The 71,368-nt window shown below is 47.1% G+C and overlaps 2 protein-coding genes across 2 annotated transcripts; both read left to right on the forward strand.

The window, feature by feature from the left end:
- The first annotated feature begins 1,462 nt into the window (after positions 1 to 1,462).
- LOC105487330 (PX domain containing 1) lies at positions 1,463 to 31,084 on the forward strand. The gene is made up of 5 exons (XM_011750783.3): positions 1,463 to 1,788; positions 14,795 to 14,886; positions 15,727 to 15,844; positions 26,020 to 26,131; positions 29,952 to 31,084. The coding sequence occupies exons 1-5, from the start codon at positions 1,533 to 1,535 to the stop codon at positions 30,067 to 30,069; spliced, it is 696 nt and encodes a 231-aa protein (XP_011749085.1). The 5' UTR covers positions 1,463 to 1,532; the 3' UTR covers positions 30,070 to 31,084.
- A 23,279-nt stretch (positions 31,085 to 54,363) lies between these two features.
- On the forward strand, positions 54,364 to 55,308 carry LOC112427646 (mitochondrial import receptor subunit TOM5 homolog). Its single transcript, XM_071097703.1, has one exon. It carries the CDS (start codon positions 54,770 to 54,772, stop codon positions 54,923 to 54,925), a length of 156 nt encoding a protein of 51 aa, XP_070953804.1. The 5' UTR covers positions 54,364 to 54,769; the 3' UTR covers positions 54,926 to 55,308.
- Positions 55,309 to 71,368: the final 16,060 nt, after the last annotated feature.

Genomic DNA, 71,368 nt, shown 5'->3' on the forward strand with positions numbered 1-71,368 from the left:
GCGTTCATTTAATTAACAAATGTATATAAGAACATCATAGACAAAGCAAAAGTCTCTTGACACTCTCCATCTTGACCTGTTCACCGTCCCAGACCAGGTGAAGAACTTTGAAGCTACGCTATCTGCAAGTCACCGGCACAGTCGGAATAAAAGCTGGTCGTGGTGGTGAGGGTCATCCGGGTCGGGACTGAGTCAAGGCAGGTGGGACCGAATGGTAGGGACCTGGGTGGACATCTGGGTCGGGACTGAGTCCAGGCAGGCCACCTGCCTTGGGCCTCCAACGTTTCTGCACAGGGCTGGGCTTTAAGAGGCTTTCCAGAGCGCTGCCGGGGCGGGGGTGGGGTGAGGTGAGGGGCTCGCCCTGGCTCTCCCACCCCTGCCTACACGCTGTAAGGTCACTGGATTCATTTCTGGAACTAACTTGTAATTCTCAAGTGCTATTAATTCTCTTCCAACAGGAACCGCCTCAGTAACGCGCCGCTGAGTCAGTTTTCAGGGCGGGTGGTTTCCCCAAGTCCACTCCTGAGGCCCCTCAAGCGCACCCACGGCGTCCGGCTTCCCAGGGCGCTCTTTCCCAGGAGACCTTCTCATCCCTGTTTTCTCCCCTCTTCCGACTTCTCCGAGGGCTGCCCCGCGGTCTGTCCGGCCGCGTCCCGGGCCTTGGGGCGGCTGAGGCATGACCGGAATGCGCGGGAGGACGCGGGGCGGGGACGCGAGGGCAAGGACGCAGGGCACGGAGGGGACGCGGGGCACGGAGGGGACCCGGGGCGGGCCGGCCTGGCCTGGGCCCTGGTCGGGGCGGCGCTCGGCCCAGCCCGCGCCGCCCGCCCCGACACTCGCAGCCCCGCCTCCGGACCCCCGGTAGTTGCCATCCCCTTGCGGGCCGGGTGGGGCGCGCAGCTCCCAGCCCTGGGAGGTCCCGAGGATCGCGAAACGGAAAGAGAAAAAAGTCGGCGCCGAGCGCCTGGCAGGCAGGGCCCGCCCCGCCTCCCTTCCCGGCTGGTCCAGTCACCGACCTGCGGCTCCGGGGCCGCGAGGGAGGAGGCGCGGGGGGCGCGAGGCGGGGGCGGGCGCTCGGGGCTCGGCCCCGCTCTCGGCTCCGGGGGTTCCCGTGGCCGCAGCAGCGCGGTCTCTGCGGAGGCGGCGGGGGCGCGGCCAGCCAGACCTCTTCCTTTCCAGGGCGGCCCGCGGCGCCCGTTCCGCGGGAGGCGGGCGGGAGGCGGACGCGGCCTGGCCTCGACGTCGACTACCGCGCCGCCCGCGATGGGAAGCGCCTTATAAAGCCGCGCCCGGCCGGCCCGAGCCACTCGCCGCCGCGCCGCCCCGAACGCGGGCCGCACGCAGCCTCCTGGAGTGCCGGGCCGACCCCGGACGACCCCGGGCCCGGACGCACCGCGGACGACTCCTGCCCCCGACGCGCCCCGGACTACCCCGGCCACGGACGTACCCGGGACGACCCCGGCCAGGGCGCGCCTCCTGCGGCCGGGCGGGCGGCGGGGCCGGGGCGCCCTTGGAGGGGGCATGCGTGCGACATGGCCTCGGCGGTGTTTGAGGGCACGTCGCTCGTGAACATGTTCGTGCGTGGCTGCTGGGTGAACGGCATCCGCAGGCTCATCGTCAGCCGGCGCGGCGACGAGGAGGAGTTCTTCGAGATCCGCACGGAGTGGTCGGACCGCAGCGTGCTCTACCTGCATCGCAGCCTCGCGGACCTGGGTCGCCTGTGGCAGCGCCTGCGCGACGCCTTCCCCGAGGACCGGTCGGAGCTGGCGCGGGGGCCGCTGCGGCAAGGTGCGGGGCCGGGGACGCGGGAGGGGCGCGGGGCCGAGGCTACCTTGAAGTGCACGAAGGAGGCGGGGAGAGACTTCAACCGAGATTGCGACTTCTCCCTCCTGCCCACGCTGGACAGGGCACACTTGGACCCCGCGCCCGCAGACGAGGGGTGCCCGGGCGGCGGGGTTAGGGGGACGGGGAGCCGGCCTGCCCGGCCTGGGGGCGCCCCCGGCGGAGGAGCCAAATGGGGCGGGAAAGGGGCCGAGGCCGGCAGGGCGGGCGCCGGACTCTCCCCGAGGACGAGTCACTTCCGAGGAGGGCGGGGGCGCCAGGGGCTGAGCGGCTCCCAGGGTCAGCCCGGCCCTAGCCCCTGCCCAGTACCTCCCGAGGGCCGGCGGGCCGGCGGGCGGGCGGGCGCACTGGGAAGGCGTCTGGGAGCAGTTAACTGCAGGGTCCTAGCCGGGGGTCGCGTCGGGTCTGGCAGCCGCCCCTGAGTTCTCCCCGCGGAGGGCGCACCCCTGGTCTTCGAGCACGAGGTGCCACGCAGCCCTTCCGTCCCTCCTCGGAGGGGCCGCCCCGCCCGCGGCTGCCGCGGACAGCCAGGGCCCCCCCGCACCGCGACCAGGGCTGGTCCCCATTCGAGTTTGATCAGCTGCGCCGCCTCCTCCCCGGCCTTGTGACCGTCCTGGCTCGCGGGAATTCTTGTTTTCAGAACCCGCGGTGGCTTCCCTTTTCCTACGGCTCTGCCCGAGCTTTCTTTTGGAGGCCAAGCTGAGGGGGTGGAAGCGGGGAGGACGCAAGAGAGAGGGGCTGGCGTTGAGACGGGAAGAATGCGGGGTGGAGGGAGCAGGCCGGGGAGGGGGGCCGCCTGGGAGGGCCAGGAGAGTAGAAGGGGCGGGAAGACTGGAGGACGTCCGAGCAGCACCCCTGTACCCCCCGCCGGACACGTGTGACCACCTGTAGCTCCGAGCATGGGGACAGTGGCCCAGCAGCCTTCCTTCAATCCTTCTCTAAGCGGAGACCTCCTGAAAGCCTGGGGCCAAGTTACTGAAGCAGAGGGTGGCCCGTCGGAGTCTCCCCAGCCTGCTGTCTGGCTGCGGTCTTGAGATAACCTCTGCTTTTCCCTGGTGATGGCCCCAACCCCAGTGTGTGAATTACGTGGATAATTAGCTCGGTTCTCATGACACATCCTTTGGAAGGGCTCCCACAGCCAGCCAGTCGGGGCCCTGAGCGAGAAGGCCCGCCCTTCAGGCTTCCCTCTGCTCCCCAGAGCCTCACATTCATAGCTGTTCTCCAGACAGTTGGGTGTTATTTCAAGCATCGAAGCAGTTTTCTTTGGATTTGCTGTTTGTTATGATATTTTAAATTTAAGAAATGAATGCCCAAATCAGGAAAGCATCGTGAAGGAACAGCGGTTTATTCAATAACCTTTCCTGGAACGAGGCTTAAACACACTGGAGTCCTTGAGCCTCACTGTGGTCAGGCGTCTGAGCTCCGTGACCCCAGGCAGGCTGGTTGCAGCGGGCTCCCCGTGGGACTCCCCACCTATAGCTTTCTACCTGTGGTCTCTGACGTTTGTGAGGACTGAAAGGCATGGTAGAGGGTCTAACAAGAGCAGCTTCTCCATAAATGCCAGTTGTCATCCTTACCATCGCATCAGCCGCTTCTGGCAGGGGTTGGGCCAGACGGTGGAAAGAGGGTGTGGTTTCGCATCCACGCGGGTGGAAACAGCTCACCTGGAGCAGGAGGGAGGGGCGTGTGAGGAACTCCACTTGCGCCGCACACACGCTGACTCCGCCTCTTTTGCTCTCACCTGAGTTGTGCTGGGTCCGTTATGCGGTCACAAGGTGTGTGGACACGCAACAGTGTGTCCAAAGAGTGAAGAAAGGTTAAAGACGCGAGAGATTACCGCGGAGAAAAGACTCAGAAGGGATATGATAGCTACCTCCAAGTACCTCAAGGGGAACACAGATCAGAAATAGGGGTCAGAGTGATGGTGGCAGGGCTGGTGGGTGGTGAGTGTGAGGCCCAGCGGCTGGGTGTAAAGGGCATTCTAACAGCACACCATGGAACTGTTGGAGCTGCTGCCTCTGCTGGGGACAGTCTGGCTCCCCCTGGAGAGGGTGAAGAGGGGAGCCTGGGACCAGAGCCAGGACCGTAAGCCCTGCCTCCATTCTAGTCCTTGGTTTTCTGAGGGACAGTTAGCCGGTCCCTGCCCAGCACACCTAGGTTTTGTTGTGCAGCGCCAGGAAAGTCCTTTCCCTTTCTTTGATCCTTTTAAGTCCAGGGAAATTGTTCACCAAGTAAAATATATCCCAGTAATGTAAGAGCAGATTGCACCTTATTTCCATGCAGATTTATTATTTGCATAAAAAGATTGTCTGGATATACAAACTATCAACACAAAAGGCAGCCAGGTGTGTGTGCTCTGCTGTGCTGCAATGCCAGCTCTTCTCTGCATAATTCCCTATCAGATTCCCCAGTTTACATGTATTGAACTGTTTCTGGGATGAGTTAGATTTGCATTCTCTAGTTCCATTTAAGAGATTTGTGAGGAAATCTGGATTTCTGAGCTTCTGTTGGCAGTGGGCTGGTGACTCTTGGAAGTGTCTGACTGCACGCCCTTGGAGGGTGCGGGAGCCTTGGCCCCGCTTGCAGCTTTGAATCTGCTAGCAATTAAAGGGATGCTGAACCCTTTTCTTTGTCCCTTGACTATTGCGGTGGGGGTGAATGTGCTTTTTCTCTCTCTGCACACACACTGTGGAGTGGTGCTTGGAGGCCATCCCTGGGCCTTGTATGTGTCACAGTGCCACATCTGCAGGGATGTGTCAACCCTGCCTGGGGTGGAGGCAAAGTGCTCACTAGTGCACTCTCCTGGCCTTCTGTTTGGGTGAGGTCGGACCAGGCTGACCTCAGGACTTGCCCAGCTTCTGTCCTCTAGCCCCTTTCCTCGCACTCCCGCTCTCCCACCCGACCTTCTTCTCCATCTGGATTGGAGATGCCCCCTCTCCCTTTCTTGTACCCCAGCCCTAGGGGAGGGAGCTGGCTGTTTCCTGGGGGTATTGTCGCCAGGTTACCAAGGTGTTCCGTTCTTCTGTTTTCCGGTGCGCCCGTCTTTCATTTAAATCCTCTCTGTGTGATCCCTAACATGGTTCAGGGTTACCCTTTATTTACATCTCACACCTAGGAAAGTTTATGCTTTAAAACATAAGCATGTTGAATTTCCTTATTGGCAGTTTGAGGCTCCTGGACTTTTTTGATCATTGTTTCTATAGTTTCAGGCTTTGTGATGTCTGAGTCAACCAGGTCGCCACTGCAGCAGCAGATTGTGTTCCTGAGTAGTCAGGTGATCTTTGATGCTTGGTGGCTGTACTATCAACATTTTGGTTTTACATTTATTCCGTCAAATATCTGCATAGTGCCTACCACATGTGTAGCTGATGGTGGCACAACAGTGAACAAGAGACCGAGAACATCCCTGTCCTCATGATTCTTATATTCTGGTTGGGAGAAATCCAATAGTAAACAAGATAAACAAGTAGCAAAATATATTAGAGAGTGATACATGTTCAAAAGAAAAAATAAGTAAGCAAAGAAAGGGGCTCCGACTTGCAGGAGCAGTGGAGGGGTTTTGCATTTAGACAGGGTGATCAAGGACAAGTGACCTTTGAATAGAGAACTGAAGGAAAGTGGGGATCAAGCCATTGGGTGCCTGGGGAAGTCGATTCTAGGCAGTGGAAGAGCAGGTGCAAAGGCACTGAGGCCGGCGTGTGCCTGGTGGATTTGGGGTGTGAGGAGGTGTAGTGGCTGGTGTGGAGAGTGTTGGTCAAGAAGGGAGAGAGGCAGGTCGTGGTCACATTTGGGCTGTTATTCAGAGAGGGCTCTGAGCAGAGACGTGATTTGGCCTGACTCCAACTCGGGCTGCTGTCCTGAGAAAGAGTAGGGGAGGCGGGGAGGCAGGTGCTGGGGCGTGGTGCAGCAGAACAGGTGGGAGAAGTGAGCAAACGCTGATTTGTATTGAGGGGGAGTCACAGGGGCACTGCAAGGCCAGACGTGGGGTGCGGAGGAGTGTGCGGATGACCCCAGAGTTTTCAGCCTGAGGTGCTGGACTGGCAGGATTGCCATTTGCTGCCATGGGGGAGTCGGCAGGAGGAACTGGCATGGGGGAGGAGGTGGCTTGGGAGGTGGCATTTTAGCATTTTCTTTTAGTAAGGCCATGATCACGAGCCCACGAGCCCATGGGGTACTAATGTACCTCCCTGTGCTCACCTTTGTCACCAAAGACGTTCATCTTACCTGCATGCTAGGAGACTGTCTTCTTAGACTTGAGATCTGAGTACCAGGGGACTGGCATCTGGGACATTACCAGAAAAGGGCTGGACACAGATGCGACCACCAGACTCCCACATCCCTGAGAGCTCTAGGAAGATGCGTGCTTTGATCCCATGGCCTGAACCTGCTCTTGCTGTTCTCAGGTAGACAGTGAGGGGAGAAGCCCTGTGTTACCCTGAAAGATAAGGGAGGATCCCGTGTTACCCGATGGCCAACTGCAAAGCCACAGGGTTTACTTTCTTAGTGACAGTGGCTAAAAAATGATCATGGGCCACACCAGTCCCGGGCAGCAGAGCAGGGTCACAGAGGCACCATCTCTGCCCCACCCAGTGGACCCTTGCAAGTGGGGTGCTGGGTGGGCCTGCGCTTTGCCTTCAACCACAGCTCCACCCCATGCAGAATTCACCTGCGCTGTTCTGCCCACCCAGAGGGGCAGTTCCACTTCTCAGGGACTTGGATCTTCTTTTCTGACTCACAGACCTATTTTTGACTCTCTTGACCTGACCAAGTCACCCTGCACTGGGGGTGCCCTGCCAGGACTCCCGTGGGGCCACCCACCTTCACGCAGCCTCCTCTTCCTCTTTCTTCCTTCTGCTTTGCTTTTCTTTCCCAAGCCCAAACCCCGCCGCCCCTTCTGCTTCCCCCGTCCTGCTGTACCTGGGATCCTCTTTTCCGTAAATGGCCACTGGGCTGCGTTTGGTTTGCTGCCCCCGACAGATCTCAGACTGAGCCCCTGGGCCGCAGGCGACACCTGAGATCACTTCCCAGCTGGAGACTGGACAGTTCCACAGACAGACCTGCTTCCAGGGCTACTGCCTTTCACGGTGGCATTTGGCACTGAAAAGCGCAGCTTCCTCACAGAACAGGCCAGGGACTCAGCTCAGGAGCACCTTGATCTGAGCTCCCTGCTTGGTGGCGAGAGGAGCTGAGCGTACACCACGTGTGGTGACATTCTTCTGCAGACAGACACCTTTAGCCGTGCCCCCTCTTGGCCCGTCCCACAGGGAGTGGGGACATGAGACAGACCACATAGCTCTTTTACCAACTTACACCTGCAAGGGTTTCTTCCCATTTTTAGGAAACTTTGCTGATGTGCAATGTAGACTCAGCAGAAAACACATGGTGGATAGGGGATGCAGGGGGAGGGAAGAGCTTGCAGTTCAGACTTTGACAGGTGGCAGCTCTCAGTCTCATCATAGAAGATCAAGGCCCTGCCAGATTGCTGGATCACCCACCTGAGACACAGCTGGGTCATGGTAGGAGGGGTTAGCCACCTGGGACACTGCTCAATTACAGTGAGAAGGGTGAGGCTCAGGGATCCCTCCACCTGGGAACATGGCCAGGCCTTAATAGGAGAGGTCAGGCTCAGGCTGAAAGCACTGGCTTTAGACCCAGACAGGTGGGGTTAGGGGATTGGATGCTGGCTTTGCCACCTGCATGTCACTCCAGGCAAGTGGCTCGGTTCCTCAAGCCTTGGGTGCACTGTTGATGCTATAGCAGTAATAATATCTGCATGCAGGGTGGTTTTGAGTACCGAAAGCAGTAGTATCTGTAGAGTGCCCGGCACCAAGCCGGACACATATGGGCTGCTGGCTCTGGGACCCTCTGCTCTTTGCCCCAGCACTTGCTGTGTCCCCTTGATGACAGTGGTCTGCGGGTGAGTGCTGGAGGCTGGCTCCTGAGAGTAGCGGCCCACTCATGTGCCCACCCTCTTCTGGGTGTGGCCCCCCATTCCCTCTGGGAGAATACCCCTGCCCTGGCTAAAGAGAGAGCCCACAAAGCGGGGGTCGCCACCGAACTTCAGTGGGATCCCTACGGACTGGGCCTGTGGCCTTGCTGGTCCAGAAACTAGAATTGGTGCTGGGTGTGGACCAAGCTTGGATTGCCTAAGAAAGATCCTAAGATCCAGGCTTGATCCTAAGAAAGAATTGCTGGCTGTGGTGGCTCATGCCTGTAATCCCAGCATTTTGGGAGGCCGAGGCAGGTAGATCACTTGAGGTCAGGAATTTGAGACCAGCCTGGCCAACATGGTGATACCCCGTTTCTACTAAAGATAGAAAAATTAGCCAGGCATGGTAGCGCGCATGCCTGTAGTCCCAGCTACTCAGGAGGCTAAGGCAGGAGAATCGCTTGAACCCTGGAAGCGGAGGTTGCAGTGAGCTGAGATCGCACCACTGCACTCCAGCCTGGGCAACAAGAGTGAGACTTTGTCTCAAAAAAGTAAAATAAAATAAAATTAATTAAATAAATAAATATAAATAAATAAATAAGAATTGCCAAGTGCACAGAGTTCTTGTGGCCAGAACCTCTATGGGAAGCCATTGCCTCCTTGCCCCTCATGGGCAAACCCTTTCACAGGATTTGTGAGACCCTGCTTGTCCTTTTCTGGTCTCAGCTCTCCCCACCCCTGCCCTTCACCTTCCCCATCTCACTCCCGCTTTCCACAACCCCTTTCACCCTTATATCTCTTCACCCTTCAGGTCGCCTCCTGCCCCTGCTGTGCATCCTCCTAGCACCCGGATTTGCCAGGTAGGGGACACTTTGTGGTCTGCGTTTGCCTCCTGTTGGCTCTCCTGGCTAGCATGACGTGCTGGGAGGCCGGGATCCCATCTTGTTAGCCATGGTATCCCCAGCCTGGTGGAAGAGGAGCCGTGGGTGCTTTGGGAAGAGCGAACAAAGTGCGTCTTTCCTGCCTGAGTGGACTGCCCCCGCTGGGTACCTGTGATGCTGCAGGATGGACTGGCTAAGTGGATGGCTGTTGGAGAATGTTGAGTCTAAAATTTAGGAAGGGGATTTGGCTTTTGGTGGGAAGAATCATGAAAAGGCCTAGAGAAGGCAGGATTATGGGAAGAGCAGAGCAGAGCTCAGTAAGGTTAAGTCAAACACTTCCTTCCCGTTCACTCTAGGAGTCACCCCGAAGGTACAGGAGGCAGCTGCTGCTGCAGAGGGAGGGAGAGAGGCTTCCCTCAGCCCCCAGCTTGGGTCCTCCGGGTGTTCTGTTTTTCCTCAGCCACTTCCATCTCTTCCTCCTGCGTTCTCAGCTCAGCTTTTCACTCCTGGAAAGATGTAGAGGAGAGGTGACTGGACCAGCCGCTGGGCGCCCCTGGTGCATCGCAGGGTGGAGATGCGCAGGGAGGCCTTCTGTCCTCGTGTCCGCACAGCTGCAAGCTGGCTCTCCTTGTACAGTTACACCGCATGACACTGCGCAGGTGGAAGCGTGAGTCTCGGAGAGTGAAGAGCAGCCTCAGGTTCCCAGACAGTTAGAACTTCCTTGGGATGCTTAGTTATGCATCGAATAACCCGCTAGTCAGTTCTTAGCTCGCTGCTTCTTCAGTATTGACTGCCTATTTAGAAAACAGGTACTTAGGAAGTTTTAAAGGTTTTCCTAAAACATTTGAGATATTTAGTTTCCAAAATGTATGTTATACTCAACCTTTAAAGAATGTGTCTCCTGTGCAGCACACAAGATGAGGCTGCGCCCCCCCTCACCCCTGCATCTGTGTAGTGTGCTGATGGGCACATTTGTTAAATGGAAAAGAAACAATATACATGTAATTTATGGTTTGACTCCGTTTGAAAGTTCACTTTGCAGAGCATTTCCCCGGGGCTGTCTGTTGTGTGCGTATGGGAACGTGTCCTCTGAGTACTCAGAGAGGCTTGTTCTTTGGGTAGTGGACACTCTTTAATGCTCGACCTCCCCGCGCACCCGAGCAGCGTCCTGCCTTTAGTTTCAGAATTGCAGCAGCAGGAAGCTCTCCCGCCAGGGTCAGATGGCCAAGGTCCTCCCTGGAGGAAGCTGGGTCAGTTACCACAAGTGCTGAGCCCGAAGCCTCCACTTCCCAAAAAAGTAGGACTCTGGACCCAGGTTTGTGCGATTCAGAAGCCGCGTTTGTTAATGTTGGCTCTCACTGTCAGATCTTTGTGCTGACTCCAGTGCGTTCCGTTCTGATTCCAAGAACAAATCAGGTGTTTGTGTTTGCACAAAGCAGCTAATCCCCAAATTGACAGATACAACGCTGTGTTTCCAACTTTCGAGGCCAAACTCCTTTAGGAAGAAAAGTGACGCTGGCAGACACCTGCTGATACTTGGCCCCCAAATGTGTGTCCAGTTGGCCCACTTACCGTGCTACCAATTTTTTGGTTTCAAATTCTTAATTGTTTGGCTACATCTAGATGAAATTCCGATGTCACAAATTGGGTAGGATGAAATTTTAAAAGTTAAAGTTGTGTTAGTGATTCTTTATCAGAAATTAGAATAGTTTCCGGGGCTGTGAGCTCTGAGGCTGACTTCCTTAAGCGTGCGTTGCAGTGAAGGCCATCGTGGTTTTTCCGCAGAGTGCGCGTGCCCCCTGCTGGCCAGTCCTGAAAGAGCCGAATCAAGAGGCTCTGCTTCCGTTTTAAGGCTCACTTGGGAGAATAGGCAACCCTCTCAACCTGCCTGCGATTCATTCGTGCGGTCTCAGACAGTAAAGCTAAGTCGGACAGGAACCCCACAGAATTGTCATGCCATCAACAATATTTGGAATATAAAAACCAAAAGTTTTAGATAATCTTGTTATTGTATTAAGTGTAGTTTTGAAAACCAGTTTTCAAATCGTTGCTTATGGTAAACAGGTGACAACATTTGGAGAAGTTCCGCTAGCCATTGGAAGCCAAAGCACTTGAGTAACAAAGGAAGAGTACAACAGGCAGGATAGAAAGAAGCGCAGATGCACACAATAGTTTGCTTCGGGGGAAGCAGTACTTCTTAAACGCATAGTTCTTCTCATCTGTCCCTGGAGAATAAGGCAGTGTCTTTCAACATGGATTCTGCTCAGAGCTTTTTCTTTATACATTTGAGTGTTCGTAATTTGGCATGCTGGCAGCAGGAGTCTGAGGTTTCCAGCTGTGAAACTGAGAGACCTTAGTGAGTATGAAACAATCAGGAATTGCAAGATGAAGATTTCTTTCATTTTTGCGCTGGACAGTTGTACAGTTTTTTTAAAAAAAGTGTATTCCTTCCACATTAAATACACCCATCCGTTTAGTGTATTTAAAACATTTTAAAAACAATCGAAGGGGAGTTGGGAAATGGGAGCTGTGGCATTTTAAGAAGGCCAGGCTGTCTGTGGTCTCTTGCTGGTGCCACGTCTTCACTGGGGGCGGGAAGGCCCTTGCGGTTCAAGGCGCCCCGCTCTGCATTCTTGCTGCTGTGCTCTGGAGCTCTGGTGGCAGCAGCTGGAGCAGCCGCAGCCCAGCTGTGCTGCTGTCAGTGAGGTGGGTTTCAGTCAGTGCAGCAGAATTCATCACTTCTTGAATCAGCTGCGGCCCCTCCTGGGGAAAGGACCAGTGCTTGTTGTCATTCAGGTGAACTGTCTCCGTGGAGAAAGGACCACAGTGTCCTGAGAAAGGTGATCCACATTGCCAGCTTGGTTGCCACCGGGAGCTGGAATGGGGAATTAAATAATGGATGTGCCCCTAACTAAAAGCCTAGAGCTTAAAAAATAAGCAGCCATCATTTCTGTGCTTGCAGGGAGGGATTCCAGCTCTTCACTTTCTCCATCTAAATTTTATCAGACTCCTTTTGTTTGGCTGTTAAGCATGTTTACATAGCCAAGGAAGACAACTTGGCTTCCATTCAGAAACATAAAAACAGGTGAAGGGAAGCAATGTGGTTCTGCACATTTCCACAAATAAAATCAAACCAGCGTGGCTCAGCAGTTTTAGTGCCACTTGGCCCTCGAGACTCTCCTTCAAGGCTGGTGACCGAAGAGCCTGCTGGTCGGTTCTGCCTGGGGTCAGGCTGAAGACTGAGACTGGGGGCTGCCCCAGGGCAGCTGGAGCACACACAGAAGACTGACTAACACCTGTCCACTTCTGCCTCATCTGACGCAAGTGTATTCTGCCAGCACAGCCAACGAACATCGCATCCCTTGCGTGGGCCAGACACTGTGCTGGTTGCTGGTCACAGGGAGATGAGCCTGAGGTACCTCCTGCCCTATGGCTCCCACTAGTCTCTGGGGAGACCCCCAGGTGAAGGCACAGTCATTGCAGAGGAGCAAGAGGCTGTAGAAGGTGGGGTGGACCTTCTGAGCCCACAGGCAGGACCCAGTCCCATCGTCACAGAGCAGGTGGCTTTTGCCTAAGTGGGCTTTGCCCCATCGTGAGCCTGGAGGTGGAGGAGGCTGGCGGACAGCTCGCCCAGAGGCTGTTGGGCAGCGAGGCCCTGTTTCTCGGGGTTGGCTTAAGGGTGTGTTTCACAGGGCACAGAGCTGCTGAGATAGGTGGGCTAGGATCAGGTCATGAAGGGTCTGCATGCCCAGCTGAAATCCTAACATAGTTTCCAGAGGCCTGACCAGGTACACTTGCCTTTCTGTAGTTCAGTCTGGAAGATGGGTCATAAAGAAGATAGCGTAGACAGATAAAATACCAGACTCAAAGTTAAGTTTGAATGTCAAATAAACAGCAAGTATGTTTTTAGTGTAAGTCTGTCCCTGCTATTGCATTATCCATTGTTTATCTGAAATTCATATTTAATTAGGCATCATGTTCTTATTTGCTAAGTTTGGCCATACTAAAAGGAGATCAGTGTACCGCAAAATATATTTATCTCCCTAATGTTACCCTTGGAGGTTATCAACCCAACCAAGAGCTGCACATTAATTAAATCAAAGATGTAGCCAAAGATATGTCAGCAAAGCAAAGATACAAGCATTATAAACCTGTGTAATACCTGTAAATGGTTAGATCGTGCTTTCTGTCCTATGAAATGGGTATACATATGCTGGATACATTGACTATGCAAGAAGCCAATCTTGTAAAGTGAATACAACTACTGTGTCATTCATTTGATCAACCGAAAACTAGTATTGTAGCTGTAATAAAAGTTGAAATATAACAGCAGTTTTACTTGTCTTAGAATAAAGAAGCACTTTGTGGGAATGAGTTATATAATTGTCTTCTCTTTAAAAACAACTTTTTAAGAATTTTGAACTGGCTGTCTTTTCCTTGGTACACTTCCCTTAGCAAGCAGGGGATCAGAGCATTTTGGTTGAAAGAGTGGTGCATATATACTTCTTGTAGTATATAAATATTTGAAATTCTAGGTAAATTGCGGTATATAAATATTTGAAATTCTATGCAGGGAATGCAGGGCTTGGGGTGGAGGCATCCAGAGAGTCTGGTACTTTTGTTGTTTTCTCTTTTTCTTCTTTCTCCACTCTGCTTGCCCGGGCACGTGGGGAGGTGGGGTGAGGCTGGGGAAGACGGCAGAGGGTTATCTAGTCCCTTCCTTTGGGCATAGGCACAGGCCACATGGACAGAGGCCCCAGGGTTCTCCAGTGGCTGAGTCATAGACCACGGACCCTGCCCCTCTTGGACCCTTGTGCCCTGCACAGCTGGCCGCCTGGGCCAGTGTGGCTGAGGTCAGTGGAGGGAGCAGGATCAGACAGCCCCACTGCCGAGCAGGGATTCCAGGTGAGCCAGGCGAAGAGGCACCTGGCACGTGCTTGAGGAAGTGGGGAGAAGGTTCCTGGTCTCCACTGACCCCGGTTACGGGGGTGCCCCTGCGGTAGCCCACTCTTTCAGAAGTGCCTTTGACCTATGTCTGGGGAGCCCTGGTGGGAGTTTCCATGGACTCTATGCTCTGGGACCTCTTAATTTCAGTCAGAAAGTTAAAGAAATTATTTTTATCTCTTTTATAGACCTATCCAATGAATTGCTTGAAAACTGAACAGGCTTTTCCCCGTAAAACAAAATCAGACCAGAACTTCTGAAAAACCTAGTCTCCATGACCAGTAATACTAGGTTGGTGCAAAAGTAATTGCAGTAATCACGGTTTTTGCCATTAATAGTTCTGGGACTTAAGCCTTTGTGGTTTAATCGCCGCTCACAGGCACATTTGCATCAGCCTCAGTCACACAAGTGTGGGGGAGACGCCAGTGTCCTTGGGCACCTACTTCCCCATCCCTGCAAAGCTGAGGGATAGAACCTGTGATGGGAAGGCTTCTGCTCTGCGCTTCTCATGGGCAGATAGAAAAGCACCTGCGTCTTCATGCCTCCAGCTATGGTATTTTAAACATAAAATATTGTACTGCTTCACGGTCACTCGGGCATGTGGTGACTGTGAGAATCGCAGAGGCTTAGATTCCTGGAAAGTGGCATGAGTCATGTCCACTTTGGTTTTCTCCAGGCAGAGATCTGACTTTTTTCCTTGTGAACGTGGCATGTAAATAACTGGTCTAAACAGGGGCTCCATTTCCAGGGGTCTGCGATCTGAGCAGCCGGGGCCGGCAGAGTGAGTCTTCCCTGTGTCATTGGGGGTGGGGCGGTCCTGGGCCAGCACCCCTGGCTGTAGCCACCATGCAGTGGGGCCTGATTCGCCCTGGGCTGAGCTCTGGCTGTGACCGGGGTGATTATGGAGTTTACCAGGCTGCCCCACTTGGAGGGGTCTTACACCTCCTATCCCCTTTTCAGATTGACAGTACCGACTCCAGCACAGACTTAACGGATCACTGGGTAGGTGAAACATTGCATGAGGCTTAGAGCAGGACTTCCAGGATGGGGCTATAGGTGCATAAGGCTGAATGAACATTCCCGACGTCTCATCACAGAGGACGACCCCGGCGGTTCGTGGGCACCTGTTGTGTATTGAATTGGGAAGCTATTTCCTGGTGTGCTTTTCTGACTTTGAGCATTTCTGTCTCAATTCTAGGACTGGTTGCCATAAAGGAAGCCCACGACATAGAGACCAGGCTTAACGAGGTGGAGAAGTTGCTGAAGACGATCATAAGCATGCCCTGTAAAGTGAGTGCGGCCAGGACCCGGGCTGGGCAGGGAGGTGGGAGGCGCTGGCCGTCCCTCCAGAGAGTTGACTTGCTTGCTCCATCTCACTTAGCCGTGTTGTTCCCACCCGGGAAGTACCAGGCGGTGGGGACGGGGATGGAGGTGTGCAGGTGTAATCAGGAGAAGGAAGGCTTTTGTGGGCTCCAGTGGCCCCGGTATTTCCTCCCTGGGGAAAGAGTGAAAATGAGGGATGCGAGGAGGCATGAGTAGGCGGGCGTGGGGCCTCTCTGGCTGCAGGGGACTTTGCTTTCTGCCTCTGCTCAGAATCCCCCGTCTCGCTCAGGGGATTTTAGAACAGACATGTGGAAACCAAGCGGAATGTTGGTGTCAGCACAGTGAGGCACGTTGCACACGGATTTGACCATCAGCTCCCTTTCCACGTAAGCCTGTGGGCTTTGTCGTGAGTGGTGGTTAAAAACCTGGACTCGAGCGCCAGGCAGACCTCCTTAGCTCCTGGCAGCTTCCGTTTCTTTCTGGCAAATGGGGAGAATGGACACAGCCTACAGTGGACTATAGATGGAGGGAGGCATGAGTGAAACTGGCACATCGGAGCCATGATTCCCTCCACCACCTCGGTCGCTGAGGCCTTGCCTTCCCGCTGCCTGGGTCATGAGCACATGAGGGCTGTGCAGTGATGGCAGCCCCGCCCCTGCGGCCAGCCATGGGAGCATCTGGACATTCCCGGGGCGTTTGCATCACACGGGCCACCTCTGCGGACAAGCAGGGCCCCTCTCTTGGTAGACAGACAGGGCCAACATACGGAGGTTGTTCATGTTTAGTAATCCCTGTATTTCTCCCCAGTATTCTAGATCAGAAGTTGTGCTCACTTTCTTCGAAAGATCTCCTCTGGATCAGGTGTTAAAAAATGATAATGTACATAAAATTCAACCCAGCTTTCAAAGTCCAGTCAAAATATCAGGTAAGAGCCGCAAGGGAGGTGTGGGGGGAGGGGCTGCTGTTGAGGCTGAGGCTTCACAGAAACCCTCACGGTTGGCTGTCTCTGCGGCTGGGCCACGCTTTTCCAGAAAGACAATCGGAGAGAAACGGGAACGCACAGGGAGAGGCTGTTGCCTGATCCCCCTGAGCAGTGTGCTTCCTCCTTTGGTTTCTACTCCTGCTGCGTCCTCAGGGGTTTGTTTGGCGTGTAAATTGGAGCTCACTTCAGAAACGGTATAACGATGAACAGACACATTGATGATAGAGTTTGAAGCAAACTACTGGAATCCACTGTTCAGCCTGCTGAAGCGAGACAGCCCGTGTCACGTGGCGTTGAATTTGATTCTTGCTTTTAGGGGCATCCGTAACCAAAGGGACGTACAGGCTTTAGGTGTCCTTAGTGTGGATGTGGGATTGTGGCTCCTGGCGCAGGAAGGAAGGAAGGGGAATCTGGGACCTCTTGGCCAGTCCAAGTTTGGTGACTTACTAAGATCTGGGTTGCAGGTGTCATGAGAACACTAGATTTGTTTTTTGCAGCACTATTTCGGCAAAGGCTGCTGAGGAGGATTTTGCAGGGATAAGAGCTCTGTGCTGGGAGTCTCTAGGACTGGATTTTCCCAAGCAAGTGGCAGTCACCTTGTGACATAAGAGGTGACAGTTGCGTGTGGTCTTGCCATGGTCTGCCTGGTGGACAGGGAGGGAAGGGGGGACTCATGAGAGGAGACATGGCTCAGCCAAAGGAGAGCACCTCCATGACGCTGTGGTCTGCAGGAAGGAGAGCAGGGGGCCTTTGTCCATCATTCCGTTTCTGAATGGTGGAGGAAGCAGGGGAGATGGAGGGATGGAGGACTCAGAAGGATGTCAAGGGAGAAGAGTGGATGAGAGGGGGTCTGAGCCCAGAGCTGACTCAGAAGGAATTGGGGACACCAGAGGACAATGGGGATAGGTGATTGATGCTGTTGGCTGTGAATGTGGCCTTGCTGATACTGACCACAGCACAGGTGGGATTCCGAATCGTGTGTTTGGGAGAACTGGGTGGGGTGAGCAGGTTCTGGAACCTGGAGTGGAAGATGGGTTTGTAGATATTAATAGGATTGTGTGTGTGCAGGGTGGTGGCATGCCTGACCCTGTCTGTGGCTGCTGCTTTGTTTTGTTTTTTACTTTTTTGTTTGTTTTTACTGACACATAATTATTGTACATATTTATGGGGTAAAGTGTGATGTTTCGATACATGTGTATATCGTATAAAAATCAAGTCAGAGTATTTAGCATTTCCATTATCTCAAACATTCATCTTTTCTTTGTGGTGAGAACATGCAAAATCCTCTCTTCTAGCTATTTTGAAATACACAAAGCAGTACTGTTAACCCCAGTCACCCTACTGTACAGTAGTAGCACAGCAGAGCTTATTCCTCCCACTGTCACTTTGTGCTCACTGACCAGTATCTCCCTGTCTGCCCCTGGCCCCTCCCTCTTCTGGTAACCACTGTTCTACTTGCTGCTTCTATGATCTCCCCTTCTCTAGATTCCACATATGGGTGAGATCTTGTGACATTTGTCTTTCTGTGCCTAGCTTATTTCACTTAATATAATGCCTACAGGCTGGTTCATGTTGCCACAAATGACAGCATTTCATTCTTTTTAATGGCAGAATAGTATTCCATTGTGCATATGTACCACATTTCCTTTACTCATTCATTGGTTGATAGACACTTCGGTGGTTTCCATTGTGTGTTCTTGGCACCTTTGTCAAAAATCATTTGGCTGCAAGTATATCAATTTATTTCTGTGTTCTCTATTCTGTTCCATTGATCTATGTGTTTTTTTATGCCAGTACCATGCTGTTTTGGTGATTGTAGCTCTGTCATATATTTTGAAGTTGTGTAGTGTAATGCCTCTGGCTTTGCTCAAGATTGCTTTGGCTGGCCAGGTGCAGTGGCTCACTTCTGTAATCCCAGCACTTTGGGAGGCCAAGGCGGGTGGATCATGAGGTCAGGAGATCGAGAGTATCCTGGCTAAACACGGTGAAACCCCATCTCTACTAAAAATACAAAAAATTAGTTGGGTGTGCTGGTGGGCGCCTGTAGTCCCAGCTACTCAGGAGGCTGAGGCAGTAGAATGGCATAAACTTAGAAGGCAGAGCTTGCAGTGAGCCAAGATTGCACCACTGCACTCCAGCCTGGGTGACAGAGTGAGACTCTGTCTTAAAAAAAAAAAAAAAAAAAAAAAAAAAAAGATTGCTTTGGCTATTTGGGATCTTTTGTGGTTCCATATGCATTTTAGGATTGTTTTGCTCATTTTTGTTGTTGTTGTTTTGTTTGTTGGTTTTGTTTTGTTTTGAGACAGGTTCTCCCCCTGTTGCCCAGGCTGGAGTGCAGTGGTGCAGTTACAGCTCAAGTGATCCTCCTGCCTCAGCCTCCCAAGTAGCTGGGACTATAGGGGTGCCCCACCATGCCAGGCTAATTTTTGTATTTTTTGTAGAGATGAGGTTTTGCCATGTTTTCCAAGCTGGTTTCAAACTCCTGAGCTCAAGTTATTCATCTGTCTTGGCCTCCCAAAGTGCTGGGATTATTAGGTGTTAGCCACCATGCCTGGCTAGGATTGATTTTTTTCTATTCCTGTGAAGAATGTCATTTGTATTTTGATGGGGATTGCGTTGAATTTGTAGATCGCTTTCGGTGGTATACTGTTTTTGATATCTCCCTAAAATAGCTTCCTATGTGCCCTTAGACAAGAGCAGTGAGTACAGGAGCCCGGTTTTAGCTGGCAGTGGGTCTCCAGAACCTTTATGGGAGACTGAGGATGGCTGAGTCCTTTATCCTGGCTGGGTGTCTGTGGAGCCTCATCTCAGAGGGCTCACAGAGGGCTCTGGAGTCCTAATTGTCTATTGCTCTGGGTTTTGCATTTTGTATTATGGAGCATGGGGAAACCTGGTTCTTTAGTCTGAGTGGGGAGAGTCCTAGCACCAATGTCTCTGTTTTGGTTTGTTTTGCTCTGTTTGGGCAACCCAGAGATCGAGGAGCGACAGAGTCCTCCTAGTGCCTTGCCTTGTGGGAGGTGCTGGCCCCCAAGTGAGAGGGACAGATTAGAGCTCCCTGGAGCCACCTCTGATGCAGAAGCTCCTGAGGCACAGTGCCTGGCACGTGCTGCAGCCCGCCCTGGCCTCCTGTTTCTATTAGTGATGTGGATGAACACACGGCCCACGTGTACCCTAAGGGACGAGCATAGTGAGACAAAATATAACAGGGAGAAACGTAGAGTCTCATGTTGCAGTTGAAAGTATGTTTTGTTTGCCTTTTTGCAAGGGCTGAGGACAGGTTTCAGCCACTGCTGTTTGTGGCCTTCCGTGTGTGATGGGGGTGCAGTGTCCAGGTCTAGGAAGGCAGGGGTCCTGGCCTCCTTATGCAAGTCAAGACTGTCCCTGGGATGCGGCAAGACGAATTATTGTATCCAGAGAAGAGTGTCTGCTGGACAGGGGTCAAAAGAATGGAAGGAAATGTGGAAGGGCAGCTAGGAGGCAGGGGATGCCACCCTCAGGTGTTAGCGGGCAGCCACAGGAAGGGGTCACGTGGGGGCTGGCACTGGGCCTGTGGGTAGAAGTAACTGTGGATGACTTTGGCTCAGCACAGAATACGTTCGAACATCTGGGGCTGCCTAACCGTGGAGTCTGCACCAGCCTGTGGCTGACAGTCTCAGTGCAAAGTCTGGGGGCCCGGAGGTGCTGCTGCAGGAGGCGGCAGGCAGCTCAGCCTCTTGCACCTTGCAGACCTGAGGCCTCAAGTGCCCTGGGTGTTTCCTCCTCTTCCTTTGCTCTGCTGGTCACCGAGTCTGATGTTCCCTCTCTGAACCCCCCAGACCCTCCGATCTCTGTTCCCAGTCTAGCCAGCCCCTCACTGTGTCTAAGGGAGCTTCTTAATCTAGAGCTGCTTAACCTGCCAGTGGTGAGGTGACACGCCCACCCACACCATGGCAGATACCTCCCTTCAGGAATGCTTTTTAATTAAATTACTATTGACAATAAATAGCCCCAACATCCCTTTGAGAAAATGGCTCACACATAGGCACATCATGTTCTCAGTCTTCGTCCCATATTTGGCATGTTTCTGGATCTGTGGGTCCCCAGGCTGAGGCACGAGGTCCAGAGAGCCCTGGCATCACCTGAGACTGTCCACATGGCTTTCTCTCATGCCTCCACCTTTCTCCAGGACATGAACCCGAGGACTGAGCCAGTCATCCCAAAGCTCTGACCTCTAAGGCTCATTAACTGTCTTTTTGTTTTTTCTTTCTTTTTTTTTTTTTTTTGAGACAGTGTCTTGTTCTGTCGCCCGGGCTGGAGTGCAGTGACGCGATCTCAGCTCACTGCAAGCTCCGCCTCCCGGGTTCACACTATTCTCCTGCCTCAACCTCCTGAGTAGCTTGGACTACAGGCGCACGCCACCACGCCCGGCTAATTTTTTTTTGTATTTTTAGTAGAGACGGGGTTTCACCGTGTTCGCCAGGATGGTCTTGATCTCCCGACCTTGTGATCTGCCCGCCTCAGCCTCCCAAAGTGCTGGGATTACAAACATGAGTCACTGCATCTGGCTCATTAACTGTCTTAAAAGCTCACTCTCACAATCAAGCCCAAGTCCTTGGTCATTCTGGGCATTCAGAGCCTAGCCCATGCTAGCCTTTTGATTTTGTCGCCTCCACTCCAGAGCCTCAGCCTCCTGCGGGTGGACTGGCCAGCTGTTGCATGAACTGTGGCCCTGCAGGGTCCTTCGTGCAAACCTGCCTGTCCACTGCTGTCCTGGTGAATTTCATTCATTCCCAGCCGAGAGCCCGCATCCACCTTCCTCCTCCATTTCTTATGCCACTGACATACGTGTAGGGAGGCGGTGCCATGGGGGACAGGCCCTGTGACCGTCTCTGCTCTCGATTTAGGCTGGCGATGGGGACCTGCAGGCGCCAAGTGCCTTTTCCAGGACAGTTTAGTTGTTAGGAGTTCCACTAGATGGCGCCTGGTGCTAGCAGTCGCGGCGACCATTTGCACATCCTGGGGCCATGGTGAGGACAGTCAGCATGGACTGCAGCCCTTGGCAATCCTTCCAACCAGTGCAGCCCTAATCATGCTTTGTCCCAAGGCTTATCAAATGTAAGAAAGCAGGAATCTAGAGCGTTCTGCCCCGTGGCTGCAGCTGTGCAATGTAAAAGGAAATGCAAACCTCAGCTTCGATCTGGCAACTTGGGCTCGTCAATCTCAGCCACAAAAATCTGACCATTCAGGTTTAAGAGGCCTGGAAATGCATCACAATTTTATTTTTCATTAATCTGGCTTCTGGCCAATCTCAACCTTAGTGTTACTGTGTAGGGGTAGCCCAGTTAGCCAGTTAATAAAGGGACACTGCTTTGGGTTTTGTTCCGTTGCTGGAGTGCATTGGAAATACAGTGGGAGAGAGGAGGTGAAAGGGAGGAAGGCTATAGTGTGAATGCTTTCACGGCTGAGACTGCGTGTCTGCTGAGAAAAGGAATAGAGTTATTGAAGTGAGGGGTCGCGACACATTTGTGGGGCTATGAAAACATAGCTGCATCTAAAAAACAGAAAAATTGCCATCAGGCAAATAGACACACTGGTCATTGGTGCAAAGAAGATCCATTGACTGACAGATGCAAAGATTCATGAGTGAAACTTTGAGGAGAAACAGGATTTGCATAGCCTCGAGGCATCCTCCCTCAATTATTAACTACAAAGGGAAAGGTGGTAACTTCACTGTGGAAACAGCTGGCAGAAGCCTCCTCACCAGGCACTCCACAGCAGCCTCACCAGCAGCAGGACCTGTCGGCATCACCCCCACGCCCATATGCCACTCCAGGTCTCATGCAGCGTCACTGTGTGGGATTCCTGCCAAAAATGCATCACCTCGATCGAATCACTCTGAAACTGCCAACAAACCCAAATCGAGGGACATTTGCTAAAATAGCTCAGTCCTCTCTTAAAGTGTTATGGTCATGAGAGACAAGGAAAGATGGAGGAACCGTCAGAGGTCGTAGAAGACCAAGACAGAGCAACACATTGCAACAAGAGATCCTGGATTGGGGCCCGCACGGAAAAGAGGAGCATTGGTGGAAAAACTGTTGAAATTCGAGTGAAGGAGGTCTTTCCTTTAGTTAACGGTGTTGTGCCAATGTCAATTTCCATGGAAGGGCAGGGCTGTTTTCATTTGGAAAAATACGAGTGTAAAAAAATAGCTTGAAAGTGAACTATTTCATGGAATCACTCATGTATGTGGTTAAAATGGCTACATCGGTCAAAGATTCTTGCCGTAGATACTAAGCTGACTCCTAAGACATTCCCATTGTATGTGTGAAGAGCGGCTCAGATGCTACAATTTTTCTGGAATTACAACATTTTCTTCCGTTCTTTTTTATTTACATCATAATGGATGTGAGGACATTACTCACGATGATCATAATAGCTGTGAGGAAATGCGGGCCTCAGCCTTGATACGGCTACTTGGACTCATCAATTTCAGCCACAAAATCTGATTATTTAGGTTTAGGGGGCCTGGAAATAGAACACTGTTTCTCATTAATCTGGCTTCTGTATAATGTCAACCTTATTTTTACTGTATGGGGTAGCCCCGTTAGCCAGTTCATAAAAGGGGACTGAATGATCATGATAGACTACTCAGGACTCTTCACCGAGCCCTCAGCATTTGCTAGATTCTTGACATACATCATCTCAGTCAGTCTGCATAATGGCCTTTGGAGTGGATACCTTTATTTCCATCGTACAGATGAGGAAACTGAGCAAGAAGTCACCTGCTCTGCAGGCGTAAGCAGCAGAGCCTTCCCCAGCTGCACCGTCTGTGTGCTTTCCTACCTGCTTATGCCTCCGGAGGAGCCAGCATTCTACACTGCAGACACGCCATACTTGCTAGTGCTCTGTCCACACTGCAGACACGCCATACTTGCTAGTGCTCTGTGCACACTGCAGACACGCCAAACTTGCTAGTGCTCTGTCCACACTGCAGACACACCATCCTTGCTAGTGCTCTGGTCGAAGGCACATGGCAAGTTACCAGTGGACTTTGTTACACGTCAGGCTCCCTGGTCCCGTAGCAATGAATCTCAATGAAGCCTTTTGCTTGAAGGAACAAAGTCATGGTCTACACCATCCTCTCGTGAAAACTGACCCAGGAGGTCAACTCCCATTTAAACATCTGCTGTCCGTGGTTGAAACGGGGCACAGACCACAGGCTTAGCAAGATGATCTCCTTGAACCAGTGGTCCCTACAATTAGAGGCTTGCTAGAGCTAAACGCTTTTCCTTCTTTTTTTAAACTGTGGACCTGTTCTAATTTGTACAGCTTTTCTTAGGACTGTTTTGTTAAAGTGACCAAATAAATAAAAATGTAAACTGTTATAGAATCTGTGCTCCGTTTTCAACTAGCGCAGGCATATGAAAACTGGGTACATTCTCTAGGTTTTAAGACAATTTGCTTTTCAATAAACCATCCCTTTCTGAACTCGAGTTGTAAATAAATGTTGCAAAGGTTGCTGCACACCTGCCAGCTGTGTAGCCTGGCTTACCCCAAGGTTTTCTGAGGTTCTGGGGCTGAGAGCAGAGGCGGGATCCAGGAGGGAACCGGAGCTTCTCAGGGACCATCTTTAGTGAAATATGAGAGTCTAAGCGAAGTCCCTCTCGGGGCCGGGCCTGAGACAGCAAGGTCCATGCAGGAGGCACCAGACATACCTTGGTGTTCTCCAGGGCCCAGCCAGCCTTGCAAATAATTAAACCACGTGTATGTGCACGAGGCTCCTTGTCACAGGCAATTAAGGAATGATTTCTTACAAATTTATTTTTTGGGAGACTGGTAAAGACTCCCATTTTATAGAGCTCCAAACTTCACATTTAGGAAAGATTAGGCATGTAAAATACCTCTTCAGAATTTTATTCAGAAGTGATTTGCAGCAGTGACATTTGTTTTAACTCGTAGGCCACCACCCAACCAAATTCCCTTTGCAAAAGGGGTGGGAGAAAGGGGAGGGGCTGTCAGCTGGCTGTATGGAGGTTGCTCTGAGGTTTTATGTGCTTCCCATGAAAGACAGATTTGGGTCAGAGTTAATAAAAACAATAAAGGGAGTGGTTCTGTGCTGCCACCCATTTTAGATAGAGAGGCGAGGGACTCTTAGTTTATCTTGTTAGGATGTAGCAGTTTCCACAGTCCGCCTGTTCAGTGAGGCTTTGGTAAGCATCCTCGTTCGCCCCTTTGGCACCTGGAAGTGTGGCTGATCCCAGAGTCTGGGCACTGATTCCTCTTTGCTTCGTAGAGCTCCTCCTCAGGACCTGCAGCCCTAGCAGTGGTACAGGGAGGAGGGCAGGGAAGAGCTGAGGACTGATGTCCCCATGAAACACCAGTGGCCCCTTCTCCAGAGAGGCAGGCAGAATTTTAGCAATGACTTGATGAATCTGACTGATGAATCGACATCTTGATCCTATGGGGGGTGAGGAGGAAATATGTTTTTCTTTCCTCATTTTTGTGTAATTTCCCTAATTCTCTTCATTTGGAAAACAGTTCAAAGAACTGAGAACCAAATACCTAGAAAGATTAAACAGCAAGTGACTTATTTCAGTCACACAAAAAAAGCAAATCCATACGCAGGAATAAACCAGTCTAAATTGTGGTAACGTGTAAGAAAAAATAAAGGAAAACAGTCCCCCAAGCAACTAAGGCGTCCGATCGGGCAGTGAGCGATGTTCCTGTTGGGTGTGGCGTGCCGGGGGAGGGGAGGGCTGTTGGGAGCTGTGCCCCGAATGGGAATAAGATAATCCCTTGGATTTGGGAAGGCACCAGGAATTTGGAGTATATTTTAGGCAGGGCTTTCATGATGGGGTGCATAGAGGTTCTGATGCAAAAGAACAGATGACTGTGGTCCAGGTCTTAGAACTGAGGTTCGGAGATGAGCAGCCTCACAGGCAGCTGGAGGACTTTGGTGCCAAGAACTGGCCATGGCTACCAGGTCTCATCTGCCGAGCGAGGGGACGGAAACGCGGTCCCTCAGAAAATATGAACGAATGCTACAGCAGACAGTCCACCACTCGTGCTTTTTATGCCTGGGTGGACCAGATGGCATGATGCGATCCAGGAGTTCCTGGGATTTCAGAGTGAGAAGGATCCTCAGAGATTAATACAACTTTGAAATTTTCCATTGGAGGAAACTGAGTCCCAAGGCCATGGAGCTCATTGTCCTGGCTCCTCATCCTCCGTTCCAGCCCCTCCAGCCGAGGACGAGCGCAGACTCCCACCCTCTCTAGCTCACGCCATGCAGCCAGTGTGGACGTAGGAAGCCGTTTTTCTTTGTTGGCTTTTCTAAATTACCCAAATCTGTGCTTATTTGGGAAAAAAAAAATCATTTACATAAATCATTACATTTATATGCAGCAAAACAGTGAAAGTCACCCTTTGATTTAAAATGCACACTGAGAAGTAACTCAGGAATGGGCAACCAATACTGTATATTCTCACTTAGAAGTGGGAGCTAAGCTATGAGGATGCCAAGGCATGGGAATGATATCATGGAGTTTGGGGACGTGGGGTGAGGGATAAAAGATGGAGCCACCAAATCTCAGAAATCACCACTAAAGAACTTATCCATGTAACCAAGACCCACCAAAACTATTGAAATAAAAATAAAATAAAACGCAGACCGATTTCACGCAATCAGAACAACCACCCAGGCCGTCAATATTGTTACTCCTGTCTCAGCCACAGTGAGAGCTCAGCAAGGCGAGGTACCCTGGGCAGAGCCACGCGTCACTGTGCCATGGATCTGCTCTCACGTGCAGACTCACAGATTCGAGCCCAGTACTCCTTCTTTGTACTCTAGCTTTCAGCCCACAGCGAAGGGCATGTGGAGAGAGAGCTCAGGCAGCCACAGCATCTTTGTAAGGGGAGAGACCCACAGCAGGCCTGGCTTCTGAGGGGTTGACCTCTTCCTTGACTTTGTGGGGCAGAGCTCTGAATGGGTCTTGGGTGCACAGCATTCTCTTACAGTGTGGAAGCGAGGCACGGGCAACAGGTGGAGGAGAAAGTAGGGGGATGGGGGTAAGCCCCAAGCTCCAAAACCTCAAGCACCGAACCCTCCTGAGAACTCACCTTGTTGCTTTGATTTTCAGAAATCATGAGGTCCAATGGATTTTGTTTAGCAAATACCGAAACAATAGTTATTGACCACAGTATACCAAATGGAAGAGACCAGCACCTGGGCATGGACCCAACAGAGCATTTGTAAGTACGCTGATTGGAATATTGTTTCATAGACTGTCCTGAGCTGTTTGCCTTGTGGGATGGGGGCTCACTGTTCTTATTGGAAGGAAGTGGGTACCCAGAGCCACCCAGCAGTTCCTGCCTGCATTTGGACACTGATTTTAAAAGTTTGCCTTTCCTAGAGTCTGGTGAGATCTTGATTAGTGAATCTGTGGAGGACGGAGTTGCTGGCTCTGAGGGGCATTTAGGAGACATTGCAGGGCTAGGGGCCTGGTTTGTGTGGGGCCCTAAAGGGTGTGATGCTGTCTCCAGGGCCAGGAGGGCCACATGCCTCACACTCAGTGGTCCTGATTCCCTGGGATGGGGACATGTTTGCCTCTTGGCCGCCTGGCCCTGTGCTGAAGGTGTAGGATGTGTTGGATTACTGAGGCTGGACAGCCAAAGCCACCACTGTCTTCTCCGCTCTTTCTATCTCTGGTTTGACTGTAACACATGCTCCAGAGAGCCCGACACTGGGGGCACTGTGAGGCGCAGCACCTTAGCCTTGGCTCTTCTCCAGGCATCTTCATGGTGAATTACAGGGACACCAGGTCCCCAGACAGCCTGGCCTCTGCTTCCTGACATAGCCAGATCCAGGCTGCTACTGAGCTCAGAAAGTTATTTAAACTTTCCTGACTTCTCTTACCTTCGCGGGGCCATTCTGCTGTCTCACCATGGGCTGTGTTGAAGACCACAGATGATGAGTGTAAAACATCCCGCTTGAGAGCCCCACAGAGGCAGCTCTGGCTGCAGAGTCTCCCTGTGGGCCCAGGAATGAGATAGCCTGGGGATGGCCCGGGTCTTGCCCCACCCATTTGCTAGCCCTCCACAGCAGCAGATTGAAACTAGAACTAGGTGGGCCACATGTGCCGAGACCCACATCCGGGCCTGTGGGCTGCAGGGCTGTGACCCTAGCATGAACCTGGGCTCCAGCCGGTGGCCTGGGCCTCCTCTGCTGAATCCCTGCTCCATGACTGAGCATGGCGGGGGGTGAGGGGGTCCCTGTCAGGCTTGTGGGACTGGCTCCTGCTAACAGACTCCCACCTTGACCAGTGTGTCTCTCAGGTAGACGGTGCGAGAATCCTTCCCAGGGTCATGAACTGCTGGTGGCAGAGGCTGTCCCGATGGGGCCAAGGCCACAGCTTTCCTGACCTGCTTTGCCCCTTTGTGTCCCTTGCCCTGACCCCACTGTACATAGCTCATTCACTCATTCCCTGTGGGTCCCCCATGCCAACAGGCTGGCACCGTGGAGGTACAAGGCTGGAGTGTAATCACGGATGAAAGAAAGAGGCCTATTGGCTTGGCAGGGGTAGTTACTGGCCAGGCACTGTCTTGGGGGAGAAGACAGATGGAGACCCTTTCTCATCACCAGTTGTGCAGGCTCTGAGTCTCCAGTGCTTCTAAGGGGACCCGTTTCTATCTGCAAGAGGCCCTCGGCACCCTGGAATGAGGCCAGATTGAGGAGGCAGGTTCAACTGTGAGCGGGCTGGAGCTGAGGAGAAACGCACGAGAGAAGAAAGCCGGGCCAGGGGTGTGGCTCTAGCGGCAGCCCCGGGCTGTGTGTGGACAGGAATGACAGGTCTTGAATAGGCGGCCACCTGCTCCGGGACTCCTGGTTCACAGGGAGAGAGGGCCGAGAAAATCTCCAGATCCCAGGAAAGCCTAACAAAGAAACGCCTGGGGCTCAGGGGAGCATTTGGAGGGAGTTCTGACTTGTGCTTGCCGGGCCTCTCTCTGGCTGCTCAATCTCGGGCAGTGCAGTGGAGTTGACAATGGTCCAGCTCCAGTGTCTGCAGGGACGATCTGTTACTATACGGCCTCCGCTGTCGGGTGGGGAGTTGACAGCAACCAAGGGCGCAGAGAGATGCCGTTTGTGAACTGGAGGCTTCACCTCCCTGCGCGGCTGTCCTCCCTGGCACCCGAGGCTGACCATCTGGCCCGAGTCTGTGAGCTCAGTGCTGCTGGGCCCATGGCAGGGCCCCCTCAGCAGAGTCTTGGCAGGCTGCCCCCAGTCTGGCCCCAGGGGCAAGTGGGCACCAGTGCCGGGGCCCAGAGACCCCCCTGCACTCAGAAAATGGTTGTATCTGATAGAGATGGGGCCAGTGGGGGCTTCTCGGACTCTGCCGGTGACAGTCTCAGCTGGTGAAGGGATTGCCCAGCTTCTGGGAAGTCATCTAGGGCCGAGGCACTGGGCGGTTGTGTGGGGACCTCAGGGAGCTTCAGCCCCGTGACTCTCTTTTCCCTGAGCATCCCAGTGCCCCTCCTTCCCCATGTCCTCAGGGTCATCCTGTGATCTGGGCGGGGAGGATGGGCAGGTTGTGGGACACTGTTTGAGGTGGGCTGTGGCTCTGCCCCTCGCCTGGCTTGAGCCTTTCAGCACACCCAAGGCTCCCCGTTGGGTTTCCATCCAGCCCTGGTCTGGGGAAGAGATTTCATTCCCTGGGATGAAGTTAGAGAGCTGCTCTGTCTCCGTGAGCCCCCGTAGCTTTCCCACCCACAGCTAGGGCTCTTTGTGCCACGGCCTCTGTTCCAGCCTCATGTTGCCAGGACCGTGAGCACAGGGAAGCCGAGGCAGGGGCTGACAACACACCCCAGGCCTGGCCGTGGAGTCAGAGGGGAGGCCTCCTCTGCAACCTCAGCCTTCTTATCCACACACCTTAAAGCTGTCTTCACAGCCCTGTCCCTTGAGGTCAGCGGGATACGCACAACGTACTAGGTTTGGGGGAACATGTGCTCACCCTGCCTTGTTGTGTGTCCGGCCAGGGGCCTGGACTGTGCGGTAATCTTGGCCATGGCAAAGCTTTGCAGATATGGCTGAGTTCCCACAGTTGTCACTGGCCAGGGCCACCTTCAGGCACTAGGGGCGGCACAGGAGGCAGCCCTGAGGTGACTCCCAGGAGGGCAAGGTGGCCCCTTGCCTCTGTCCACACTCCCACGCAGCCTGCTGGGTTTGGGCTGATTCATAGGTTGAGGGAGATCCCACAAGCAGCACGGCTCTGTCCCCCTTCCTGGGGAGAATGTCCTTCTTGTGCTTTTCTCTTTGTTATGCGTTTTTTAAGACTTGGAGTCTCTTTTTGTAATGTAGGAGGTCATGCCTGGGCTGCGGAGGGAGTAGAAACAGTTCCAGTGTGTGGGGAGTCAGTATTGCGGGCTTTTCGTCCCCTTGTGTTTGGGGTTTGTATTCTTCCCTTGGTTCTCCACACCCCATGTAAGTCCCCCACATTCGGATGCTTCTCATCTGCCAGAGCCCGAATGAAACACGTACCCGCATGCAGGCTTCCCCGCTAGAAGGTATCTGTCCCTGCGACCTCCACGTGCCTCGCTGGCTCTTTTCCAGCCTCCTGTTCCCTCCGCAGCCTCCTGTGCCACCATGTGCCAACTTGGCTGTGGTCAGGCTGTGAGCCCGTGACCACTCCTTTCTGAGCTGTCCCTAGGGCCCAGCACGAGGCAGGCGCCTCTTCCCTGAGGACGGACCCCGCCTGCCTTGTTCACTGCTGATCCTGTAGCCTGCCGCGGTGCTGGGCACAGAACAAGAGGTGCAAATCAGCACTCCGTGAATGAAGGAATGGATGAAGGCCTCGCTAAGGGTTGTCTAAGCAAATACAGACAGCAGTCTCCAAGGCAGTGGAAACCAGAAGCTCTGGCAGTCTCAGAGTAGGAGCCAGCTCACCAGTTAATTTGTAGCTGTGATTTTTTGCACACTTACTTATGGGCATTGGAAGCCATGCTCACAGGCCTGGCGGGTATTTGGTGTTGATCCCAACAATGAGCCAGCCCTCACTTCTGTTTTCTCTAATTTCAGATTTGAGAATGGCAGTGAGTTTCCCTCAGAGCTGGAGGACGGGGATGACCCAGCAGCCTACGTCACCAACCTGTCGTATTACCACCTGGTGCCCTTCGAGACAGACATTTTAGACTGAACCTCTCTATCAGGCCTCCCCCACCTCAGCTGTTCACTGCCAGCTCTGATGCTGTCCGCTGTGCTGGCCCCCATGGTCACAGCTGCTGCCCCAACCCTGGACCTCCCAGATGTCCCAGGCCCCATGGATGCCAGGAGGCCTGGCTGTCCTGCAGGTGGGGCAGCAGGGGCTCCTAGTGGGCCAGGCTGACCACAGAATCTCCAGCAAGCTGAGGTCATGGCCGGAGGCCACAGGGCCTGTGTTCTGAGGGTCCTCACTCCCCGCTTGGTGCCCACAGGGCTGCACACTGCTGGGGCGGGGACAGTTCCTGCAGGGCTCGCTCTCAGTGTTACTGCTTCCTGGGAGGTGCATCCCTCCTGGTCAAGTGGCCTAGCACCCCCCCGGCCACCCTGACTCCCCACCGTTCCCTCCCACGGCAAACACACAAAATCGTCTAGAGGGAGATTTTGGCAAGTCTCCCGTTCCAGATGCCACAGGCAGGGGATGTTTAGTAATCCAGGATTTCTCTGAGAACTGGGATGTGTGGCTTTTTTTTTTTTTTTTTTTTTTTTGCTTTTTATCTTCTATCTGGAAACTGGCTTTGGGTCAACCCCAGGAGTGTTTGCAGAAGGCCCAGCACAGTGGGGGGTATTAGCCGCAGGGCGGGGAAGGCATTGCTGACCAGATGCCCATGTGAGCTTGGACTGAACACTGGTGGTTCTTCCCAGAGGAAAGAAATTTCTCCCCCACCTGCTAGGTCTCTGGGCCTTCAGCGCAGGTCCCGGTGCTGCAGCCACACCACCCCGGAGTGCTTGTTGACGGAGTTGCCATAATGAACTTGAAAGGACGGGACTCAAGAGGGAAGCTGGGGCTCCCCTGCCCACAGGAGAGGATCCCCGTTCTTCAGGCTTCTCTGCTCAGTGTCTACTAACGACCGACATTTGCTAATGTAAATAATAGTAAATTATTGAGAATTCTAATTCTTTTACACAGTCTGTTTTTAATCTATTTTAATTAAATAAAATCTATGACTCTACTTTGGTCTGTCCAAGATGTTTGTGTATAACGGCATGGTTCTTTCTGTCCCCTGCCTTGGGACAGGGTGGAAACCAAATACTGACTCCTCAGGCCTGGCCCCTCCCCCTCTTCCTGTCACATTCTGTGAGTGAGAAAGTGTGCTGTGTTCTTACCCCAGGGAAACGATCTGCCCGGATTGAAAAATGGACACACAGCTTGTTTTATTTTGGAAGGAGAAGGGGGTTGACCTAGGGTTTGTTTCTTTTCCTCCATTTTTCTTTTTGGCAGCCACAGGAAATCCCTTTGATGGCCCAGCTGCAAAGCACACGGACTTTCCTTTGGTTTTGCATTCCCCTCTGCCTTCCAGCTGTGTTGTTTAAACCATCTCCATTTCAAATAGGCTAGTAGGTGGCTCACTCTGGGGTTGACCATTTGCCTTGTTTTTCTTGATGCGTCAAATTTGGTTCTGTGCAAGGATGAGGCTTCCTGTTTGGTAGCTAAGGTTAGAATTGATCAGCGTGTTCAGTCAATGCCATCTGACTTTCAAGAATTGATTCACGGGCTCGTCTCATCCGTTTCACAGAGCTGCTTCTCTCCAGCCATTTGGTCACTGATGCAGCTTCTTTGGCCACCTCCTTGCTCAGGCTGTGTTCCTCTGTCAAGACTCCAATTTGGCTCCCCAACCCCATCCCCTGTTCAGCCTTCACTGAAGAAGTTTTACCGTTCCCAGTCTGTGCGCAATGAGGTCAGCTATCACTGCTCAGTTTAGCTGGTGGTTTTGCCTGCAAGTATGGGCCCAGTATGGCCAGATCTCCTAGTTTTTCAGTAAAAGCTAGAAATCTGACTCTTCTTTGTGAAATATCCCAATTTTGAGGTGTTGGCAAAAAATACATAAATACGTAAAAATAAACAAAAATAGATTAGGAACTTGACCAAGTGAAAGAATTGTGAATTTTCAGCCTCTAAACTGTCATTTCAGAAAATCGATACCAGAGCATTTGAGGTTCATGTGTGAATTTTCATTCTTGCCCACACATTCCTCTGGGGACCGGCTTCTCTCCTAATTCACTCTCAGGCTCTTTGTGCTGCTCTGGCAACTAAGACACCCTTGGCTGCAGTGGCTTGGACACTGCCCTTAGTCACTGACAATTGTGTGAAGGCTGCTGTCATAACCTCCACTTACTACCTGAGGCTCCTGTGAAGTAGTGGGCGATTCAAACAAATTCCCGTTGCCACCTAAGTTTCCCATCTGAAAAGCGCTTTCAGCATACACTGTTCATGGGCTGAGGAATCATCCCTTCTTTGTCTGTTTTGTAATAAATGCTCATTTTCATGTATGAGGCCTGCCTAAAGTGAAAAATGCACAATGTAAACATTGCCTAGGCCCGCTTGTGATGATTTCTCCAGAATTGACACTCTCCAGCACTTCCCTCGTCAGGGGGAGGCACACGAGCATAAGCTACCTGGTAACGGAGTCGACTGTGGGCTCATTCGTAAGCATACAATTCTCATGGCTGTAACATTTATTAATGGAAGTATACTCGGGGGTGTTGGCAGCCAAACTGCCCTGAGAAATGTGTCCTAACCTTCACTAGTTTCTCCTGTTGGGGATAGAACACATTCTTGGCTTTCATTTTAGAAGCATTCTGTCAAATTATAAGCCTTTTTACTGCAACTAAAATTTCTGTCCCGTGTCCTCTGTGCCTTCTGCAGACCAGTATTCTTCTCTAGGCCCAAGGACTTAAAATGCAGACACTATTATTTTTCAGGATGGCAAAGCCAACAGATGAGGAGGCAGCTGCCATTGAAAAGACAGTTTGCTATATAGGCAGATCCCAAGTCAAGGGGCCACATATGCCCTGGGGAACCATGTGAGAAGCACCAGGGTAGGTCAGGAGGCAGAAGGAGCAGGGGAAGGCATAGCAAGAGTCTTTACTGTGGTTTCTGTGGGGAGGAGATAGGCAGGCAGACTAAGCAGTCTTCAAGATTGGCCAGTTTGATAATTTCAGCAGACTCTGGGGAATAGGGGCTGTACCTAGTCATCTTGTATCTGGTCCTGGGGTGATTAGGGCAGATGGATGGTGGCCCAGAGTGTGGAAGCCAGTAAGGGTGGTTGGATGTGGGCTCTGGATGGGTTGGTGTGCCTGTGCCAAGCAAACTAGCAGATGAGTCCTTTATCATCTCTAGGAACTGGCTAATTCCTGGAGGGGCAGTCCAGGGTCAGCAAGACCCCATGATGTCAAAGCATCAAATACAGAAACCAGAAACCATGGTGATGACACACACCAATCCCTGTGGACCCCTGGTTGATGGAGAGATTTGATTTTATCTTTTGCGGGAACACAGAGAAAACCAAACGTGGCATGCCCATATGCTTCATGCCAAAGGCCTTCCAACATGAACAAGGCTATGTGTAGATGTAAATGTTCCTTTTAAAAATTTGAGTGGGTGATATATTTCTGCAGTCCAAAAATTAAAAAGCTTTGAAAGGTTTTGTAGAAAGTATCACTCTGCTTCCTGTCCTTATTCTACCCCTCAAAATGGATTAGTTTCTGGTATATCCTGCCAATATTTCTTCATGCAAATGCCAAACAAATGTAAGCATACACTTTTTAGACAATAGCTAAAAGAATTCCTCTGGAGTCTATATAATTTAACATTTATGGTCAATAATAACGTGTCTTGAAGCTATATCTGTATCTTCGTCTGTTTATCTATCTTGTCTACCTGAAGCACTTTGGAAATAGATGATCTGCTCAAACTTGATGAGTTTTGCTTCTAAAGGGCTTGGCTGATGTGCAGTACATCATATATTAAGTGTAATTTTATTATTATTCTGGGCAAAGCATTACACTTTCTGTTATTCACTCCTGTCTGTTTTGGGGGTGGAGGTGAGGATAGGGGTGGTGGGGAGGTGGCCAAGGACAGTGAATTTGCCACAGGCCAAGGGGATGCTCTTGATCTTACAGAGAGTAACCTTGAAAGCAAACTTGTCTCCTGCGGGCACACTCATATTAAACAGTCTTGAGGTAGATGTCTAAACACCAAAATAGCTGCCCATGTATATATTTACAATAGAAATAACTGACCCCAAAATCAGAATACTTAGAAATCATGTCCTGTCAGAGTATTTACTCCCTACAAGTGGGAAAAGTCAAATAATGATCTAAATCTGGCTCTGCTAATATAGAAAATGTAATAGAGGGAATTAATTACATTAATGCCACTGGAAATATTATTGTACCAAGACTTTGGAGTTTTCCCAGAAGGCATTTCCACACCAAAAAAAAAAAAAAAAAAAAAAAGAAACCCAAAAAACAATAAATAAGCAATTTTTAAAAGTGACTATACCATGCTTTTTCTTTCACCCTGTGAACAAGTGAAAACTTGACATAGGCAATGAGTGTATTGGAAATCTCTGAGTTGAATGAAGAGACAACGGGAACGAATTCACCCATGGAAGTCTAAGCCATAGTATCTCTCATGTCAGAGTGCCTTGCCAATAGTGTGACTGAAATGTTCAGATGTGGGTTAGGAGGGAGGACCCTCTTCCTAGTCTTCAAGAGTCCCAGCTCACCAGGGAAACACTTCTCCAGGAAAAGTGTGATGGTGGGAAGACAGGGCACTTATATTTCCATGCTCTAACTGTGTCCTCTTGGCTGGAACTATTATGGTTGACTGCTGGATTAGACACTCAAAGTTGGTTGGGATGGTCTAGATTTCCTCTCCACCAGATGGTGCTTGATGGGCAATGAACAAGTTTGCTTTGGCAATGCTACTGCGGCTAACTGCCCTTCCTCTAACACATTCTTCCTTAGACACTTCAGTACATTTAGACAGGTCTTACAGCCAAAATTCAAGATCTATTCTTTCTATTCAAAAAGAATTTGAATGTATCATTTATTCTAATCAATTAAGTGTCAATTTTGGAACATAACATACAAATAGCAATCTTTTATTATGATTTTATTTTATTTTTTTAATGACAGGATCTCCCTCTGTCGCCTAGGCTGGAGTGCAATGACGTGATCATGGCTCACTGCAGCCTCGACCTCCTGGACCCAAGTGGTCCTCCCACCTCAGCCTCTCAAGTAGCTGGGACTACAGGTGTGTGTCACAATACTCAGCTAATTTTTAAAAAATTTTAATAAGACAGGGTCTTGCTATGTTGTCCATGACAGTCTAGAACCCTTGGGCTCAAGTAGTCCTCCTGCCTCAGCCTCCCAAAATGCTGGGTCCGAGAAGAAAGGACAGATCTGGAGGTGGAGATTTGGGAGGATCATAACAGAAGAGGAAATACGTAAAGCCATGAGAATGGACTTGATCACCACAAGAGCAGGTATAGAAAGAAAAAGAGTTCTGAGGACTGAGCCCCAGAGCTCCCCAACATTAAGAGGTGCCAGCAGAGCAGAGTGAGGTACATGTGAGCTTGTGTTACGCAGCAAATGCTAACTGATACAAAGGCTAATTTCCTTCCTGTGCAAGGAGCTCCTACTCCTCTTTCTTATTCAAAGAACCCCTATGAATCAGTAAGTAAAATAATAATAAAAGGAGAGTGAGAAGGGCCAGGGAATATGAGAAAAGTGAGAAGAATGAAGAGTCTTGGAAGCCAAATGAAGAAAGTGTTTCAAGGAACAGCCAAGGATCAGTGCATAAGAGATAGTTATTATACATACGATGAGGATGGGAAAAGAATGCCAGGTTTGAACCCAGCGGAAGTCACTGTCGACCTTCACAACAGCAATTTTTAGTGGAGTGGTGAGGGTGGCAAAGACATGATTGGAATAAAAAGGTGTATAGTAAAACTTCTCCTTCTCCCTCCTATCAGTCATCTGCTCATTTCCCAGAACCCCTACCCCCACCCAGGGAACCACTTTTATTAATTTCTTATTTATACATCAAGAGTTTTTATGCAAATATAAGTATACATGGAAAATATATATTCTCACTCTATACTTTTTTACATAAAAGTTAGCATTTTAAGTATACTTCTCTACACCTTGCTATTTTCCTAAGCTATCCTAAGGCTCTTTCCTATCTGTTCTTAAAGAGCTTCCTCATTCTTGGTTGTCTTCTGTACAATGGTTCTTTATGGACATGCCCTGACTAGTTCCCTGTTGATAGACATGTGGGCTGTCTCCAGTGTTTTATTGATGATTATACAAACAATTCTTCAGTGAATGACCTTTTCACAATACATGTGTGGGTATATTTATAGGGCAATTCTTCCAAAGTGGATTTCTGGGTCCAAGGGTAGATTATAATTTGGTAGATGTTGCAAATTGCCGCAGGAGTCATACCAGTTTGCATTCCCATCAGCAACATGTGTGAATACAGTTAAGTCTCTATTGATGGAAAGTGAGATTACTTCAAATATTTTGCCATTGCAAAATAAGAAGCAAAGGATACCTGAATATGCAAAAATTTCTTATGCATGAGAATATATTTGCAGAATAGAGATCCTGATTGATTTGTAGTGGTTCTTTCTATTGTCACGTGAAAGAAATTAGCCCTTGTTATCAGTTAGCTTTTACTGTATGAGACAAGCTCCAAAGTGGATGGCTAAACAGCTGTTTATTCAGCTCCTGGTTCTTTGGGCCTACAATATGGATTGGGATTAGCTGGGTGGTTCTGCTCTTTGGGGCCAGGCTGGGCTGATCTTGGCTGGGCTTGTTGAGGAACAGCTAGGGTGGGAGTGCTCAGCCGGGTGGTTTTCTTCTTTCTGCTCCATGTGATCAATCAGCCTCCATCTAGCTGGCCTAGGCTTTTTCACAAGGCAACTCATGGTTCAAGAGCAGTCAGAGACCAAATGCCCTTGCACAAGTGCTTTTCAAGCCTCTGCATCACATTTGTACTATCCCATTGGCTGAGGCAAGTCAAGTCCAGTGTCCATGTGGTAAGACACTACCCAACGGCATGGATACAGGGAGGCATGAACAAATCCGGGTCATTACTACAACCAATCCATGGTGGGCCACAAAGGCCTAATCTTAATTCTCTGTGGTAAGTATTTTGGGTTACCACTCTAGTCCGTTTATTGATAAAGCAAGGGAGTGTGCTAGAAGTGGCGATGATCCTTGAAGCAGCTGATCACAACAGTTTCAGTTCTGGAATATGAGCTTCCTTACAGTGAAGCTCTTGCCTTCTGTAGAGAGACCACTCATAATGGTGATGGAGCCATGAGGACTGGGTGCAGGACTATGCGGAATGTGGAATGGCCTCGCTTTCTGGCTTTAAACACAGATTTTTATTTTCCAAAGCTGTCTTCTTTCCTTCACTGACCAGGTATCCCTCTGGCATTCCACACAACCCAGCAAGACAGGTTTGATCTCTGCTAATTTCAGCTGCTAACATGTTTCAGTGGAAACAGACCACATCCAAGCCACAGCCTTCAGAATCATGCTGGGACAGTCAGGTGACTGAGGAGAAATTTTGACTCATCGAAAATAGTCTTTTTGACCCTTGTTCTCATCTAATTTATATTTTTCACTTCATAAATGGAGTTGACTTGACTGAGTCAGCCCAGGAGCCTGCTATTTTGGGGAGAAAAGTCTATAATAAAATCCATGAAATTAGTCTTCTGAGAGTGTGGGCAGAGAGGTGACAGTGACTGTGCAACCCTTGAGGCATGAGTGTTTCTGTGACGTGATGTTGTCATCCACATGCAGGCCTGAGAAACCAAGGAGAGCCCTTGAAAGGGGGCAGGAAGAGGAGGAGAAAGAGAAGTGACTGTTACTGAGCACCTACTGCATTCCAAGCACAGCACAAGGCACTGTGTATACAGAGACACATAAGATGCTGTCTCAGTCCTGAATAGACATCAGCTAACATGTAAGAAATCCCACAAAAACACGGTATCAAGAAGGAAGAGGAGAAGGTGGAGCAGATAGGGAAGGAGGAAAAATAAAGAAACAAAAGGAATTACACCAAAACAAGGGTAGTGAGAAGGTACGTCAAAGACCAACTACCTGATGGGGCATTGGAGGATTTTCTTAACCACTGTTGAAAGAGGCCCTGACTATTTCAGTCTCTGGTTCGCCTGCAGATAGCATCAACTCACGGAGAGTTTGAGCTTCAAATCCACTCCTGGCTGCAGGGGCAGGATACACAGCCTGTTTATCCCTGAGACTACTCCACACTTCCAACTCAGATTTGAGAGTTAGAGTTATGTGGCCTGGAAACTTCTTTCTCTAAGCTAAACTCCTTTGACATGTGATTGGCATCCAGACAAGAGCTGAGCAGCTTAAAGTCCCAGGAACTCCTTCAGGGGCCCTTGGATCTTATTAAATGAGATCAGAGCCCTGGTGTGTCCTGCTCAGTGCCAGCATTCCTACTCTGAAAAGACGCCTTGCACACAGAAGGCGAGAAACAACCACGCGTTAAGCGAGTGTGTCGTTGTGTCTGGAACAGGCTGACGCCTTTCCCAAAGCACCCAGAATACCCCAGGGTGTCTGAATTTTCTCTGGAAATGACCCCTTCATTCTTTCCCAGCTTGATTTTCAGTCGTCCCGGGCGGCTGTGAGAGGGTATTTGCTCCTCTCCTTCACTGGAATTTCTCCTCCCACTCGCCAGAAAGAGAAGAAGAAAGAATGAGGAAGTGTACATGACAAGTTCTCTGGGTCTGGCTTATTTGTTCAAGGAACACATTTGGGGCCAGCACCCAAGGATAAGGGGGGGCCCTGCCATGCTCCCCTGGGGACTGTGGAGGACAGGGTGTTTAACTTCTGGGCTCATCAGAAGCAAGGCGGCAGTTGAGGTTTGGAAGATCCCAGCTCATCCAATGGGCAGCAGCCAGATGGCAGGAGCTCCCCCACTGAGCAGGTGGGCTGTGGTCTGGATCCCCGGAAGCCACACAGGCCTGGGGGGCACTGGCTCTGCTCTGCCCCTGCCCTGTGCCCATGGGGAGGCTGGACTTCGGACTGGCTTTGCTGGAGCACCCGGCACCTGATGGGTAGAGCCTGGCCTGGACCCACCTTGTTCTGTGTGGAGCCCTGATGCCCAGCCTTTCTTCTGCCAGGGATCCTGCTCCCATATTTCATGCTGGAGTGTGTGCCCTCTCCAAGCCCACGGCCCCCAGAACCGTTGCCCCGTCATCCATCAAGTACAATGTGGCATAACCAGGAGCGGGGCTCCTGATGGATTCATCACTTCATATGTTGGGTTTACAAACCTGTACCTCCCTTCTCTCTCTCTCTCTCTGTCTCTCTCTCTCTCTCTCCGCCTCTCTCTCTCTCTCTCTCTCTCTCTCTCTCTCTCTCTCTCTGTCTCTCCCCCTCTCCCGGTCTCTCTGTCTCTCTCTCACACACACACACACACACAGAGCTCAGAACCCACACCACCCTTTCTGTGTGGCTGGCTCTATTACAGTGAGCTAGAAGCCAGTTTTGGAGATGAATTGACTGGAACATCTCTACAAAGTTATATTTTCACAATTTTTTTTTAAGAGACAGTGTCTCTCTGGCCCAGGCTGGAGTGCAGTGGTGCCATCACAGTTCACTGCAGCCTCAACCTCCTTGGCTCAAGCGATCTTCCCACCTCAGTCTTCTGAGTAGCTGGGACTACAGGCACATGCCACCATGCGCATCTAACAGGCTTGATTAGAGTTTATCATTGACTTTATTATCTTCTTGATAATTAATCTGAAAAACCGACATTGAGCAGGGCCTAGATTATGGTTTCCTTGGTAGGTTGGCGGGAGTACCTCCAATTCTTTAGCAAGCCTGGCTGTTTTCCTTCTCATACACAAAGTGGTCAAGCTTGCTCTTGGCAACCATGATTGACTGCGTTCACTCCCTTCCCTGATTCTCTCATCCAGATAGGTCCAAGTGCCATTCTGTTGTTACTTGCTTGCTATTAGTAATTGTTACTATACTTCAGTAGTGAAGTAATGATTGCTGTAATTATTCCCTTATAGTTATGTGCTTATTTATTCATTTTTATTTATTATTATTATTTTTTGAGACAAAGTTTTGCTCTTGTCGCCCAGGCTGGAGTGCAGTGGCATGATCTCGGCTCACTGAAACTGCCACCTCCTGGGTTCAAGCAATTCTCCTGCCTCGGCCTCCTGAGTAACTGGGATTACAGTTGCCCGCCACCATGCCCAACTTTTTTGTGTTTTTAGTAGAGACAAGGTTTTACCGTGCTGGCCAGGCTGGTCTTGAACTCCTAACCTCAGGTGATTTGCCCGCCTCGGCCTCCCAAAGTTCTGCGATTATAAGCGTGAGCCACCGTGCCTGGCTAATTTTTTGTATTTTTAGTAGAGATGGAGTTTCATCATGTTGGCCAGGCTGGTCTTGAACTCCTGACCTCAGGTGATCCACCTCACCCTCCCAAAGTGCTGGGATTACAGGCGTGAGCCACTGCACCTGGCCTATAGTTATGCATTAATAAGTGTCAGAGCTGCTGTGGTAAGTCACAAAGGCGGCACTAGAGCACAGTCATTGTACAGTCTTTGGGATCAAACTGACCCAAGTGCAAACCTGGCTAAACCACTAAACAGCCATGTAACTCTGAGCCAGTCACATGACCTCTCTGAGCCTCAGTTTACTCAACTGAAGACAGAGAGAATACTTGTCCGGATCATTATGGGAATTAAATGAGATAAAGGATATAAATCTGTTAGCACAGTGTCTAGGATACGTGGCCCACCAAAGATAGAGTCTGTTACTAGAGATCTATTTTTGGAGCGATCTATATTAGAGTTTGGTCTAGAAAAACTTGTATTTGTTTCCTTACAGATGAAGCAAGCTGTTCATATTAATGTATACCAATTTATATTTCTAAGTGAGTGTAAGAGGGGTTTGCGTGATTTACAGCTCGCGTGTGTGTGACTGGGTTCAGAGGGAAAGCCAGGGCCTGTTCGTTTCTGAGGCTGGAGCAGACCGTGCCCTCCCGTGGGCACCCTGTGCTCGCTGCTGCGGTGAGCTGGACGGGTCATTGCTCAGACTCAGTAAGACTTTTCTCATCTCTTCAGGGCTAATTCAGATGAGAACGCTCAGCACGGATCTGAAGAATGTACCGTAGGACCGGGACGGAGAGAAACAGGGTGAAGAAAGCAGCTGAAGATCAGTTTGTTTTGAAAGTAACCAGCTTTTGTGCATCACTGTTTACACTTGTGGAAGAAAGGCCCTGGGGCGTGCTGTAGAATTGCAGCCTCCCTGGTGGGTGTTGGCCCTGCTGTCTGTCCCTCTTGGAGGAGCTGAGATGCCGCCTGGCCCCCTCGTCCCCCAGACATAGGCACTCACACGCAGAATGACTTCACAGCCCAGCTCCTCGCTGCCTTTAACTCAGTGAATCTGCTGTCGCACTGTTTGTTGACCTTGTCGTCTCTTCCCTGGGTATTAAAAACATTGTTAGGGGTCAAAATCTCAAACCAAGAGAGCAGGCTCTGATGGTAGGATTGCAGCACTCAGCCTGTGGGCAGAGGAAGGGTGGGGAATCAGTGTCACAATAAAGGAAAATGCCTGGTCCTACCCAGAAGTCAACCCTGAAAATGTTGAATATGGACCCTGAATTGTCTTAGCAAAGCTGTGATGAAATGACAAGCGGACTTGTTAGAATCCAGTTTCCTCTATGAACGGACTTGATGGAAAGCCAAGCATGTGAGGGAAGCCCCCGGCCTACCATACCGTCTCCTGCTTGAAGATTTTGGGAGTTTTCAAGGAGGTGCAGAGATTTTAGTTTCTGTAAAACCACTGGATAGCTGTGATCATGACCTCAAAGTCCATCCACCTCCACTGTCTTCCTTCTGCTGGAAATTAAAAGGATTTGGGCTTTAAGTCTGAGAGACAGGGGTTTAAATTCTCCTTCTGCCTGCATTCAATCACTGGTCTCACAAGCAGGTGTAGGGCAGATACTCTGCATGGGTTCTGGGGCTATAGACAAGTCAGATGAGGGTCCTGACCCTGAGGGGGTTTACATTCTAGCTGGAATGACATGCAATGCAGTGGTTAGTTACAACAGGGATTGTGACCAGGTAAGTGCATGTACCATGGAGAAACCCATGTGGCTGCAGGTCCACGGGGGCTTTCATGAGTGAGTGACTTAACTGAGCGCTGAAATGTGGAAGGAGGATAAGTGAGGGGGTGGGACGTAGAGAAGAGCAGCCAGAGAGAGAAGAGCATGTGCAAAGGCCCTGAGGCAAGAAGGAATCTGGCCCAAGCATGGTGACACTTCAGTTTACTACCTGCTTCCCTATATTGGTCAAGAAGAGTGAGTGAGGCTGGGCACAGTGGCTCAGGCCTGCAATCCCAGCATTTTGGGATGCCAGGGCTGGGGGATGGCTTGAGGCCAGAGGTTTGAGACCAACCTGGGCAACATAGTGGGACCCCCATCTCTATAAAACGTTTTTTAAAAGTATCCAAGGGCGGTGATACACATTGTAGTCCTAGCTACACAGGAGGCTGGAGGATTACTTGAGCCCAGGAGGTCAAGGATGCAGAGACCTATGATTGCACCACTGCACACTGCACTCCAACCTCGGTGACAGTGTGAGACCCTGTCAAAGGAAAAAACAAAAGAGTGCATTGTAAAGAACAAACAATGAGTGTGAAGTGCCACGTTGGCTGGCTCATAATAGGTCTTCTCTTTTGTCCAAGGACTTTGAGTGTCCACCTCCTCCTTATTAAAGCCCTCTCAAACTTTGCTTTTCTTGAAAAAGGTGGAATTTAGATGATTTTGCAGCAGTTGGGATCCAGGAAGCCAGAAGCCCCACGTAGCCCAGGACTGGCCTGTGAATGATAAAGAGGTGGAATTGTGTTATTGAGCAAACGAGTAGGTGGCAGATGGCTACTGCCTCAACAGCTCTTGGTGGGATTGGGTGCCAGGATGTGCGTTTTCCACTGTACCTACCTTTGTCAAAAAATTACTGGTTCCTTCCTCACACTGCAAGAACAAGCCACACGACTACAGGATTTCTCAGAGATGGGTCTCCATGGAGCCTTAATTGTTCATACAGATAGATTAATTATTCAAGCTGATGAATCAGGGGGTGCAGCGCGTGGGTTCACCAGTAAAACAAGAGCCCGTGTGGACAGAGTTTGGCAGAGACAGGACCTCCTGCTCTGCCCAATTTAATTTAATGCATGCCTGGGCGAGGGGTTTCTTCAGTCCTGACTTACCCTTGACTTCTAGGCTGCACTCTGGGTTTCAGGTGTGACTTCTCTAACACCTTCTGGACCAGGAGGAGAAGCATTGTTAGGGCTTGTCCCTGGGGTGTGGCTGGGCTCCGAGGCCAGGCTATGTTGATCTTGAATTGAGGATGGCTCTGCCAAGGTTGCTTTTGTGTTTGCTTCTTGATCGCTCGTTGTGAAATGTGTTCGGTAGTAGTCATGAAGCAGATATTTGGCATACATTCTCATCCCAGCAAGGAGTGCATGCAATTGAAAATCGGCAGAGCCAAGCAGAGGGAGCCCAGGCTCCAGACGCATGTGGAGTCCTTGGAGACGTCCCACCTGGATGGCGGGAGCAGCCTCTCTGGGGCCTCTGAACACTCTGCTGCCCCACGTCACCCCCTCACCCTGGCAGAGCCCGGCTTGCTCCGGGGACCCCACTTTCCTTTCACGGCTTCCAGGAGAGGCTGCTAATTTTCCATGTCCTCCAAGGTCTGTGCATTACCACTTGCAGACCAAAAGCTCTCTCCTGCCCAAGCACCAGTGTCTCTGAGGCTCCAGCTCCTCCACCCTCCATTCCATCATCCAGGGCCTCATAGTTCCTCATGGTGCCTCCTCACTTGCAGGCATGCTGACAGTGCAGCCTTAGCGCCTCGCACTCTAGCCCTCCAGACACACTGCCTTCTGCTGGCCTCGGACACGCACTCCCGTGGCCACAAGCTGGATTCTAATGAGATGAAACTGTGCAACCTATAAAAGAATAAAATCAAACCATATATATATATATATATGTATATACAGATGTGTGTATATATACACTTGTATATATACATACACTTGTATATATACACAAAAGTATATCTACATGTATACACATGTATATATGTGTATATATAGTATATATACAGTATATATAGTATATGTACAGTATATATAGTATATATACAGTATATATAGTATATATACAGTATACATACACAGACATGTGTATAATGTAGTGTATAAATAGTACATATATACACAGACATATATATGTGTATAATGTAGTATATATATACAGACTATATATGTGTATAAATACACATATATGTATAATGTATACACATGTGTATATATAATTGGTAAAATATAGATAAAATTAATCATTTAAACCATTTTTAAGTCTAAAGGCCAGTGGCATTTAAGTACATTTATAATGTTATGCAACAATTGCCACCATCCATCTCTGGAATTTTTCCATCTTCCCAAACTGAAACTCTGCACCCCTTAAACGCTAACTCCCAATTCTCCTCCCCCAGCTCCTGGCAATCCCTCTTCTATTTTCTGTCTCTGTGAGCCTGACTCCTCTGGGTACGTCATACGAGTGCAATCACATGGTATTTGTCTCTCCAGGGACTGGCTGGTTTAGCATAACGTTCTCAAGTTTCCCTCGTGTTGTGGCATGTGACAGGATTTCCTTCCTCTTTAAGGCTGAATCATATTCCATTGTGTGAATATACTCCATTTTGTTTATCTACTCCTCCACTGATGAATCCTTGGGTTTCCACTTTTCAGCTGTTGTGAATAAAGCTGCTATGAACAAAGTATCTATTTGAGCCCCTCCTTTCAATTCTTTTGGGTGTATACCCACAAGTGGAATTGCTGGATCACGTGGTAACTCTATGTTTAACTTTTGAGGAATTGCCAAACTATTTTTCTCAGCAACGGGCACCATTTTACACTCCCGCTAGTAATCCGCCAGGGTTCCAATTTCTCCACATCCTCGCCAGCACTTGCTATTTTCCATTTTGTTTGTTTGTGTTTAAATAATAGCCACCCTAATGGGTATAAAGTGATAGCTTATTATGGATTTGACTTGCATTTTGATTTGCATCTCCCTAATGATAGTGATGCCGAGCGCTTCTTTTCATGTGTTTATTGGCCGTTTGTGTGTCTTCTTTGGAGAAATGTCTATGCAAGTTCTTTGCCCATTTTTGAATTGGGTTGCTTGGATTTTTTGTGTTGCATTGTGAGAGTGCTCTATATATTTTTGGTTGGCAGTTTTTTCTCCCATTCCATGGGTTGCCCTTTCACTGTGTCTTTTGATGGACAACAGTTTTTAATCTTATTTAAGTCCAAGTGATCATTTTTTCTTCTGTCACTTGCACTTTTGTTGTCATACCCAAGAAATCATTGCCAAAGCCAGTGTTGTGAAGCTTTTCTCCTATGTTTTCCTGTAGATTTTTTATAGTTTTAGCTTTAATATTTATGTTTCTGATCCATTTTGAGTTAATTTTTGTATATCATGTAAGGAAAGGGTTCAAATTTATTCTTCAGCGTATGAATATCCAGTTTTCTCGGCATTATTTGGTAAAAAGACTGCCCTATTTCCACTGAATGATTTGGTACCCTTGTTGCAAATCATTTGGCTGTGTGTGCAAGGGTTTATTTTGGGTCCACTCAGTCACCCGCTTCCTGCCTGCAAACCCTGTGCCCTCTGTGCTCTCTCTCCAGGGACTAACCCTGGGATCAATGGAGAAAAGTGTGTGTTTAAATAAATGACTCCTGCCTCATTTCTGACCCTGTGCTTTCTATGCACACACACAGAGACACACTCAGACACACAGAGACACACATACTAAGACACACAGATATGCACACACACTGACACAGATGTACACACACAGACACACAGATATATACACAAGATAGGCACACGCAAGCACACTCCCAGGAACACGTACTCACAGATGCGCACACGGACACGCACACACACACACACAAGCACACACACTCAGCAGATGTATCAGAGTGTTTTTCTGAATTTTAATTCAGAAAAGTGCACTGGAAGGAGCCTGGAAGGAGTTCTTACTGCACTAAAGTAGGAGGAGACTGGTGGCCAAGAGGAAGAAGTAGAAGGGAGGAAGTAGAAGTGACCTGTCTCTGCCCAGCTGCCCCCGGGCACTGCTCCTCTCGCCTCTCACAATGGGGCTGGCTGAGTTCAATCCTCGGGCATTGCAGACCTTAAGAATGCACGGAACATCTTTATGCTGGGAATCGGGAGGAAGATGGATCAGCCTTGCAGAAATCCTTGGAAGACAAGACAGCAGGTCCCTTCCTCGTGTTGGGGCGGCGAATATCCAAGTTACTGGTGGAGAATCCATATGGGTCTGCAGCAGCCTCAACTCTCGTCTCCTCAGAAAAAAGAATTTGACTGAGGGGCATAAGGCAGAAAAAAGAGACCAAGGCAAGTTTCAGAGCAGAGTGGATGTTTATTTAAAAGCTTTAGAGCAGGAAAGAAAGGAAAGTACACTTGGAAGAGATCCCAGCAGGCGACTTGGAAGCCAAGTGCTCCATTTAACCTTGATCCTGGGACTTTATACGCTAGCCCCTTTCCGGCATCTTGCGACCCTTTCCCTTCATTTTTCTCTTCGTGTGGGCTGCCTGCACGCGGTGCCCTCTTTATGCCTGGGAGGTGAGCACGTGCCGTGTGTTGACTAGAGTTGTACACCTGCTCGTCTGAGACTTTCTTACCTTTCCGGTGGAATGCCCCTGAAGGTCATGTCTCTTAATGCGCATGTCCAAGCTCACTCCCCAGATCCATGAGATTTTACCGGAAGCTTCTGACTCCCAATTTCAAGTGTTTTTATATACTGGGAAATTGCCTTTCCCTGGTGCCTGCAACCAATTATCACCTTAGTGTGACAGCTGTGGGCCACCAGGAAATTGCCTTTCCCTGGTGCTGTCTGCCGAGTCTCATTTTTAGAGAGGCAGTGTGGCAACTGCCAAACCATCACCTGATGGTCCCCTGACATTTCTGGTGGGCGGGTGTTGGGGAGCCCTCTCCTGGCTTGCTCGTGCCTGGCTAGCTACCTATTGTAACACTGGAAGGCCTGGGGTACACGGGAGGAACTTGCAGAAGTTGGTCAGGGAAAGCTGCGGTTGATGGCAGGGCCAGGAAGGGGGCCCACCTTAGCAGCTCAGATTCCCTTTACACTCGAGCCCCCCTCTCTCCCCATGCGTGCTTCCTGTGTTATTGATCCTTCAGGTCTCAGCTCATTAAAAACAACAAGAACTAATGTTTATTAAGAGCATACTCTGTGCCGAGAACTATACACGCATTTCCTCTTTTAATCTTCAGAATAACCCTTGAGTTGGGCAACATCAACGTCATCATCACCTTCTTCTACTTCTTCATTTTTGAATGAAGAAATTGAGCTCAGCGGTGAATTTGCTTGCTTGAGATCATGTTGGTGGGAGGATTTGAGCCTGAGTCTGATTCCGATTCCAGGGCTCCATTCTTAACTTCCTCACTCTCTCATCCCTCCCAGACCATTTTGGCCAATCCGGGTTAGGGGTGCGGGTACCTCCCTCACTTCTGCCAAACCAGTGCTCTGCAGGTGGGGGACCAAGGGGGCTGAGGAGGCTGACAGTCAGCCCTGTGCTCCCCTGGGGGCAGGGGTTGGGGGACACCTCTTCACTCCGAGAGTCCTACTTGTCAAGCTCTGGGTCCACTCAGAGGGGTGCCTTTTCCTGATTTGCACAGAGGCACTGCATGGGCATCATGCTGTCTTGAAGGGATTGTCACTGGATTTGTAATCTCTCATTACTCCTCATTCTCTCTAAGGACTGCTAGCTCCTTAACAGCAGAGGCCGTGTTGTATTCAGGTTGGGCCTCCTGTCCCTAGCATCCAGAAGGCACTTCATGCCTAGTTGTTGAATGAGGAGTGGCCAATGAAGAAAGACATTAGCACCTGGGTGTAGCTGCCTCACCCCTGCCCCTGGGTGCAGTGCATGCTGACTCACACCTGCGCAAAGGCCCAGAGTTTCTGGTGTGGGGCCAGGGGCTTCACCCCTCAGAAGAAGGGCTGACATTTCACAGCTCCTTTTCTTGTTACCTGTTACCTGGAAACAAAATTTTAGATTTTCATGGACTGCCTTTACGCAACTTTGATCATGCAGAAAAGTGCTGCGAAAATGATAAAAACAGGAGTTAGCTCTGCTTACAACTGTAGAGCCCCTCATCTCATAAAAAATATGAATAGGCCCCTAGTATTAAAGCTTTTCTCTCCCCTAGCTATGGAAATCTGTTATTTAGCCTCTCCTGGCCTCAGTTTCCTTACCTCTGAAATGGGGATAATAATGTCCACCTCATAAATTTATCACAGGGGTTAGAGGAGGCAACCCATGGGAAGGGTGTAGGATGGGACCTGCTGCAAGTTAAGCCGCACAGTAGCTGCTAGCTCTGTGTGTGACTGTAACTTCATTATTATTACGGTGTGGAAGTCATGGACTTTGAATCCAAGTTGCTTACTTTTTGGACGAAATGGATGCAGCAAAAGAACAACAATCCATGCGTTTCAAAGTGGGTGAAGCAGACAAAAAAGTCGTGGTAGTAGAAGTGAGGATGGGAACACTGGGGCTCAACCTCAGCTGGGAAGGCATAGGGATGTGGGTTTAAGCTGGATCTGGAGGGATGGGTAGAAATTAGGTAGACTGAGGCAAGGGGAATTCCAAGTGCAAGACCAGGAATGAAGAAGTATGAAGGGGATGGAAGAGAAATGTATTCTCCAACCTCTCAAGCTCATCAGTGGGTCTCAGCCTAAATGCCACTCCTCAAGCCTTTCCTGATCCCTCCGTCCAGACAGCCCCCTTGTTATATGCACTTACATTCTGGCACCAATGCTCTGACACCAGCTGGGTGGTCCGCAATTCAGTTCAATTCTGATACCATCTAAAGTTAGTGCAGAGCCCCCAAATTAAAGGACTCAACCCCAATAAGACTGTACCCCTTTCAGATGACAGGTGCACTTTGGAGATCCCAGGCCAATTGCACTTCTATTTGACTTGGCTACAAATTCAGGGGTTCCCACAATCCCCAACTCAGTCTCAAAAATTCACTAGAGTGACTCACAGAAATCAGGAAAGCACTGTGCTTATAATTATAGTTTTATTACAAATGATACTGATGAGGAACAGCCAAATAAAGATACATAGGATGGGGTGGAGAGGACACAGAGCACCCAAGCCCTCTCCCCATGGAATCCAGGTACTTCTTCCTCCCAGCACATTACTGTGTTTGTGACCACAGGACCAGCCCAAACTAGGCCTATTCTGTTGATAACAGGACGTCAAGTCACCTTGTAGGCATAACGGAGTGAAAACTTCAAGTCATGTAGGCCAGGGATGTGCAATAGAAAAAGGTTTGACCTTTAACAACACCTGGTACAAGGATTCCTCTCTGGGGAATCAAAAGACTGGGAAATGACTGGAACCTGAATGCTGGAACTCTTTCAAAAGGGATCTGTTGGCCCAGAAGATCTGGGGCTAAAATCCTTACTGTAAATGGTTTGTTTGAAGCTCTCCCATCAGACTCTGCCAAGTCAACATTCCTAAATCCTTTCTCTTGCCCTCTCAACCCTTCAAACTTGCCCCAGATCCCAAATCAGTGAGATAGATGTGAACTGCATCTCCTGTCTCCTTGCTGGCTGGTCTTGCAATAAAGCTTTTCTTCTCTCAAAAGCTAGTGCCATAGTATTGGCTTCTATGTGTGTCAAGCAGCAAGCCCATTTATTCAATACCATCTTCACCAACCAGAAAGTTCCAATGAGCTTTGGTGTCTAGAGTTTTTATTGGTGTTTCATTATATAAGCATGATAGATTGAACAATTGGCCACATAGTTGAACTTGATCTTGAGGCCTCCATTCCCTGGAAGTTGGGTAGCTGAAAGTGCAACCCTATAATCACATGGTTAGTCTTTCTGGTGGCCAGCCCCCATACTGAGGCTATGTAGAGGCCCACTGGGCATCACCTCATTAGCATCACAAAGACATTCCTACCATTCAGAAAACTCCAAGGGTTTTTGAAGCTGTGTACCAACTGAGGAGAAAGGCTATATATGTATTTTTAAATTATATTACAGTTCTTACAGCACTTTGCACATCTGAAATATATTGCTTTTACAGTTAAATATTTAATATGTATTTATCCAATAGACTATAAGCTTCAAGAAGAAAGGGACTTTGTTGTTTTTGCTCCACTGTAACCTTAGCATGTAGCTCAATTCTTGGCAAGTAGTATTTGCTTTGATTGATAGATGTGATTTGTATATATTCTATATATGAATAATGGGTGTAAGAGTTATATATATGAATAATGGGTGTAAGAGTTAAAGAAAGAGAAAAGAAACACGAAAAGCAGCTCAACAGTCAAACACAGGTTTATTTTGGAGAGTAAACCTGAGAGGGGCATCTGGCTGATTTTGGTCAGGAGCGCTCTCTCTTACAGACTAGGAGTATTCACTGGATTTAGGGTGAAAGAGCTTATCACAGGCTTGGAATGTTTCTGTGTGGAGAAGTTTATTGTGAGGTTGGAATGTCTCTGGTTGGAGGAGAGGTTATCTTGGGGCTGACATCTCTCCGGCAGGAGGGGAGATTATCTCAGGGCTGGCATGTCTCTGGTCAGGGAGGGATTTATCTTAGGGTTGGAATGTTTCTGGTCAGAGATGTCATTTGTGGTTTATGGTCATGCTGACCTTAGCCATTAGGCTGATGCCTTTTGGATTTAGGTGGTTTTTGATCAAGGGCAACTTTAAAATGGTGGTGCTTGTCCAAGATGGTGAGGCTCCTGCTCTGTCAGTGGGGAAAATTAAAGACTGGAAAGGTATATTGGGACAGATTGTAGAAGGCCTTAAATGCTCTATGGTCTTAAATGTTTCCAGCATGTCTCTCACATCATCTCAGTAACTGCTGGGAAGGCACCACTGGGAAGATTTGTAGAATCAGGCCTGCTCTGGCTCCATGGAAGCTTCTCTGAAACATGAGTCTTATGAAGTCTGGGAAAAGGGCATGAGTGGAATGGATGACTCAACATTCAACTGCAGTCGGGCGGGGGGGGCGGGGTGTGAACTCAGTGCTAAGTTGAGGGAAAAGGGCCAAAAATACAAAATGTGGTAAGATTTGTCTCTCTCATGTTTAGCAGTCTGAGAAGTGCTTAAAATTTTTTTTGTTAGAGTGCTGGTGCCCAGTAGATAGGGGAGTAGGAATACAAGCCCTAGTCCCTACTGAGCATCACTAGACCTGAGAAGGGAAAGAGGAGGGGCTCTGAAGGGAGGAATCCAGGCTCTCTAAAAGAAATTGATTAACACCTGAAAGGCTCAGTTCATGTTTCCATCATCCCCTGCTCATGGTCAAGTCAAAGAAAAAACTGATGTCTAGTCATGAAAACAGCAAAGCATGAGGTGGGAGGATGATTGCATCCTGTGTGGCAATGGGAGACGGAACAAATTCAGAGCACTCAATACTTCCCCTCTCTTTCTAGAGCAGAACGTAGGGGTTCTAAGTGTTCAGTACAGGTCTTGATTCTTTATTTTATCTGCTTCTGTGGCCCTGGCTTTGTTGTCTAGAAATAATCAAAGATCATAGAATATTCCATTTGGAAGAAACTTCAAGGCCGTTATTTGTAACCCCACTGAATTGCTAGTGCCGCTCAGGTCCAATCTCTGCAGGAAGTGGAATTCAAAGGAACATAAGCCCAGAGGAATAGTGAAGAACTGTGCTGCAGGCTTTTTTAAAAGTGAGGTCCTCATCCAAGGGGTTTGCATAGTGTGCCACCAAATAAGCATCTCAGAACCTCCTCTGGATGTTACTCTCCTCCGAAGTTCCATACCGGGGCTTGGGCAGCCCCTGCATCTCTCCCTCTTCCCCATCCCATGATTTCCCACTGCCTCCCTGCTCTCCTCATTCCCTTCTTGCTTCCCTTCCATCTCACCGCCTATCTCTCCCCTACTGGAGGGGACCGTCAGGGCTTTTGCTGCTGGCTTTGTGGCGGAAGCTCCCTGGGATGTGCAGGCCTTCAGTAGCACTGAAAGCTCTTCTCCAAGAAATTCTTATTCATTATTTCTGGTGAGCAAAACTCACCATCTGCGTATTCTCCAAGGCAGCTGTCCCCGTCCTGGGTGTGTGGCAGGTGCTGCCTAAACACTGGCTGGCTGCAGGGAAAGACTCTTTTTTTCCCTTTCTTTCTTTTCTTTTTTTTTGCATAAGATTCCATTCCACAATCATCAGAAGCCTGTTTGCATTTCATGGGCCCATGAAATTACTTATTTTATTCCAGAGAAAAAAGACACGCCATTTCTGTGAAGCGAGGGTCTTTGTTTGAGTTTTCTTTTTGGTCCCTCTCTCCATCATGCGGGGAGGGTCCCTATTTTGCTGAGGTTAGAAGGAGCACCAACTATCTATAGGCATTTTTTAAATGTCTATAAATATACAAAACTAAAAAAAATTTTTAATGTAATATTCAATTTAGAGCAAGATTTAAAATATTTGAACACTAAAATGGAAACAGTTACCTTACAATCTCTATCTGATCATCTATAATTGAGTAATGACTGATGAGTTGAATCACATTTTCTCAAAGTATCCTTTGGCCCCTTTTCCCTTCCCCAGGCTGGAAGAGCTCTTTCTAATCACTTAGCCTTCAGTGTTCCTAAATGCGCTCCTCCACTTTTCTTTCTCCCCTGGTTCCTTGCTCTCCCACTCCCCACCTGGCCTTTTGGAGATTGTAGGATTTGCGGAAGCTTCATCATGCATCTCCATTTTCACGTTCAGTTTTAACACCTCAAATGAGTCTTTTCAATCCCATAGCTCTTTCACTCATCCTGTATTAATGAGTGCTCTTCCCTTTATAACTCCTCACCGTTGTTCCCCAGCTGGAGGAAGGAGCCGTCCCTCTGCCTGGGCAGCTAGCTGCAGGAGGAGCCCACAGCCACAGTGCATCCTCCCACCAGCAGCCTAAACCCCCATGGTTAGCTTCACACTACCAGAAGTTTCCTCACAACCACAAACTCTGCCTCCCTTAAAAAAATGACTTTGAAATTGATGCATAATTGTTGCATGTATTCATGGGATACATGGGGTTTTTTTGATACATGCATACAGTGTGTAATGATCAAATCAGGGTAATTGGAATATTCATCACGTTTGTGCTGGGAACATTGGGTACAAAATACAGTTAGACAAAAGGAATAGATTCTAGGGTTTGATAGCACAGTAGGGTGACTATAGTTAACAAGAATTTATGGTACAGTTGACCTTTGGACAACGTGGGAGTAGTGGGAGGGCCAACCCCCTCGTGCAGTTGAAAATCTGTGAATAACTTTTGACTTCCCTGAAAATTAACTACCAATAGCCTACTGTTCACAAGAAGTTCTACTGATAATGTAAATAGTCAATTAACACATATTTCATCTATGTATTATGTACTGTATTCTTACAATAAAGTGAGCTAGAAAAAAGAAAATGTTATTAAGAAAATGATAAGGGTGGGGCACAGTGACTCATGACTTTAATCCCAGCACCTTAGGAAGCTGGGGTGGGAGGATCACTTGAGACTAAGAGTTTAAGGCCAGCCTGGGCAACATAGCAAGACCCAAACTCTACAAAAATTAAAATAAATTAGCTGGGTGTGGTGGCATGCACCTGTAGTTCTAGCTACCTGAGAGGCTGAGGTGAGAGGATCACTTGAGGCTGGGAGTTTGAAGCTGCAGTGAGCTATGATCACACCACTGCACTTGAGCCTGGGCAACAGAGTAAGACCCTGCTTCTAAAACAAAGAAAATCATATGGAAGAAAAAATATATTGACTATTTATTAAGAGGAAATGGACTATCAGAAAGGTCTTGACCTTTGTCGTCTTCACATTGAGTACAATAAGGAGGAGGTGGACAAGGAGGAGTGGGTCTTGCTGTCTCAGGGGTGGCTGAGGTGGAATAAGATCTACTTACAAGTGGACCTTCACAGCTCAACACTTGTTCAAGGGCCAACTCTATATTTCAAAATAGCTAGAAGACAAGATTTAGAATGTTCCCAACATAAAAAAAAAACTTTTCAGTTTGAAATAATTTTAGACTTACATAAAAGTTTTAAAAATATTTCTTAGAATTCCTGTACACCCTTCACCCAGACTCCCCTAACATTAATGTCTCTGTACCCAGAGTTCAGGGACCAAAACTATGAAATTAGCACTGATACAATACTAAACTATAGTTATTTTTCATATTCTCCCAGTTTTCCAGCTAATGCCTTTTTTTTTTTCTGGTCCAGGATCCAATCCAAGATTTCACCTTGCACTTGGCCTTGCCTCCTTGGTCTCCTCCAGCCTCAGATGGCTCTTCAGTCTTTCCTTGTTTCTTATAACCTTGGCGATTTTGAAGAATTGTAGGTTTTCCCCTCAATTTGAGTTCATCTTTTGGTTTCATTATTTTGAGGTTATGCATTTCTGAAAAGAACATCATAGAAGCAACGCACTCTCCTCAGTCCATCATATCCAAGGGCACGTGACATCAATATGCCTCATTACTGGTATTAACTTTGCCAACGTGGTTAAGGTCAGGTCTGCTGGGCTTCTCCATTCTAAAGTTTGTATCTTTCTCTTTGTAATTAATAATAATCGAGGGCGGGGGTAGATACTTTGAGACTATGCAAATATCCCATTTACCCTGAAACTTTGGCTCAATTTTGTTGATATCCATCAGCAGATCATGTCTGCAACAATTACTGTGGTGTTCTAAGAGTGATTTTCAGCGGCAGCTGAAGGCTGGTGAGTCAGAGTCACAATGTTCCAGATCCAGGGCCTTGTGCAGAAGCTGGATATAGAGGGGATGAAATGGAAGGTGTGTGAGGATGTGATCTCCTCCATACGGAACTTCCTCATCTACGTGGCCCTGCTGCAAATCATTCCTTTTATCTTAAAGAAATTGCACAGCATATGAAGATTGAGTATCACATGTGAATGTATAATATGCAGAACCTGGTTACAGTTTCCACAACTCTTTGCAAGCAAATAGGCCCAGAAAACTGTAAGAGACTCTTTAATGGTTGGGTATAAAAATTCTGCTTGTTAAGAACAAGTTTGGCTCAGCTAAGCTTGTTCTTAGCCAAAATATAAAACTACAGCTAAAATATAAAACTATTTGAGAGGTATGAAAAGACATCTTGTGGTCAGGGTGTGCCATTATGCTTGTGACATTTGGCCTCTGTAAATGTTGGTATAATTGTAAATAATGTCAAACTCCATTTTCTAGCATGTATTAATAATTAAGGGAACTATGTCTGAAATGGCACTGTTTTGTCAGTCATTTCTGTTTACCTTTTTACTTCTGTACGAAGTGTATTTATGGAGTCCCTTACAATTAGTCATGTTTTATGGAAGTCAGCACACAACCACAATGCTATTTAAACACAGGATTATTAGTTTATGTTTTGTTTTTGTTTTTGTTTTTGTTTTTGTTTTACAGAGTCTCACTCTGTTGCCCAGGCTGGAGTGCAGTGGCGTGATCTCAGATCTCAGCTCACTGGAACCTCCGCCTCCTGGGTTCAAGCAATTCTTCCACCTCAGCCTCCTGAGTAGCTGGGACTACAGGCGTGCACCACCACGCCCGGCTAATTTTTGTATTTTTAGTAGAGACAAGGTTTCATCATGTTGGCCAGGATGGTCTCAATCTCCAGAACTTGTGATCCACACCCCTTGGCCTCCCAAAGTGCTGGGATTACAGGCGTGAGCCACCACTCCTGGCTTAGTCTAGGTTTTTAATGAATGTACCAATTAAGAAAAAAGAAAACACACAAAGAGTGTTTTTCTGTTTCCTTTATTCTTTCTAATTGACTAATTGGAATTCTGTAAGGAAGAGCTGTCTCTTCTTTCTCTAATATTTATTCCTTTAATTATGTATTTATCAGTATAGGTTCCTGGATATTGACTTTATTCTGTGGGTTATAATTTTGTTGCTCAAATTGTTTCCTCTTTGGTCATTGGTTGCTCCCTGAAGGAGTTCCAGTGTCCTTTTGAGAAGTGTCATCCTTTTTTGAGCATTTCCTTATTTTTTGACATTTCAAGACACTCCAGGCACTTTTTATTGTATATTCCCTGCCCCAGCTCTGGAATCAGCCACTTCTCCATGGATTCTTGGTTCTTTTATTGAAGAGTGGTATTTTGAAACCAAGATCTGGGCACTAGATGTGTTCGTTGCTACAGAGGTGTCAATGCTTTCAGGCCATTTAAGCAAACACAGCTAGAAGTAAATGCATGTATACTAATCCATACATATTCACATTGATATTCATCCCTCTATTTATATTTATATTTAAAAAGTGTGAGTTCATACTGATACCTTCATAAATCCAATACCATAGGGTTTATTCTAGCCTTTTCCCTTTCTTTTCTTATAATCTTTTAAAAGTTATTATTGTGGGCTGAGCACGGAGGCTCATGCCTGTAATCCCAGCACTTTGAGAGGCCGAGGTAGGCGGATCACGAGGTCAGGAAATCAAAACCATCCTGGCTAACACGGTGAAACCCTGTCTATACTAAAAATACAAAAAATTGGCTGGGTGTGGTGGCACGCACCTGTGGTCCCAGCAACTCGGGAGGCTGAGGCAGGAGAATCGCTTGAACCCGGGTGGGGGAGGTTGCAGTGAGCCAAGGTCGCACCACTGCACTCCAGCCTGGGCAACTGAGCAAGACTTCATTAAAAAAAAAAAAAAAATTATTGTTGTTATAACTGAGCCATGTTGTCTCTTCTGTTCGGAAGTTTAGCTTTGTGTTGTATTAGTAAAATATACACCCAGTCATTTCCTTTGTAAACATCAAATTATTTCTATGTTCTCCTTTTAAAAGCTTGGAGTTATGAAAGTATAAAATTAAAGTTCATTAAGCACATAAACTTTAAGATACATTTTAAGAAGCATAAAATACAGAGTTTCCGAGGGGTTTCTTCACAATATCTTCAGCGTATATTTGCCCCTAAAATCAATTTTTATAAAAATAATAAAGAGAACAGGAAAAATAGCCTAATATAACATATTGATTGTGTCCTTCTCTGATCTGTTCTCACTCCTAAGCTACCAACAGCGGCAGCCCTAAAAAGTAATTTGAGGAGATTCTTAAGTTCCCCTTATGTCCTCTGAAAAGCAACGCAGATAAACATGAGCTCTAAGTAAAAACATTGTTCTTGGGATTTAAACTCAAGATGACAGAATAAACTGCTGCAGGGAGCCTCTCTCCTGACCCCATAGATTTATTCTTTTTTTTTTTTTTTTTTTTTTTTGAGACAGAGTCTTGCTCTGTTGCCCAGGCTGGAGTGCAGTGGCGCGATCTTGGCTCAGGGCAAGCTCTACCTCCTGGATTCCCGCCATTCTCCTGCCTCAGCTTCCCAAGTAGCTGGGACTACAGGCGCCCGCCCCCAAGCCCGGCTAATTTTTTTGTATTTCTTTTAGTAGAGACAGGGTTTCACCGTGTTAGCCAGGATGGTCTCCCTCGATCTCCTGACCTTGTGATCCGCCCACCTTGGCCTCCTAAAGTGCTGGGATTACAGGCGTGAGCCACTGTGCCCGGCCCCATAGATTTATTCTTAAAACAGGTTTAGGGGCTGAAAGTAAGTAAAAAAGCTGCCAGGTACCAGAAAAAAAGTAGAAAATCTACTTCACTGAGTGAGAGGCAAAATTGTATGGCACATAAATGTAACTAAACTGGAAATACATTATAGGAGCTGGGGTTGTGATGTTACGGGTTAGGGTCAAAGTTTTAGGAACTCCTGAAACTAGGCTATTCCATGATACCTGGAGCCACAAAACAATGTAATTTTGTATATGAATTGAGACTAGGAAAACTCTGAATATGACCTGTGATACAATCAGGAAGCGGGTCTCTGGCCCTGGGCTGTTGGTGAAAATTAAATCAATTGTTAGAAACTGGAAGCCATAACTTCTGCTGATTGTTGATATGTGGCTAGAATTCTTAACACTACCTATACAGGGTCAAGATCTCTAACAGAAAACGATTCCAGTTCTGGAACAGTTTCAGAGGCAGTGGGGAAACATTCCCATAGGAAGCCCTTAGCAACTCAGGGTACCTGTGAGACCTTTGCAAAAGGTATTCCTATTGAAGATGAGCTCACAGACAAAAATTACAAGGCAGATAAGGAAGTAATATCAAACACTGGTACAACAATGTTAACTAACTGCACAATAAATGGGAGAAAAATATAGAAAGAGGCCGGGCGCGGTGGCTCAAGCCTGTAATCCCAGCACTTTGGGAGGCCGAGACGGGCGGATCACGAGGTCAGGAGATCGAGACCATCCTGGCGAACACGGTGAAACCCCGTCTCTACTAAAAAAATACAAAAAACTAGCCGGGCGCGGTTGTGGGCGCCTGTAGTCCCAGCTACTCGGGAGGCTGAGGCAGGAGAATGGCGTAAACCCGGGAGGCGGAGCTTGCAGTGAGCTGAGATCCGGCCACTGCGCTCCAGCCCCGGCGACAGAGCGAGACTCCGTCTCAAAAAAAAAAAAAAAAAAAAAAAAAAATATATATATATATATATATATAGAAAGAACAATGGATAGCAGAGCAATCAGAAAATAACTTTTAAACAAAGGAAGAAATAGATTATAATAGAACATAAAAAGGAAAAGAACATTGGACTTAAAAATTAGACAAATAGAAATTCTAGAAAGAGAAATTGTGGTCACTGAAACAATAATTTTTCACAGGTTGAACAATAGCTTACACGAAACTGAAGAGAAAATTGATTAACTGGAAGGTATAGTTGAAGAAATCATCCAAAACAGAACACATTTGTGATAAGAGATATAAAATACAGAAATAAAAATAAAAGATGTGGAGGATAGAAAGAGAAGACCCAGTATTAATCTATGGGAATTCTAGAAGGGGAAAAGAGAGATAAATAGGAGGAGCGAGGGTCGAGTAGAAAATAGCTGAGATTCTAGAACTCAGGACAGGACTCCTTATATCAAAAGCTGTGCCAAATTTCAAGGGAAACAAACTAACAAGCAGAATAACACAGATGAAGTTACGGAAAGCCAAGGAAAAAAAAATCTTAAAACTTACTGAAGAAAAAACTAGTGAAATAAATTTTTGAAGAAAGTCACAATCAGGCTCCTCATTAGCAATTACAAATGTCAGAAAGCAACACAATGGTATCTTCAAAGGGATAAGAAAGATAATTGAAAACTTAAACTTTTGTAACCAGCAAGTCCATCATTCAAGAGGGAGGGTAAATTAATACATTTCAAATGAATAAAATCTAAGAGATTTGACTACTTTCTGAATTCTTGCTCAAAGAACTACTAAAGGATATACTTTATCAAGAAAAGACATGAATCCACAAAACAGTCTGCTGGTAGATTCACATAAAATTGGCTCTTAAACTTTTAATCATAACTCACTCTGGAGGGAAAGTTTAAAACATGATGAAACTTTAATACTTAATAACACATGGAAGGGGAGGGATGGAAGGGGCTTAGATGTCCTTGCCTTTTTGAGAAGTAAGACAAACATATTTATTAACTTGTTGCTTTATTTAAAATATAAATTTATGAATACGTCAAAAATGTCATAACTACAAAAAGAATGGAGACTAAATATTTAACCTCAAAAATTATAGAAGAAAAGAAGACTTAATACAATAGAAGGAAGGAAAAAAGAACAAAAGGATAAGAGGAAAAAGGCATGGTAAATTGAAAACAAAAAAGTAGGTGGTAGAATGAATCAAAAAATAATAGTCATTCAATAAATGTAAATAGATTAAACTCATCTATTTCTAAATAAAGACTCTGAAATTGGATGAAAAAGAAAGTTGAGCCAATTGATGTTTGCAAGAAACACACCAAAAATTTAATAATCCAGAAAGACCACTACTAATTCAAAGAAAAATGACCTAGCAAAATTAATATGAAAAATTAGAATAGACAAAAAGCAGTAATAGGATAAAGGAAGTTATTAATTAAAGATCACAGCAACTCTCCAACAGAAGATGTGAAAGTGGTGAATCTGTATACCTTTGAAACACAGCCTTAAGTATAAAAACAAAAATGGACCCAATTACACAGGGGAAATGACAAACTCACAATGATAGCAGGAAATTTTAATGAACATGCCGGACAGTGTTAGTTGCCTTCTTTTTTCACTTGCCACCAGAACATCATTCTCAGGGGATGGGGAAGTCACTTGCTCTAGGAAGGCCTTGAGTTGGCATTTAGAAGAAGTTCCTACCTCGAACTTCTAAGGCACATTTTTCTTTGTTTCCCTAAAAATGTGTTTTACATGGACTGTGTTGATTTTTTCCCTTCCTTCTTATATAAAATTAACAAGCAAAGAAAGAGCACTTGGAGGTCTGTTTTGAGATTTCTGACGTTTTCCACAGGCACAATGTCCTTATTTGGGGGCCTCAAAATAACAGGCTAACATTGCTGAAAGCAGCTTTGGGAAGAGGGCAGGTGTCTGAGAGGCTGAGAGGCCAACTGAGCAACTTTTTAGCTGAAACCACGGGCCACACCAGGAACAAACCACTGAACCAAATTGATTCAGGACACCTGCTCTGGACCCAGTTTCTTCTCCTCACCCTTAACTCTGCCCAGCACCTCCCACTTCCTCTCTGTTCCCCATCCCATCCCAGATTTGTATTTAAATGTCTGCATAATGCATGTGCTCTGCGTGTTTTGAAGTACTTTCTATCAAGTCCCTCATTTTTAAAATGTTTCTTTTAAATGAAGCTATGCATCACCTCTTTTTGAGGCTCTCTTTGGCTTTTCTTGCACAATTTTAAATTGACCAGGCCTACTTGCAAAAATAAAGACACTTTTTCTGCTCTTTGTTCTAAGTCTCCTTAATTTTGCTTCTCACATGGCATTTGTGCTTCAGGGAAATTTACCTCTGAGCTGTTGCCATGGTAACCAGGGGTCTGCCTTGGTGAAACAAAGCTGTGACATGTAAATAAATGGGAATCAGTGCAATGTATAGCAACTTTATTCACTCCATGTCTTACCGGCAATTTGTTATATTAAAAGCCACCATGATATTTTAATGTCCTTCACAGGTTTAATCAAATTAAATTTCCATTCATACAGAATACACCCTGAAATCAGGTACTATGGCTAAGTGAATCCATCGGTTCATTGTTATTTGTTGTGTTAGCTAGCTCCCAAGAGGAACAGGCTAACACATCCTGTCTTCCTATCCAGGTAAGCCATTCACCCCTTATGCAATTCCCTTCTTCATTTTACTGGGGTTGGTCTTTGTGATCAATGGAATACAGCACGAGGAATGGAATGCCACTTCCGACACTAGGTTATGAAAGACCGTGGCTTCCGTCTCTCTCATATCACACACTTTGGGGAAGCCAGATGCTATTGTATGAGGACACTGAGGCAGTCAATGGAAAGGTTCATGGAGAAAAGAATTAAAGTCTCTGGCTAACAACCAGTGAAGACCTGAGGCCTGCCAACAATGATGCTGCCTGCAGCAGGTTGCCCAGCAGTTGGGCCTTCAGATGTGACTGCAGCCCTGGCTGACATCGTGACTTCAACCTCATGAGAGGCCTGGAGCCAGAACTACCCAATAAACTGCTCCTGGATTCCTGACTCACAGAAACTATGAGATAACAAATGCTTGTTTATTTAAGCTGCAAAGTTCTGGGGTACTTTGTTTTGCAGCAATATATACTATTTTAAATTACAAAAACATAAAGATATCACAAAACATACTTATCACCAAAGGTAAATTTAAAGTAATTTGATCTTTCTTTTGTAACTTTCAGGGTCGTACGCATTGATCTTTGGAGGTCCCAAAGGCTGAAGAATGTGTGCAAACAAATTCAACCTGGAAATGATGATTTAAAACAAAAAACAAACCTGTAACCAAACAAAATTTGTTCTATTTGGATGCTTTTAATTCTGCAGATGTGTTATCTCAAGGTTGATAAGAGCTTCAGAAGCCGTTTAGACCAACCCTCACCTTCACCCTGAACAGTCATACCTGCTGTACTTGCTGATCCAGGCAAGGTCCTGGGTCCTTCATAAAGACATAATGAGAAGCTTTGTCTTCTAGAAACCCAAATACACTATGTCCATGTCCCCATCCACCCCAATCTATCAGTTTAGTAATATTACCCAAAAAGGGTCTGAGGTCAGTCCAGCCTCCCTTGTTCTTGGGTGAATGGGCGTTGGCCACCTGTGATGTCCTCTTCCCTTCTAAGCGTTCACAGATGGCTCATCTGGTTATCAGTATCAATGCTTTCCCAGGATGCACATGGAGCCCACTGGGTCATCATCTGTGGTATCTGCATTGTTTCCATGATTCAATGTGAGCTTCATGTCTGTCTACCTCCAGTCTTCTGGTTCCTCTCCACCTTCGTTTCTGAAAGAAACTGCATCAATTAATGGGCAAAATAACCAGCTAACATCATAACGACAGGATCAAATTCACACATAACAATATTAACCTTAAATGTAAATGGGCTAAATACCCCAATTAAAAGACATAGACGGGCAAATTGGATAAAGAGTCAAGACCCATCAGGGTGCTGTGTTCAGGAGACCCATCCACATGCAGAGACACACATAGGCTCAAAATAAAGGGATGGAGGAAGATCTACCAAGCAAATGGAAAGCAAAAAAAAAAAAAAAGTAGGAGTTGCAATTCTAGTCTCTGATAAAACAGATTTTAAACCAACAAAGATCAAAAGAGATGAAGAAGACCATTACATAATGGTAAAGGGATCAATTCAACAAGAAGCGCTAACTATCCTAAATAGATATGCATCCAATACAGGAGCACACAGATTCATAAAGCAAGTCCTTAGAGACCTACAAAGAGACTTAGACTCCCATACAATAATAATGGGAGACTTTAACACCCCACTGTCAATATTAGATCAACAAGACAGAAGGTTAACAAGGGTACCCAGGACCTGAACTCTGCTCTGCAACAAGCAGACCTAATAGACATCTATGGAACTCTCCACCCCAAATCAACAGAATATACATTCTTCTCAGCATCACATCACACTTATTCTAAAACTGACCACATAATTGGAAGTAAAGCACTCCTCAGCAAATGTAAAAGAACAGAAATCACAACAAACTGTCTCTCAGACCACAGTGCAATCAAATTAGAACTCAGGATTAAGAAATTCACTCAAAACTGCACAACTACATGGAAACTGAACAACCTGCTCCTGAATGACTACTGGGTAAGTAACCAAATGAAGGCAGAAATAAAGATATTCTTTGAAACCAATGAGAACAACGACACAACGTACCAGAATCTCTGGGACACATTTAAAGCAGTTGTTAGAGGGAAATTCATAGCACTAAACGACCACAAGAGAAAGCAGGAAAGATCTAAAATCTACACCCTAACATCATAATTAAAAGAACTAGAGAAGCAAGAGAAAACAAATTCAAAAGCTAACAGAAGGCAAGAAATAACTAAGATCAGAGCAGAACTGAAAGAGAGACACAAAAACCTTTCAAAAAATCAATGAATTCAGGAGCTGGTTTTTGAAAAGATCAACAAAATTGATAGACCACTAGCAAGACTAATAAAGAAGAAAAGGGAGAAGAATCAAACAGACACAATAAAAAATGATAAAGGGGATATCACCACCGATCCCACAGAAATACAAACTACTGTCAGAGAATACTATAAACACCTCTATGCAAATAAACTAGAAAACCTAGGAAGAAATGGATAAATTCCTGGACACATATACCCTCCCAAGACTAAACTAGGAAGAAGTTGAATACCTGAATAGACCAACAATAGGCTCTGAAATTGAGGCAATAATTAATAGCCTACCAACCAAAAAAAGTCTAGGACCAGACGGATTCACAGCCAAATTCTACCAGAGGTACAAAGAGGAGCTGGTACCATTCCTTCTGAAACTATTCCAATCAATAGAAAAAGAGGGAATCCTCCCTAACTCATTTTCTGAGGCCAAAATAATCCTGAGAACAAAGCCTGGCAGAGACACAACAACAACAAAAAAAGAGAATTTTAGACCAATATCCCTGACGAATATCGATGTGAAAATCCTCAGTAAAATACTGGCAAAGAGAATCCAGCAGCACATCAAAAAGCTTATCCACCGCAGACAAATCAGCTTCATCCCTGGGATGCAAGGCTGGTTCAACATATGCAAATCAATAAATGTAATCCATCACATAAACAGAACTAATGACAAAAACCACATGATTATCTCAATAGATGCAGAAAAGGCCTTCAACAAAATTCAACAGCCCTTCATGCTAAAAACTCTCAATAAACTAGGTATTGATGGAACATATCTCAAAATAATAAGAGTCATTTATGACAAACCTACAGCCAATATCACACTGAATGGGAAAAAACTGGAGCATTCCCTTTGAAAACCAGCACAAGACAAGCCACTCCTATTCAACATAGTGTTGGAAGTTCTGGCCAGGGCAATCAGGCAGGAGAAAGAAATAAAGGGTATTCAATTAGGAAAAGAGGAAGTCAAATTGTCCCTGTTTGCAGATGACATGATTGTATATTTAGAAAACCCCACCATCTCAGCCCAAAATCTCCTTAAGCTGATAAGCAACTTCAGCAAAGTCTCAGGATACAAAATCAATGTACAAAAATCACAAGCCTTCCTATACACCATTAACAGACAAACAGAGAGTCAAATCATAAGTGAACTCCCATTCATAATTGCTACAAAGAGAATAAAATACCTAGGAATTCAGCTTACAAGGGATGTGAAGGACCTCTTCAAGGAGAACTACAAACCACTGCTCAGTGAAATAAAAGAGGACACAAAGAAATGGAAGAATATTCCATGCTCACGAATAGGAAGAATCATTATCGTGAAAATGGCCATACTGCCCAAAGTAATGTATAGATTCAATGCCATCCCCATCAAGCTACCAATGACTTTCTTCACAGAATTGGAAAAAAACTACTTTAAAGTTCATATGGAACCAAAAGAGAGCCCACAATCCCAAGACAATCCTAAGCCAAAAGAACAAAGCTGGAGGCATCACGCTACCTGACTTTGAACTATACTACAAGGCTACAGTAAGCAAAACAGCATGGTACTGGTACCAAAACAGATATATAGACCAATGAAACAGAACAAAGGCCTCAGAAATAACACCACACATCTACAACCATCTGATCTTTGACAAACCTGACAAAAACAAGAAATGGGGAAACAATTCCCTATTTAATAAATGGTGCTGGGAAAACTGGCTAGCCATATGTAGAAAGCTGAAACTGGATCCCTTCCTTATACCTTATAAAAAATTAATTCAAGATGGATTAAAGACTTAAATATTAGACCTAAAACCATAAAAACCCTAGAAGAAAACCTAGGCAATACCATTCAGGACATAGGCATTAGACTTCATGACTAAAACACCAAAAGCAATGGCAACAAAAGCCAAAATAGACAAATGGGATCTAATTAAACTGAAGAGTTTCTGCACGGCAAAAGAAACTACCATCAGAGTGAACAGGCAACCTACAGAATGGGAGAAAATTTTTGCAATGTACCCATCTGACAAAGGGTTAATATCCAGAATCTACAAAGAACTCAAACAAATTTACAAGAAAAAAACAAACAACCCCATCAAAAAGTGGGCAAAGGATATGAAGAGACACTTCTCAAAAGAAGACATCTGTGCAGCCAACAGACACATGAAAAAATGCTCATCATCACTGATCATCAGAGAAATGCAAATCCAAACCACAATGAGATACCATCTCATGCCAGTTAGAATGGCGATCATTAAAAAGTCAGGAAACAAGAGATGCTGGAGAGGATGTGGAGAAATAGGAACGCTTTTACACTGTTGGTGGGAATGTAAATTAGTTCAATTATTATGGAGACAGTGTGGCGATTCCTCAAGGATCTAGAACTAGAATTACCCTTTGACCCAGCCATCCCATTACTGGGTATATACCCAAAGCATTATAAATCTTGCTACTATAAAGACACATGCACATGTATGTTTATTGTGGCACTATTCACAATAGCAAAGACTTGGAACCAACCCAAATGTCCATCAATGATAGACTGGATTAAGAAAATGTGGCACATATACACCACAGAATACTATGCAGCCATAAAAAAGGATGAGTTAATGTCCTTTGCAGGGACATGGATGAAGCTGGAAACCATCATTCTCAGCAAACTATCACAAGGACAGAAAACTAAGCACCGCATGTTCTCACTCATAGGTGGGAATTGAACAATGAGATCACTTGGACACAGGGTGGGGAACATTACACATGGGGGCCTGTCGGGGGGTAGGGGGCTGGGGGAGGGATAGCATTAGGAGAAATACCTAATGTAAATGATGAGTTGATGGATACAGCAAACCAACATGGCACATGTATACCTATGTATCAAACCTGCACATTGTGCACATATACCCTGGAACTTAAAGTATAATAAAAAAAATAAAAAATAAAAAAGAAAAATCCTATAATGTATGTAGAGCACTCAGCAGCATCTGACACACGGCAAGGCTGTAATAAACTGCAGCAGATATCATCATGGAATTACTAGCTCTTGCAAGAATCCCCACCCTCCACCCTCACCCAGGGCTGGATTGTGTCACTCAATGGCTGTGCCTGCTGCGTAGATCTGGGGCACGCAGCACACACCTGCATCCCACCCAGCTCCTGGTATTTCACCACTGCCTGAATTTCCTGCTGTTGTGCTGTATTCCACAAGACTGGCCTTTCCAGCACCAAGGACTTTCCTGGACCACATTCGAGCTGGCCCTATCTTGTGCACTGTCATTTGGAAGGCAGGGTGCCCTCACAGAGCTACCTCTGTATCTGGGCTGTTTTTCCCTGCACCCTACACTGACTGCACAAACCAATTTGGCTGTCTTCAGCTGCAAATAATAGAAAAGCCAATGCAAAATCTCTTCCTTAGCTCATACAACCAGAAATCTGGCAGTAAAGCAGGCTTGCAGACTTCCAGTGGGTCAATGATGTCCTTAAGAACTGTGTTCCTCCCTGTTTCTCTTTGGATGTCCTCAGTGTCAGTCCAAGCTCAGGCTGGTGTGTCCCCCTTGTAGGTATTGACTGGCAGCTGGTGGCATTCCTAGCTACATGTTGGCTCACCTTCAATGGGAGAATGTCTTTCCTCCAACCATAGAACAAGGATCTTCTCTTCGTCTGCCTGGGACATTTGGTTACTCTCTCACTTCTGACCAGTATCTGTTGCAATGGGAATCCTATTTATGAACCGCCTTAGGCCTGGATTCCTGAACCCAACACTGGAAAGGGGGATTCGTTAACCACCGTTATCCTGGTTTATTCAAAGTCCCCCCACTCGGGGAGGCAAAGTCAGTTCCCCACACTGCACTGATGCTGTCCAGTGAGGGCAGAGGGGAATGGATGCAAGAGAGTCACCTACAAAGCCCACTCCCTCCCATGCAGCCAGGACCCCAGCATACTGTGTTCTTGGTGCTGTGCCAGCCACTACAAAATCCCAAATGGCAATTGTTAGATTTAACTGAAAATCCATATGTGTGGAAATTTTTATACTACCCATGGAGGAAGGGTGAAATTTTTCCCAAATATGCTTATTCCTTTCTGCCAGACTTTTCAAAGAAGAGTCTTTTATGGACTGTCTCCTCTTTCTCCCCATACTCAGACATTTCTATACCCTGGCCTCTGAAAAGCGACTGGTATTTAAAACACTTCTCTAAAGCTGACCTTAGGTCACCAATAAAGTCTTAATTGCTCAATCCAACATCCTGTTCCTTTCTTCTGGCCCAGTGGTTCTCAACCTTGGTTGCACACTAGAATTGCCTAGGCAGCTTTTAAAAGTTCAGATGCCAAGCTGTACCCAGAAAAATTCAATTGATTTACAATCTCTGGGAGGATTGATTATTATTTAATCCTTCCCAGGTGACATCCATGTCAGCTGAGGAGGAGCACCACCGACTGGCCTAGACATTCCCTCTGTAGCATCCAGGGTGTGACTTCATCCTTTTTTGCTTGGGACTGTTCAAGTTTTAACATTCAATGTGTTGCATTCCAAAAACCCCTCAGCCCTGAGTCCACCCAGACAGCTGGTTGCTCAAAGTAGCACCTGCCCCAGTGGTTCTCCACCCTGATTTCAAATTAGAATCACTTAAGAAGCTTTAAAAAACTACTAGTGATAAAGCACTATCCCCAAGAGATAGATTCAGTTAGTCTAGTCTGGGCCCAAGCACCAGTTATTTTTCTAAGCCTCCTACATGATTTTAATAGACAACCAGGGTGAAGAGGCATTCATTTGCACCAGCTGTTCTCAAAATGAGGCCCCCGAACCAGCAGCAGCATCTTCACCTGGAAACTTGTTAGAAACGCGGATTCTCAGGCCTCACCCCAGACCTGCTGAGTCAGAAACTCTGGGGCGTGGGGCCCAGCCATCTGCATTTTCAAGAGTCCTCCTTTAGGTGAGTCTAATGCATGCTCAAGGGTGAGAACCACTGACAGTGCGGACCTGGCTCATCTTTCAGCACATTCTGACTTTGTTTGAATGGTTGTTTACATTATCAGTCCATCTTATGTACAATTTAAATGCCCTGCTGCGAGCACAGATCATTCGTGTACTGTTCCTGACTCCTAGTACAGGCCCTGGCCCTGATTAGGCCCCAAATTGGAATCGGTGTTTGTTTAAATGGTTGCCTTTCAGTCGAGTCACACTTTGCTAGAATGGAGCTTCAGCCCTGAAACTGCTCCTCTGACTGGCCTGACAATCTAACACTAGCTCTCCACCAGCAATTGTGCTGCCCATCAAGCACCATGAGGGGAACCTCAGGGGGTAAAATCTGGAGTCAAGGGTTTATAGCACTGATGTTACCAGTACAGAGTTGGGAACAAAGGACTGACTGAGATCACTTTGCTGCTCTGCCAGTTATCTGGCAATTCCTTAAGCTTCCTGTCCATTAGTGTCTTGATCTGAAAGGAAGGGAATAATAATAATAATAATAATAATAATAATTGCTTCTTAACAGTTGTTGTGGACCAAAATAAAGTAATACATATAACACCTCATCTTTTGGGGCCAGCTTATCTCTGGGCCTCTGGAATGCCTTCACACTCTCCCTACATCTGGATATTCCCCAGAAAGAGCTCTAGTTGCTCCACAGCCCATCAACACTTGATACTGTCAATCTTTTTAGTATCAGCCGTGTGATTGGGGGTGAAATGGTATCTCACTGTGGTTTTAATTTTTATTTCCTGGATGACTAGTTTTCTTGACCATCTTTTCATGTTCATATTGGTCATTTGACTCCTTTTGCAAAGTGTCTCTATTGGCTTTTGCCTATTTGAAAAAATTGAATCTACTTTTTATTGAATTGTAAGAGTTCTTTACACTTTCTGGATACAAGCCCTTTCCCAGATATAGATGACTGATAGATAGGTGGATAGATAGATAATTTTCTCCTACCCTGTGGATTGAGGTTTCATTTTCTTAACAGTATATTTCAGAGAGCAGAAAATTTTAATTTTGATAAAGTCCAATTCATCAATTGTTTTCCTGTATGACTAATGCTTTTTGCATCCTGTGTAAGAAAATTTTGCCTGTGCCCATGTTGCAAGTATTTTGCCTTATGTTTTTATTCTAGGTGTTTTATGGTTTTATCTTTTATTTTTATGCCTATAATTCACATAGAATTAACTTTTTGTATGGGATAAGAAAGGGGTTGTAGTTCAATTTTAAAAATATGAATATCTACTTTTTCAGCCATGGTTGTTGAAAAGACTACCCTTTCCCCATTGAATGACCTTGGTATCTTTATCAAAAATTAATTACTCATAGAGGCATGAGTCTTTTTCTGGATTCTATTCTGTTCTGTTGATTTATATACCTATTCTTATGCCAGTGCCATACTGTGTTGATTACTGTAACTTTATAGTAAGTTTTACAATCAGGAAGTGCAAGCCCTTCAACTTTGTTTATGTTTTTCAAAATTGTCCTGGCTATTCTAGATCATTAGTATTTTCATATGAATTTCAGAATCTGCTTGTCAATTTCTAGCAAAAGAAATTGGGATTGTGCTTATCTATAAATGAGTTTGGGGAAATGGACATCCTAGCAGTCCGTGAATATCATATACATTTCTCCATGTATTTAGATATTTTTAACTTCTCTTGGCAATATTTTGTCATTGTCTACATAGAGGTCTTGTGCATATATTGTTAAATGTATCCTTATTTTATGTTTTTGATGCTATTATTAATGGTATTTTAAAATTACTTTTTCAATATTCCTGCTAGAATATAAAAATATTATTTTCATACATTGATCTAGACACAATTATATCTTCAAAAAATGATAGCTTTACTTTCTCTTTCCCTGCTTGTCCTTCATTTCTTTTTCTTGTCTTTTTTCATTGCTAAGACTTCAGTACAACATTGAATAGATATAGGAACCAACATCTTTAGCTTGTTTCTGGTCTTAGGGAGAAAATGTTCGATATTTCAGTGTTAAATTTTGAGGTGATGATATAATTTTTCTCATTTATACTGCTGGAGTGGTCAGTTACATGCATTGATTTTCAAACGTTGCAACAACCTTGTATTTCCATCCCACTTGGTCATGGTGAATTGTCTTTTCTTATACATTGCCAGACTTCATCTGCTCATATTGTATTGTTGATATTTGCATTTATGTTCATGATGAATACTGGTCTGCAGGTTTCTTTTCCTGTAATGCCTTTGTCTGTGTATGGTATCAGGGTTATTTCAGGCTCATAAAAAGTAATAGAATGAAATAATTTTCTCTCTGTTTTCTAAGAGATTATATCAGATAGGTATTATTTAGTCCTTAAAATTTAATATTTATCAGTGAAACTATCTGAGCCCAGAGTTTTCTTTCAGGAAAGGTTTTAGATTATGAATTAAATTCCTTAAATATATAGAGTATTCATATGTGCAATTCCTTCTTGAGATGGTTTTTATTAGTTTTGTTCTAGAAACATTTCCATTCTATCTGAGATATGCATTTTATTGGCATAAAGGTATTCATTACATCCCCTTATTATCATTCTAATGTCTACATTCCCTTATTATCATTCTAATGCTACTTGCTCTTTCATTTCTGATATTGATCATTTGTGTTTTCTCTTCTTGATTAGCATTTCTAGGGCCTTATCAACTTCATAAATCTTTTCAAATAATGAGTTTTGGTTTTGTTAATTTTCTCTATTATCAATCTTTGTCTTCTATTGCATTGATTTCAGATTTTTTCTGATTATTTCCTTGTTTCTCCTTAACTTTGAGTTTAACTTGCTTTTCTTGTTCTAACTTCTTAATGTGGAAACTTAGATCATGATTTTGAACCTTTTTTCCTTTCTGACATAGGCTTTTAAAGCTATAAAAT

Source organism: Macaca nemestrina, chromosome 5 (genome assembly GCF_043159975.1).
Source record: "Macaca nemestrina isolate mMacNem1 chromosome 5, mMacNem.hap1, whole genome shotgun sequence".
NCBI classification, from domain to species: domain Eukaryota; kingdom Metazoa; phylum Chordata; class Mammalia; order Primates; family Cercopithecidae; genus Macaca; species Macaca nemestrina.

Bases quoted from the DNA above. Each gene is read 5' to 3' on its own strand.
- LOC105487330 (XM_011750783.3), top strand. From the start codon at position 1,533: ATGGCCTCGGCGGTGTTTGAGGGCACGTCGCTCGTGAACATGTTCGTG. The intron at 1,789-14,794 runs GTGCGGGGCCGG...TCTCAATTCTAG, and splicing joins GCGGGGGCCGCTGCGGCAAG to GACTGGTTGCCATAAAGGAA. The intron at 26,132-29,951 runs GTAAGTACGCTG...CTCTAATTTCAG, and splicing joins ATGGACCCAACAGAGCATTT to ATTTGAGAATGGCAGTGAGT.
- LOC112427646 (XM_071097703.1), top strand. From the start codon at position 54,770: ATGTTCCAGATCCAGGGCCTTGTGCAGAAGCTGGATATAGAGGGGATG.